This window comes from Aegilops tauschii, chromosome 6 (genome assembly GCF_002575655.3).
Source record: "Aegilops tauschii subsp. strangulata cultivar AL8/78 chromosome 6, Aet v6.0, whole genome shotgun sequence".
In the NCBI taxonomy this organism is placed as follows: domain Eukaryota; kingdom Viridiplantae; phylum Streptophyta; class Magnoliopsida; order Poales; family Poaceae; genus Aegilops; species Aegilops tauschii.
Window position 1 is genome coordinate 496,362,078 of NC_053040.3, and position 72,089 is coordinate 496,434,166.

At 42.7% G+C, this 72,089-nt stretch overlaps 3 protein-coding genes and 1 pseudogene across 3 annotated transcripts in view; 3 read left to right on the forward strand and 1 right to left on the reverse strand.

The window, feature by feature from the left end:
- LOC109731903 (uncharacterized) overlaps nucleotides 1–921 on the forward strand; it is a 3,165-nt gene extending 2,244 nt beyond the window's left edge. The window contains exons 2-4 of the mRNA XM_020291078.1: nucleotides 6–216; nucleotides 275–602; nucleotides 866–921. Of these exons, the coding sequence (XP_020146667.1) occupies nucleotides 6–216; nucleotides 275–602; nucleotides 866–921 (595 nt within the window). The remainder of the gene's footprint in view (nucleotides 1–5; nucleotides 217–274; nucleotides 603–865) is intronic.
- Nucleotides 922–8,740: 7,819 nt separating this feature from the next.
- On the forward strand, nucleotides 8,741–11,958 carry LOC109731899 (monosaccharide-sensing protein 2-like). The gene has a single exon (XM_020291075.3). It carries the CDS (start codon nucleotides 8,815–8,817, stop codon nucleotides 10,993–10,995), a length of 2,181 nt encoding a protein of 726 aa, XP_020146664.1. The 5' UTR covers nucleotides 8,741–8,814; the 3' UTR covers nucleotides 10,996–11,958.
- Nucleotides 11,959–16,782: 4,824 nt separating this feature from the next.
- Nucleotides 16,783–21,550, forward strand: LOC109731896 (ribosome biogenesis protein BOP1 homolog; annotated as a pseudogene).
- Nucleotides 21,551–54,982: 33,432 nt separating this feature from the next.
- Nucleotides 54,983–55,858, reverse strand: LOC109774692 (probable E3 ubiquitin-protein ligase ATL44). Its single transcript, XM_020333456.3, has one exon. The coding sequence runs from the start codon at nucleotides 55,779–55,781 to the stop codon at nucleotides 55,152–55,154; it is 630 nt and encodes a 209-aa protein (XP_020189045.1). The 5' UTR covers nucleotides 55,782–55,858; the 3' UTR covers nucleotides 54,983–55,151.
- Nucleotides 55,859–72,089: the final 16,231 nt, after the last annotated feature.

The window sequence follows — 72,089 nt, forward strand, 5'->3', positions numbered from 1 at the left end:
ATTAGGGTCGGCAATGGAACGGAAGAGACAATTGGAGACGACTATGTCCGTCTCCCTGACAACATTGTGATCAGCTATACCAAGGATGAAAAAGCTATTAACACGCTCATCGAAGATGTCTTCCCATCATTGCATGCCAACGCTATTAGCGCACGTGCAACTCTTTCGACCAAGAATGATCATGTGGATGACCTGAATGACAAGATGGATCTCAAGGTTTCCAGGCGAAGAAAAGTTATACCATAGGTTTGACTCAATCGAGGATGACTTGCAGAATAATTACACGATTGATTTACTGAACTCGATCACACCAAATGGCTTGCCTCCGCGTGTACTGAGATTAAAGGCCAACTGTCCGGTCATTCTGCTCCGGAACCTCGACCTTCATAATGGCCTATACAATGGAACACGGCTTATGATTAGAGCCTTCCAGGATAATGCAATTGACGCAGAGATTGTTGGTGGTCAGCATCCTGGCAAGAGGGTGTTCATACCTAGGGTCCCTATGTCACCATCGGAGGACATCTCACTTCCTTTGAAACTTAAGAGAAAACAGTTTCCCATCCGCCTGAGTTTTGCAATGACAATTAACAAGGCGCAGGGTCAGACCATCCAAAACGTCGGAATTTACCTTCCTGAGCCAGTATTCTCACATGGCCAGTCTATGTTGCATTGTCAAGGGGAGTGTCGAGAGAGACAACACGGATATTGGCCAAGCCAAACCAGGAGGTTGATAAATCCGGGAAAAGTACCAAGAACATTGTCTACAGAGATGTTTTAGACAGATGAGGCAGGTGTGTTATTCCATTATTGTATCTATATAACTAATTATGAGCCTAACAATTTTCTCTTATTTTATTTGCAGGTTTTGATCAGAACGCACTACATAATAAGCATGAAAGAAGAATGCCGTCGATGTGACCTCCGACTCTGTATGCCGGAGTCATTTATTTGTGTGATTTATTTGTAAAGAGCATTGACATATCAATTGTCCTCAAATGAAGAAGTGCAAATTTATGATCGCTGGAGTTTGCAATATATCATTACTTGTGTCAATTATCCCAGCAGATTTCTCTATTCTGATAATGAAGCGAATGGGTTATCTTTTAGTATATCTGACTTGGGTATACAACTGCTTATTTATAAGAAAAAAATGGATTACATGGTTTCAAGTTTTAGCAGACTTGCTTCTTGTTAATGTCGAGTGTTATTACTACTATATTACACATACGTCCAGGACAGAAGTTGGCTTTACCAGCAGAATTTAAGCTGGCTGGAATCATAGTCGCAAATAATGAAATATTGCAAATAAAGCACAGCAGCAGACATGATATTGCAAATTTAAGCTGGCTGAAATTACTCACCTTGATGGAAAACTATGATGTCAGACTCACATTCTGCAAACAACCTTTATTATCTTACTATGCTTCTCTTGATCCCTTTTCCACTTTTCTGAAAACAATAGATTAATGGGAAAGCTTCAATAGCGTACACTCATGCCACCAAACTCATCCATATAATTATGCAAAACAAATACAAAAGCAAGGCATTGACAAGGTGATGAATAAAGGATTCTCGAGTGCTTCGGTAGTGCATATTGAGGAGACCAAGATGCAGGTAAATCATTATATGACAATGTGGAATTGTTAGTGGAAATATGAAACATGTTGACATTTTGTGGAAGCCAAACAACTAGAGGGACCCACACATAGCAGCACAGCAGCAGCGCACCACACATATCAGGCAAGACATAAAACGTAGGTTTGTTATTCATGTGAAGGAAAAAGGGCATGGCTTGAGATTTATTACCGCATAAGGGAGACTGTTGCTGCCGAAGCACAGGGGCAGGGAGGCACTGTTGAGCTACCGGGCAGGTTGGGTCGTCGCCTCCTACACCCATATGCATGTGAAGCGGTGGATAACCGGGCAAGTTCAACTGGATCTGGCCGGAGCAGGCGATGGAGAGTGGAGACCTCCTGGTGCAGCCACTGGTGACGGCTGCAACCACCACACGCCCCTCCGGCACCTGGGCAGCCGCGTAGGTCGGTGGAAGCCGCGGACGTGTGGAGGCTCCAAGCGCCGGACGAGCAAGACGGAGAGGAAGGCGCCGGGCGCGGCGATTCCGACGCGCAATTGCCACGCCCGCCGATCCGGTGGAGACGAGTCCTCGACCGATTCGACGAGGAGGGGCTGAGAAGAGCCGGGGAGTGCGAGACCTGAGAGGAAGAGATCTTTTTTTTTAATAGGCAAAACGAGTCGAGCAGAACATCACTGGGCCGGGCGTTTCCAATTCTTTTGTTCTTTTTATAATGTTTTTTTAGTTGGCTTTCTTAGCTCATTTGGTCAAATAATAATAAGTGTAGACATAGCACCTTGTCTCAGAAAAATATCAGACTTTGTCTAATTCATTTTGTTTATTGATAAACCATCTTGTCATTTGTTTTATATTTAGTGTTAGACGCGAAATTTAGGGTTTAAAAATTGTTCATTCATGATAATTTTGATAGTTCTATAAAATCATTAGGCTTTTTATTGATATTTGTTATTGAGCATATCAAATTTTCGTAAACATGCAGATCATCTTGTGGTCTCTGTTGCTTAGCCATTATTTTTTTGAATATTTATAATTAATATAATACATTTATGTGACAGTGAAATTTTATGTGAATACATGTGTGTGGATCGTGTGTTACACACGCTCTCACATCACCGGGCATGAAACACATTAAATGGCCCAGTAAAAAAACTCATGAAATAAAAAATAACATTCAAAATATGTATTTTATTATAGATTATGATACGTGCGTTGCACGTGCATGTTTACTAGTGGGACGAAAAGAGAAAATAGAATGGTGCGAGTCAACCCCCCGACCTCTCGATAGATACCTGCCTTGCTAGCCAGTAGAGATAGCGACTGATTGTTGCATTTTTTTTAGAAACCGATTTTTGCTAGATACAGCACTAAATCTAAATACTAAGTAAAGCGGCCGTTGCTTAATTTTTCTTCCTGTTTTTAGTTTTTAGTTTTTGTTCTTTCTTTTATCTTTTTTCTGTTTCTTGTTCCTTTTTTTGTCTTTCTGGAACGGTTTTTGTTTGCTTTTTTCTTATTCTTTAAACGGGCAAACTTCTTTCAATTTTATTTTGTTTTTAATCGATGAACATTTTTCGAATTTGTGAACTTTTTTCAAAAACGATGAAATGTTTTTCAAATACATGAACTTTTTTTGAAATACATGAACCTCGTTTCAAATTGATGAATTGTTTTTCAAAATCCACGAACTTTCTTTTAAAAATCAATGAAATTTTTCAAAATTGATAAAAAAACAAAATCGTTGAAATATTTTAAAAATAGTTGAACTTATTTCAAAATCAATGATTTATTTTTTGCAAAATTGGTGTACTTGTTTTTAAACCGATGAACTGTTTCTCAAACTCAATGAACGTTTTTCAAAATTGAAGAACTTATTTTCAAATTTGTGATTTTTTCTCTAAAATCGATGAACTTATTTTCAAGAAAATGAATGAACTTTTTTCTAATTAGTGCGCTTTTTTCAAACATGGGAACATTATTTTATTTCACCAAATTTTTGAAATACTAAAAATTGGTCCGTTTTTCTATTCCTGGACCAAACGATTTTTCCACAGAACAAACAAAAAAAACACAATCTGTAGACGAGGGAGTCATACGAGTCGTGCGTCGGAGTGAGCGGCGAGTAGCGCTACATCATAAACGCTACTCCCTCTATAAAGAAATATAAGAGCGTTCAGATCACTAAAAATATAAATTTAGTGATTTAAACGCTCTTATATTTCTTTACGGATGGAGTACCCAATAGGAGGTCCCCTCCGACGTTGCTTCCAATGATTGCGCGCCTTAAGCGCTACTTACGCGTATTGGCGCTCATGCGCGTGCTTGTGGGCTGTTGCCGATTAGTTCGATCGCTGACTAGGTGTCACTTGCTGCCTCGTTTTCTGAATCTGAAAAAGGAAAAAAAGACCGTGACATTGAACACATTGATCTTGACCATGAAGAACATTGATAATTAAGACAGTTGACTTTTAGAAAAGTCATGAGTATGAGAAAAAAATACAAAACTTTGAAAAAGCTCATGGAATTGAAAAACAAATCATAGATTTATAGAAAACAAATTGCACATTTCAAAAAAACAAATCATTGATTTTGACGAAAAGTTCAAAAATTTAGAAAGCTTCATCGATTTTGAGAAAAGAACATGACTTTGAAAATTTCATCGATTTTGCCAAAAAAGTTCACAGATTTGAAAATGTTCATAGATTTCAAAACAAAATCACGAAAAAATTTCATCCATTTTTATAAACTGTTCACGGATTAAAAAAAAATTTGATATTTTTTAATTTCACAAATTTTGGGGAAAAAGTTCACAAGAATTGGAATTATTTTTAAAAAAAATCAATAAGTTTGAGGAAAAAAGTCCGGGGATTTTGAACCGGGAAAAAACAAAGAAACAAAGAACCGACAAGCGAACCGGGTAACAGTTTGGGAAGCATCTGGAAGAAACCAAATAAGGACTGCAGAAAAAAGAGTAGGAAAAAAAAGTAGATATGCACAAGCGTTAAGATGTCCTAGTTGGTTATTGCATTTCTCTGAACGATGAGTTCTTGAGATCGAATATTTTTAGTGCTTAAAGTAGGGAAAAATTCGAGCATTTTTCAAACTTCCGGATCAAATTTGAAAACACAAAAAAAAAATTTAAACCAAAACTTTTCTTTGATATTCCAAACCAAAATTTGGAACGGGTACATTTTTTAAAAATGGAACTTTTCTCAAATTCCGGAACAAAATATGAAAATACTAATCTTTTTTAAAATTTCTGAACAAATATTGAAACGGGCACATTTTTTAAAACCACCGAACAATATCTTAAAACATGAAAAAATTGTGAACAATTTTTAAAAGGGAACATTTTTTGAATCTCCCAAACTAATTTGGAAACATGGCCTTTGTTGAAATTTGGGAACATTTGAAATGGAATTATTTATTGAAATACCCCCCAAAAATTGAAAAGTTGTGAAAACCTCAAACAATTTCGAGAAATAAACAATTTGGAAAAAATTGAGCAATTTTGAAATTTGTGAAAAAAATTAAATTCAGAAATATTTTTGAATTTAGGAAAAACCAACAAGGAACAGAAAAAAAAGGAAAAAAATGAAACAGGAAAAATGAAAAATTAAAGAAAACGGAGATACAAAATGAAAAACAAAAAAAGTGATAAATTCAGGACAAAAAACCAGAAGAAAAAACAGTACAGAAAATTACGAACGCCGGATAATGGGCCAGTCCACTGCATCGGTCGCTCCCATATCCCTATGCGAAGCGTCGACATTACGATGTTGTGAGCGTCCTATAGGATTTTTCCCTTACTGAATACCTACTTATTACTCCGTCATGGTAAATTGCTACGATGGCATAAATTTCAAAGTATTTATATCATCATAATTCTAGAAGTAATCAAACTGTCACACAGACATAATTATAGAATTGGTCTTTTTTTTCTCGGACACTAACTTCAGGTACAAGCATGAGATTGATGCCGTAGACGGTATAAAGATTGTAATGGTAGTTCTTTGAGCAAATGATCTTTAGTTGTGTTTGGTATTTGTTCATGCTCGCATCTTACTCAACCTTCTTCCTCTCGGCACCCACCCCCTCCATTGACGGTGGCCGTAACCGCCTCCTCTCCCTTTTGTTCTTCACTCTCTGTCTCTCTCTTCATTGAAGAAGAAAAAAATGGCTTATGCTCTTCATGGCATTTGGGTCAATGGGGCATCTTGGTCATGAAAAAGAAATCAAATACTTTTGCGAACAACAAGGAATCAATAAATCATTACATGTATAATTATCAAAGTATTTCGAGTCTGTATCTAAGTATGTATGAGTCATCGTCGAGTCATATGTTCCCTGATCCTGATTTTAATTCCTTTGCACGCTTTTGATGTTTTCAAATGACGCGTCACTACGGATCATATCCTTGGACTATAAGCTTATAAAGTACCAGTATGCAAACGGTGCATATCAAATAGAAGCCTGGATAATGGTGGATTATTTAGAAATTGATATTTGGATGTGCGATCTCTAGACATTTTAAGAAATAGGAGGGCATGAGTTATCATATAAATTTCAGTGTATCCCTAAAAATATATGTTGAATGAGTGCAGGAATTGTTCGTGGGAAGTCAACTGCATCTTATAGGGAAAATTTCCAACGCATGCATGATGATGATTTAGTGACCACCATATTATTGTTTTCTCAATGAGGCCAAGAACAATAATTAATATGAGAACGGCCAATGTGATGGAGATAGCTGTAGACATGCCGCTGCTTTAGCATGCCATAGATGAACATGTGCATATTTCAAATGTACTCCGGTACAACATGACGATGATCGATGAGGGATGAGGCCAAGAATGATAATGTGAACTACTACACACCGTGTGGTGTGAGTACATATGTGTAGTCGTGTTATTGCAAATTCACTATAGACGAGCATGACATATATATAGGCTTTGAAAAAAAATAGGGTACACATAAAATATAACGCATGTCAATTTGTCGGTGAATCCGAGTATTAGCTGCTGAAGGATGGGCATATGTATGCCACACTTTCATTGGCTTAGGCATATGTATGCCACACTTTCATTGGCTTAAATATAATAGTGCAAGTTTTAGTTAGCACTTTGAACTAATCTCTAAATTAACACCCTAGCTGTAATTAATATATGTCTGACATGTATATGGAGCGTGCAAGCAAGATTGTGATTATGCCTCTGTGCCGGCTCAGCATCCGAAGATGCTCATAGGGGTAAAGTGTGCATGTGTGCGTTCAGAGGGGTGAGTGCATGTGCATATATGTGAGCAATTGCGATTACACTTTGTTTAAAAAAAGATTATGATCATGCCTCCATGTCATATATGAATAGGTTTGATAATAATTTTACTAGATCGTTTAGACTGCATATTTTGGATACCAAACAAATGCTTATGTTTTTTTGTTTTTGGCAACTTTAATTGCTGGCAGAAAATAAAAATGTTAAAATATTTGTTGAATTTCCTTTACCATAAAAATTCACATACTGGCATGAGATCAAAACATTGTCTATCCCTCCCATCCTATTAAAGAGATGATTTGGTTTTGAATTGTAGATGTGGTATCAATCTATAGGTATTATTATCACTATTTATTTGAAGGGCCGCTAAGCTTTGACCATACATATAGAGTATGAGGATCCAACTAGGACACCAATAACAATAACAATAATTGGAATTGACAATGTGCTGTTAGGATAGTAGTAGACATGTTGAATGAACTAATCTACAAAATAGTGCACGCTGAATTAGGTAACAATACGGATATCTGATATAGATACGGACACAGAGTCTGTAAGCTTATGATCCTGCCTCCACGTCAAATATACATATGTTTGATAATTGTGCTAGTTTTGTTAACTGCGTATCTTGGGATGTGCTTTTATAGTTGTTCTAAGTACATATGATCCATGTATTCTTGATTTCTTCGGATATGTAGACTTAGAGAATGATAATGTGCGAAGATGCAACAGTTGGAAAAGAAATAAAGAAAATGAGATCTCAAAAGGTTAGCAAAGCTAATACTCCCCCTGTAAAGAAATATAAGAGCGTTTAGATCACTAAAGTAGTTATCTAAACTCTCTTATATTTCTTTATGGAGAGAGTATATTCAAAACTAAATAGATTCAAGTTTAATGAAGCCACGAAAAACGTTTATCTACAACGTTTAGGAAGACAGTTTAATGCTAGTAAATATTTCCAAATTCAAATAAATCTTTTTTGTTTGACCACATACATGTTCATGTCCTTTATCTGCATGCAATGTTTCATAGATAACGAAATAATTTTGTGATTGGGTGAAAATAAAAGGAGTGTTCTCCAAAAAGGCTACGGTTGAAGCACCAAACTTGTTCCATGTCAAAATACAAAATAAGCACCAAGCTTTTTTTTTTGCCACATGTTGTGATTTTTCTTTTACATAGTACAGTCGAAGTTGCTCACATACACAAGCCTACAACTTACCCCTATGAACGCGCGCGCACACACAGTCTATCCTTATAAGCACCTTCAAGAGACTGAGCCGGCATAGCATCTTGAAATGTTACGAAGTCACCATAGACGCCTCGCAGTCGATGGGAACGTCTCTTCCCACAGAATAAACATCGTCGGAAGCCTGAAACAAATCCAGGAATAATGCGAGTGAAAATGTACATGTATATTTTTGGAGCACAAACATACTGGTCTATTTTTCCCGATTTTTGTAACGTTTAACAAAAAAAGCATATTTTATTTTTCCATCTGCAGGGAGCTGCGTTTCGAATGTCACATGCTCGCTTTGTCGTACATGAAAAAAAAGGAGATAAGTGTACATCAACACATTAAGAAAACATGAAATTTATAAGCGAAATTTTTGACATGTCCACATTTTTTTCCAAGATCTGCACTTATGCTTAATTGTACTAGAAGCTAGCTAGGCTAGGCTGGTGACAGATGAGAGCGGCCAAGTGAAGAAAGTAGTCGGTGGCACCTTGTTCGCACGGCCGTGAAGATGGAAGACAACATGGCGACGACGACTTCCCGCCTCGTCATTTCCACCTCCACCTACCTCCGATCTCTTCTCACCACACGACTTCTAAGTTATATAGCTGATAGCACATCGCGCTCTGCATCCATCGATCAATTCATCTCCGATCGGTCCATCCAGCGGCCATTTTCCTTGCATATTGCCGGACGATCGAGCGGCAGCAAAGATGAGGGGGGCGGCGCTGGTGGCGCTGGCGGCGGCGCTGGGCAACATGCTGCAGGGGTGGGACAACGCCACCATAGCCGGCTCACTCCTCTACATCAAGCGCGACTTCGGCCTGCACGGCCAGCCCGCCCTCCAGGGCCTCCTCGTCGCCACCTCCCTCATCGGCGCCACCCTCATCACCACCTTCTCCGGCCCGCTCTCCGACCGCGTCGGCCGCCGCCCCATGCTCGTCGCCTCCTCCCTCCTCTACACGCTCGCGGGTCTGCTCATGCTCTGGTCCCCCACAGTCGGCGTGCTCCTCCTCGCCCGCCTCGTCGACGGCTTCGCTGTCGGCCTCGCCGTCACGCTCGTCCCTGTCTACATCTCTGAGACCGCGCCGCCCGAGGTCAGGGGCCTGCTCAGCACGCTCCCGCAGCTCACGGGGTCGACCGGCATGTTTCTCTCCTACTGCATGGTGTTCGCCATGACACTCGCGCCCAGCCCCAACTGGCGGGTCATGATGGGGGTGCTCGTCTTGCCATCGCTGGTCTACGTCGCCGTCACCGTGTTTTTTCTACCGGAGTCTCCGCGCTGGCTGGTGAGCAAGGGCCGGATGAAGGAGGCCCGGGTCGTGCTGCGGATGCTTAGGGGCCGCGAGGACGTCGACGGCGAGATGGCGCTCCTCGCCGAGGGCCTCGGCGCTGGCGGGGAGACTGCCATCGAGGAGTACATCGTCGGTCCGGCGCCTGAAGACGATGGCGGTGATCAAGCTGGTGCCGCCGTGAGGCTTTACGGGCCGGAGCGAGGGATGTCGTGGGTGGCACAACCGGTGCCGCTCGGCGGGCAGGGCAGCATGCTCTCCATGGGCATGTCGCGGCAGGGCAGCTTGCTCGGCAGCATCGCCGGGCTGTCGCGGATGGGCAGCATGCTCGACCACCTGCAGGACCCCGTAGTCGCGCTCCTCGGCGGCCTTCACGACATGAAGCCCGCCGCCGACGGCAACGGCAACACGCTTTTCACCAACTTTGGCAGCATGCTCAGCGCCCACGGAGGCATGGATTGGGACGAGGAGAACGCCGCGCCCAGCGATGATGATGACAAGACTACTGCCGGCGCCGGCGAAGACGACGTAGATGCCGAGGGCCTCCGCGCTCCACTGCTGGACATGCGGACGCAGAGCAGCATGACCGGCAGCGGGATCGGCGTGGGCCAGAGCCAGGCGACGAGCACCATGGGCATCGGCGGCGGGTGGCAGCTGGCGTGGAAGTGGACGGAGGACGTCGCGCCGGACGGCACGCGACAGAGCGCCGTCCAGAGGATGTACCTGCACGAGGAGCCGGGCGGCGACGGCCAACACGTGCACGCGGCGGCGCTGGTCAACCAGTCGGCGCTCTACAGCACCACCAATGACAACCTGCAGCCGGACGATCCGATCACCCCGATGGGCCCAGCGATGGTGCACCCGGCGTCGTGTCCGGCGGCAGAGAAACCGCGGTGGCGGGACCTGCTGGAGCCGGGCGTCCGGCACGCGTTGGTGTGCGGCGTGACAATCCAGATCCTACAACAGTTCTCCGGCATCAGCGGCATCCTCTACTACACGCCGCAGATCCTCGACCAGGCCGGCGTCAGCGTGCTCCTCTCCAACCTCGGCCTGACCTCCGACTCTGCCGCCATCCTCATCTCCGGCCTCACCACGCTCCTCATGCTCCCCGCCATTGCCGTCGCCATGCGGCTCATGGACGTGGCCGGCCGCCGGAGCCTCCTTCTCTGGACGATCCCAGTGCTGATTGTCTCCCTAGTGTCCCTGGTGACGGCGGACGTGCTCCCCTTGGCGACCACCCTGCACGCCGCCGTGTCGACCACGAGCATCATCATCTACATCTGCACGTTCGTCATGGGGTTCGGGCCCATCCCGGGCATCTTGTGCTCCGAGATCTTCCCGACGAGGGTGCGCGGAATGTGCATCGCCATCTGCTCCCTCGCCTTCTGGCTCAGCAACATCGCCGTCACCTACAGCATGCCGGTGATGCTCGACTACTTGGGGCTCACCGGGGTCTTCTCCATCTATGCCGCCGTGTGCTGTGTCGCGCTCGCCTTCGTCGCGCTTCGGGTGCCCGAGACCAAGGGCCTGCCGCTCGAGGTCATCGCCGAGTTCTTCAATGTCGCCTCCAAGGGCATGCCAAAGCTCGACCACGACGAATGAATCTCGCCGCGCGGAAGGATAATGATATTTTGCTTGAATTGTTGTTTGTGTGCCAAATGTATTTTGTGTGAGCGTCATTTCAAATTTTGGATGAACAAAACCATGGACAATGTGAGCACAATGGGGTACATAGATAGATGCGATGTAAAACCAAAATCTCAACAAAATCTGATTCCAAATTGGACCAAAGAAAAACTACAAATCATATTATTGATATTAACTACAGTAGTTCAAATTAAATGGTGGCATAAGCCCGTTGACACTATCACACATTTTGTTTTTGTTTCTTCCTTTCTTCTTCTCCTCGAAATGTAGTTTGTGCTTGGATTTAAATCATGTGAGTTTGTAAGATACAAATATCATGCGCATTATTTTTAAAATTTTCAAGTTAACTTAAATTTTTAAAGTTGTCTTTGTCTTTCTTCTATGTTCGTTGGGGAGGATACTGCAAGCAACTTATTAAATGTCGGAGGCGCCTCCAGCATCCGTTGTTGTTTATAGTTGTCGAGTTGGCTTTAAGAGCTTTACTACTAGTTCACAACTGAAAGAAAAACCTCATTTCCTTTTTAAAAAAAATCACATATGTTGGTGCTGATTTTCCACTCTTTCTTCGCTATACGTTTTTTTTCTCTATTTCTCTATCTATATGTACTACTTTAAAATTCCTTTTAATTCCAGGCGGAATGCTTAGTCCAATCTTCCATCCTTTTTCCTAAGCATCATTCTTGGAAAATCATTTTACCTTTTATTGACTTACCAAATGAATTTATGTTTCCTTTCATAAGCAAATAAATTACTACAAAATAAAATCCTAAAATTATTTAGGTACATATATCACGGACAGGATTTGGTAACATTTATTTTATGCAATCACATTAATATGGATACATAAATCACGACCAAGCGGTCAGCTTGATAAGCTACCTACAAAAATTTGCAATCAAAGGATACATAAATCACAGAATAACATACTACAATATTTATACTACATAGCAAAATAAGTGACTCAACTTTGTACTAACCTTAGTACAAAATTAATACAAAGTCGAGTCACTTATTTTGATATGGAGGGAGTAGTTTTTTTTTTGAGAATAGGGTAATTATCTAGTACATTTTTAAAGTGAGAGGGAGGGTCGCTGTTGAATCAGAAAAAACTTATAGTTTGGTACACTGGGCCGCTGCAAGCCCTGTACGAGAGTTGGGTCTCGAGTGGTTTGGATTTCCCCCGAGAATCCGGCCCCGGCCTGGCCCATCTGGTTTAATGGGCAAGCTCTCTCTTCATCTGAAAAAAATGCTCTCCTTTTCTTCCAGCACTCTTCCCCTTCCCCTCCGGCAGCGGCTGCCGGGGAATCCTATACAGCGCGCAGGTCACCCGCGAGCGACCTGGCGCGCGCCCCCCTTCGCGCACTGGCAATTCGTATGGGCGGCCCATTGTTGTATTTTCCTTTTGTTTTTCTTTATTTTTCTTTTTCCTTTTCGCTTTTGTTATATTTTTTGTTTTCCATTATCTTCTTTACTTTTTCACTTTTTTCGAATTTTCTTTTCAAATTCGTGAACATTTTTGTTCATCAAATTCAGAATTTGTTCATCAAATACAAAAATGTCGTCATTATTAATAAAATGATCGTAGAATTTTTCATCAAAATAAAATTATGTTCATTAAATCAAAAAATGTTCATTCTTTTGAAACCATGAAAAGTTTTGAATTCAAGAATTGTTCGTGACAATTCAAAGTTTTTGTAAAATTTTAGAACCTTTTTGTAATCCAGGATTATTTTAGCATGGAATAAAACAAAAACAAGAAATAAAAAAAATGAAAAGTAAAAAGGGAAATGAAAAATGGCGCGGGGGTGGGGGGATTGGCGGAGCGCGTTTCCGCGACTTTCGGCGCCCAGATCGCCAAATAGGGGCACCCGCGGCCGCTTCCAAGGCTCCACCACCCCCACGGCACCACCCAAACCCTTTGCCTCCTCGTTCGGGATGGGGCTCTCCAAAGGAGAAGACAAGCCCGAACTGTCGCACGACGGAGAAGACAACACCGTCCTGTCCCCCGACGAATCGCCCTAGAGCGACAAGGCCTCGTCCAAGGAGGACGACGATGTGGTGCCCCACCCCATTTCTCCTCGCGTCCTCCACTTCCCACTTTGATTCTAATCCACTATCACGCTTATTTTTCTTCAGATTAGCACTGATGAGTCGTTCGGGCTGCTGCAGGGCTCGCTGTCTTTCGAGGATAGCGGCGACATGTATGATTGGTGCTGATTTTCTCTCTCTCTCTCTTTTTGATATAGGGTTGTCTTTTTTTCAAAAAGAGAGAGTGAGGGTTGGTGCTGAATAAAAAAATCTTAAAAATTCGTGCCCTGGGCCGGTGCAAGCCTTTAAGATTTGGGTTTCGTTCAAGTGGTTTGAATTGCAACTTGAAAAGGTAGGTCGTTACACTAGACGTTATTACCATGCGCCATGCCGAAGTCGGCTCAGCTTTCAACGGCAACAGCACCTCCCCTTCCTCGCTGCCGGTAGTAGCCGATGTACTAGATCTCCATATGACCGGTTACTGCCCTCCCTGTTAGCACACAGTTGCAACCGCCTGTAGCCACCACCATCCCGCTGTGAGCCACAACAGACCCCACTCAATAGGCCGGTCAGACTGAAGAACGAGGGTGTCGTGACCACAGTAGCATCGCCCGACCATCACTGGCTACCCGCGCAGCCACTGGCAGCCATACCACCACCGTCCCGAGGCCGTTGGCCAGGGATCCAAGCTCCGCCTCGCGCATGCCCGACATCCAGGGCCGCAGCCGCGCTCCAGATCGAAGATCTCCCATCGGGATGAGGAGACGAGGGTCTGCCGACCGTCGTCCATCGGACAAAGCGTGCACACACACATTGCTAGTCCATTGTTGAATCCAAAAGTACATTACCAATGAATAGGAAATAAGAAAGCAATGCTAATGATTAGAAGGTAAATCATATGTAAACACCTAATCTATACCTACTAATAAAAGAAATAGGTATTCTTAGTCTATTTTGCTATTTTATAGAAAACACCTTAATGTTTCTGACATTAAATCCGCACTACATATCAAATGTTTTTTTAAAATACTCATATCTTCTAAACCGTAACTCCAAATTTAACATCTTATATATGGAATTTGATTAGAAAAATATGTAGAATCTAAATATGATATTATTGTACATGTTAACAATTTTTTTTAAAAAAATACCATCTAGGCTGCAATATTAATCAACAATGCATATCCATATTTTTTTCATACCGGTACTGATTCAGAATGGGGATGAACACCTCAACAAAATCTGGATTGGACATGAAATTGAAGATAAATTTGCTAGAGACCCCAATAAACAAGGACATGCATGACATGAAATAAAAGAAGGACCCAACAAATATGGGATGTCCGCTATAAAAGAAATAAAAGAGAAAATGCAGAGGAGATCCGATAAAGATGAGATGTTGCACTATTCTCCTATATATAAGAAGAAGAAAGAGAGGACATGCATGAAAAATGTAAAAAGGAGGCATGCATGACAAAAAATAAAATAAAAGACAAGTTTGATAAGATATAAATAGTGATGAAACAGTTACCAATACTTATGATATGTATGGCAAGAAATAGTGATGAAATAGGGGCGCATCTACCTGCGTCCACAGGACACCATACAAAAATATTTTTTCAGACAAAAAAAATCTCTTTTTATGATTAAAAAATCATGTATCTTTTTAACAACCTTTTTAACAAGTATTCATGTATTTAATAAATATGCATGTGAAAAAAAGTGTTCAAGAGTTAGCCTAAGTTGGTGATTCTTAAACTGAAAACTAGCATTGATGCACACGTTTGTTTTTGTCGTTTTTCTTTACACACTCATAACAACACCCCCATTCTGAAAATGACATGAATAAATGAATGATCACTTGCCCGTTTCTTTGTACGAATTAAATCTACATACAAGCCGTGTTGAAATAGAACACCTGTAGAATTTTAAACTGCACTTTTATAGGTTAAAACCATCTTTGTTTGGGTCGTAGCTACAAATTCTCAGATTATAGACCATCTTTTGTAAATTAAGAGCGCGTGGTATTTTTTCTCCCATTGCAACGCAAGGGCATTTTTGCTAGTATATACTCAGTAATATATTTACTTACATATGTGATAGTAAAAATATATTGAAAACTCTACCAAGATATTTGATAGATTGTATGTTCTACAACTCCCGATAGATATAATCATAGTGAACTTGAACACATATACCACTATTGTTATTCTAATTGGCAAAACTAATATTTGAATGCATGCTTGCTTGAATTTTTTTCTCATATCTAGAGTGGTTAGTTAACGAATATATAATTATGGGAAATAAATACAAAAGAATAAAAAACATAAATTTGGTTGCAAATTTGTGTTTAAGCATGATAAGTGTATGTAGAAAGAAAATTATTATTATCATAGAACAAAAAATATTTATCTTTGTAACTAATGGGTTATTATGTGGTTCATTTTGCAAATATTTTGAAAAAATTGTACACTATTTAAGATCCTATTTTCACTAACTAAAATTTAGTATAAAAAAGTGAAATATTTAATCAAAAATTGCCTACTCACGTCGAAAGGCGAGGCCGCTGGCCTGTTGCCGCCGGAGCGCTCTGTCCTACGTCATAGTGCTGCTGCTGCTCGCCGCGGCCTTCTGCCACTAGAATGCCCCGCCCTCCGGGGTACACCATGTGCTCCTCAAACCTATTTGACCACTTGGCACAAGTATAAAAAAAAATATTAGTTTGGGCATGAGTAAGAACACACTCCGGGTGCCTGAGAGCAAGTGTATGCTACTCGAGGTCATTGACGAGTTATTCAACGTCGGTGCCAAGGTCATGTTAAAGCTCGACCATGACGAATGAATCTTGCCACGCGGATGGAAAATAACATTTTGCTTGAATTTCTGTTGTTTATGCGACACATGTATTTTTTGTATGAATTATTTCTATTTTTGGATGAACAAAACCATGTAAAAAATGAGCGCAATTGAGTGCATAGATAGATGCGATGCAAAAACAAAATGTGAGAAAATTTCGATTCCAAATTGAACCAATGAAAATTAATATATTAAATTATTAATATTAACTATAGTTCAAATTAAATGGTGGCATGAGCCCGTTGACACTATCACACATTTTTCTTTTTACTTCTTCCTTTCTTCTTCTTGTTGAGATGTAATTTGTGCTTGGATTTGAATCATGCGACTTTGTAATATACAAATATCATGCGCATGATTTCAAATGTTTTCAAGATGATTTAGAACACGTGACTATAACAAGAAGTTTGTCATTTCTCTCAACTGCAACTTGTCCTTACCTTTCTTCTATGTTGGTGTGCGCGGATACTGGAGGCGCCTCCAGCATCCATTGTTGTTTATAGTTGTCGAGTTGTTTTCAAAGCTTTACTACTATACCACTGAAAGAAAGAAAAAGGCTAATTTTTCTCTCTTTTTTGGATGGAGCGTTTTTTTTAAAGAGAGAGAGTGAGGGTTGGTGCTAAATAAAAAAACTTATATTTTGGTGCCCTGGGCCGGTGCAAGCCCAATACGAGAGTTGGGTTTCGTTCAAGTAGTTTGAATTTCCCAGGAGAATCCTGCCCCTGTCCGGCCTGGCCCATGTGCTTTAATTGGCCTGCTCTCTTGGTCTGAACAAAAAAAATCTCTCCTTTTCTTCCCGCGGTGGCGGCAGCGGCGGCGGCCACACCACCTCCACCACTCGTAGCCTCCTCGTTCTGGATGGGGCTCCCCGACGGAGAAGACAAAGCCGACCTCTCCCCCGACGACTCGCCCTGGAGCGACAGCGACTGGTCCGAGGACGACGACGACGAGGTGGCCCGCCCCACTTCTCCACGTGTCCTCCACTTCCTACTTCGAGTCTGATCCATTATTACGCCTAATTTTCTTCGTATTAGCGCTGACGGGTAAACATATTGTAGAGCATAGGCTTCAGGACACCCCCTTATCTAGCCACTCATTTTTGCATCAAGATTCGTGCAAGTACTTTTCTCTTTTTTGTTTCTTCCATATAGAATAACATATGAACTTCAAACTTTACAGGACAACAAAACATTCTAACTAGAATGAGGGTAAAAACTTTCAGAATTTTTTGTGCATCATAAATACTAAAAATACTATTTTTAAATTATAAAAATCTCATTTCGTATATTTATGTTGGACCCAAAAATCTGAAAGTTTTTTCTCACATTCTAGTTAGAATGTTTTGATGTCTTGCAAAGTTTGAAGTTCATATGTTGTTTTATTTGGAAGAAACAAAAAGAGAAAATTTGATGTAGTAAGTTAGTTGTCTAGGACGGATCTCAAAGCAATGTTGGAGGGTAAGGATAAGGGGTGTCCAAAAGCCTGAGCTCTAAAAATCCATGTCCGCGCTGACGGGCTGTTCGGCCTGCTGCAGGGCTTGCTGTCGTTCGAGGACACCGGCGAGGTTTCCGACGCTGACTCCGACGGCCCGGAGGAGGAGGAGGAGAACGATGATCCCGCCGCGGCACAAGAGAGCGACTCCTCCGAGGACGAGGTGACTAGCGGCTCTGCTCTGATCAGCACCTGTCACACAAATTATTAGCTTGCAGCCGAACTGAAGATTGCATATGCATACTGATGCTGCTGGTTGCAGGTTGCGCCGCGCAACACCGTCGGCGACGTGCCGCTGGAGTGGTACAAGGACGAGGAGCACATCGGGTACGACATCTCCGGGAGTCTTTGTTCATCATAAGGTATAGAGTGAATTCCAGTTTTTACCCCTTAGTTTAACATTTTTGACACTAATTACCCCATTTAATAAATTTTCATCCTGATTACCCCATTTAGCAAATTTTTTGCCAGTTTTTACCCCAGTAATTCTTTGGAGAGCGATCTGCCAGCTAACACCCTGCCATCAGATTCCTCTTGGCATTTTTTCCAATGCCAGGACCAGTCACTTGGTTTATCCGCACCCGTTTTTTTCTCATGGCTGTCAGGCATATGTGTGCAGCACATCGCAGGAAAGACGATCAGTTATCTTGAGCGGTCAAGTACGTTCAATTTTGCATTGTGGGTTGTGGTTCATAGTTTTAATGTGATGATATTTTAGTTTTCTTCCTTATGCAAAACATCAGAGGAAGCATTTATTTTACGCTTTGGGAAATCATCAAATAAAAACATCACATTCTATTTTACAGATCTGCAGTGCTATTGTCGAACATGTGTTTTTTAGTTGGGCTCCAATGATGTGTGTTCATTTAAAATTAGTACTACCAGTTATTAACATAATAGGATGTGATTTTTTAATAGAAATGTATGCTTGGGCACTTCGGTAAAACATGATCTTTGCAACAAGGCTCTTAAAAATTAAAAGGGGTAAAAACAGTCAAGATTGCCACTAAATAGGGTAATTTGGATGAAAATTTGTTAAATAGGGTAACTAATGTCAAAAATGCTAAATTAGCGGGTAAAACCCAGAATTCACTCTAAGGTATAATACATTATTTGACATTGTGATGTTCTTTTGTGACGCATGATGATCATTTGACATTCCCACAGATAAACATTGATCCTGAGTCGCTCAAGCCGAAGTTACCTAGTAAAAAGGATCTGAAGGCCGTATCCAAAAACTTGTTACCTTGAGTTCAAGGGTCATAGTGGCCCAGTGAGGTCGCTGTCACTTGAAGCAACAGGGCAGTGGATAGCGTCAGGTATAGACTGTTGATACTGCGGGAAATGGTCTCATCATCTTGAGCATGTCATTGTCCTATGTTAAAATTCTTCTTTTCTGAAGGTTCATCTGATGGAACAATTCGTGTTTGGGAGGTTGAAACTGGCCGCTGTCTTAAGGTTTTCAATGTTGGTGCTGATGTCCACCATATCTCGTGGAATCCTTCACCTGACAGACCCATTCTGGCTGCTATTGTGTACGCCTTCTCCATTCCCATGTATACTATCTTTTTAGGTCTACGCATTCTTACCATTCATCTTATTTGCTGCAGTGGCCATGATCTTCTGCTTCTTAACGCTGAGGTGGGGGACAAGGCAGCTCCTTCACGTGGAGGAGCCAACTCCTGAGGAAGCTGATGGTAAGAGTAGCTGTCACTTAAACAGTTACTCTGCCTACCTTTTCACCGTGTTCCTAAATATTTTATTATATTGCAGGTGATAAAAAACCAGCTGTGAGGTGGGTGAAGAGTGACAAATTTGACGGAATCACATTGATTCATCATAAGGTATAGTACATTAATACTTAAGTATTAGTTATCATTCTCCTTTTAAATGAACATGGTTTTGGCTGCATCAACTGTGGAATGGCACCCGAAGGGAGACTATTTCACCACAGTTGTGCCAACCGATATCCTTTATTGAGGTATATTGTCTGCTTTGTTTAATTTATCAGTTCTGCATGAGCACTAACCAAGATGTTTTAAAAGGAAATTTCTCTAGTTTCAATCTTGCAGCTGCCATCCAACATTGTAACTATTATATACGAAGATGATCATTTGCAACGGCTCTCTGGTGTGCCCCCAGCCCCCCAGTAAAAATTGCTACTATTCTTTGTTTCAGGTAGGCATGCAAATTTGGAATCTTGACGGTACCCTCCGACCCTCTTTAGTTAAACTAGATGAACTAAATTTTTAGAATTCACTTCATTTCTGAAACTTTAGTTCATTTGGTTGAACTAACTAGGGTCGGAGGGTACCCTAAAGGTTTCAAATTTTCATCCCTAGTTTCAGGTTTGTGTGCTTGTTTTTTCATTAGCGGGGTGGGCTCTTTCAATTCATAGTTATGTGGATATGCATGTGCCAACAGTGTGTACACATATTCTTCAAGATCTATTTCTTCAGATTGTCTACCTTAATTCTTTTGTACGTGAATCAAGGGCTGTACTGTTGCACCAGCTCTCCAAGAAGCACTCTCACCACCCTTTCCGTAGACTGCCCGGACTCCCTGTTGCAGCAGTATTCCATCCAACTCAATAGATGTTCTTTGTTGCCACTAAGAAATTTGTTCAGATTTATGATCTTCAAAAGGCAGAGGTAGTCAAGAAGCTGGAGTCAGGTCTCCGTGAAATTTCCTCTATGCTACTTTACCAGTTGGTTCATATCGGCTTTGTTATTCTAAGCTGTAAACCAGTTGTTAGATTACTGGTAGTGCAATACTGTTTGTTGGATTTCCTTACTAATGGCTCTGCAATTCTTTCATGTAGGTGATAATGTTATTGTGGGAAGTAAAGATGGTAAATTGTGCTGGTTTGATACTGATCTATCTACAAAGCCATACAAGATGTTAAAGTAAGTCTCGATCTTCCTTTGGATACATTGCCAAGGATAGTGTTTAAGGCAGTTTTGATCCGGCCATCGATTACTCAAACCCCGTTATGATCCACATGCTTTGGTATATGATGTGACCACGGTTACTCCTTTACACCCGCCTTGAAAGTCATGCTGAACATTTATTTCCTTCTCGGTAGCACCACTATGCACATAAGTGTTCTCTATTAAATGTCAATGATTTGCATTGCTTAGTCTAATTTTGTGAATGACTTGTGCTGTATAAAAGGTTCCCATGTTTTTCCCGGTGCCTCGCTTTGAAATCCCAGTAGATACAATCCTGTGGGTAGTACCCACTAGTTATACTGTTCTGTCTGAATTTATATATCTTGTAGTAATTCATACTCTTTATTTCAGGAACCACTCGAAGGACATAACCAGTGTTACATTCCACCGGAGATATCCTCTTTCCGCCTCATCGTCGGAGGATTGTACAGCCTATGTATTCCACGGAATGGTCTACGCTGATCTTAACCAGAACCCACTTATCGTGCCGTTGGAGATTCTTCGTGGTCATTCGAGTTCAGATAGCAGAGGTACATTGCCATACATCATGTGGTTTCTGTAATTCAAATTATGTTGCATCTTTCTTTTGTAGATTATTGTTTGCACTCGTGGACATTCTGCAGTCCTTGTACCATATAATGCACATGTGTGCTGCGTCAATATGTTATGGAGTACTTTATGTTACGTCTTGCAACATACAGTAGATTGCTAATACAATAGTGTACCTGCTCTTGAATGTTTATTTGGTGCCTGGAATTTTTTTAGAACCGGTCAGTAATGGCACAGAATAGTATGTGTTGATTCAGTAATGTTGTAGATGCATGTGTATCGTTAAATTGAAATTGTTCACAAGGAAGAAAGCTAGATTCAGTCCATTGAACCGAGCAGCTAAGTACTTGGGCCCGCTTGTCGCAGATTCAAGATTTGAGCAGAATGAAATTTGTACGCATAGAAGGAAATACGTATTATATTACCTTTTCATGTTGCCAAAAGTTATATATTTTTGTTAATGATAATGGCAATGGCTATGATATACAAATATTGCAAGGCAAGTATCTGAACTATAATATGTTTTTGCTCTATTTTCTTCATGTGCAGGGGTTTTAGACTGCAAATTCTACCCGAGACAACCGTGGTTGTTCACTGCTGGCGCCGACTCAAAGATCAGGCTTTACTGCGAGTGAGACGACGATGCTTTGAAAGGAACATAGGATTCTAGCTAGTGATTTTGACACGATGATGACGTTGCCAAGAGAACCGGAGTCAAGAAGGAAGGATCATGTATGTCCCTGTTGCAGTTTGTGCTTGTTTTGTTTGCAGGTTGTCCTTGTTGCATCTTTTCTTATTATGTATAGGGCGCCTATTGGAAACCAGTTATTCTAGGAGTATTAATCGAGGTTGTAATTAATACCCCTTGCAATCCACGCATCCCTCGGCTTTCTCATGCAACCCCTTTTAACTTATTTGCGCCCCTTTTCACGCATGCATATCTCAATTCTTTCTTTTCAGCTTGTGGCACTCTGATTTGAAGTGCCCAAATATACCATAATTGTGGCACTTGATTTTCTTCCTATCAAATTTTTGGACGTGGAGTAGCTTCATCTTCTCGCCGGCCATCAAATTTCTCCATTGAGACTTGGTTCGATTCTCTCGTCGCGTCCTTCGAAATGACTGGCAAGATCTTCCAAGGTGAAACTCCGTCAAATTCTTGCCTAAATCGCTCTTACAATTCAGCTACCCAGGGTTAGAAATCCTCTACTGACTCGCCTTCGCTCATCTTCAGATCCTCTTATGTTTTCACTAGAAGCTGAAGATTAGCTTCCTTCATGCGACTACTTCCCTGATGGAGGACATTGATGATCTCCCAAGTTTCGGCTGTGGTATTCTTCCTGGACAGATGTCGCATGATGTCACTGGGTACAACTGAGAACATGGTGTTCAAGGATTGATGATCTTTGCGATATAGAGGGCCTCCTTTGTGTACTGATAGCCACCTGGATCGACGGGTCCCAAATTTCATGGGTTTCTAGGGCACTACATCATCATCGCCCAAAGGGCGTACTCGCTGCAATCAAGATTCTGGTAGATCACCAGCGGCGCCTGCCTGCTGCTTATCGCCGGATGAGCTCTGCCCATCAACGGTTTTTTGGTTCCCCCCGTCGTCGCCCATCCCTCACAAAGCTGTGAGGATCGGCAAGGCCCGGTTGACCAGATCGCCCCTGCACTCACGAAACAAAATGGTAGCACATTTATTTCCTTTTCGGTAGCACCACTATGTCCATAAGTGTTTTCTATTGGATATCAATGATTTCCACTGCTGAGTCTAGTTTTTTGAACGATTTGTGCCATAGAAAAATCTTGGCACATTTTCCTGGTTCTAGTTATTGCCTTGTTTTCTGAAATCCATTAGATACACTGATTGATTTGTTGCAGAGCCTTGAGATTGAAGCCTTAGTCGCTAGCCTCGTCTCCCTTGAGGTGGCCAGGTTCATCTCAGCAGCGGCGCTCCTCACGCCACCCGCTGCTACAGTTGATGTGGATGGGGTACTGTCGCGCATGCGCATGGGCTTTTTCTTATGGTGTTTATACTCTTATAGCTTTGCACCTGACAAGAGTGTGGTTAACTGGGGTGGTTAGAAGGTGCTTCTTTCAAATCTCGAGGTTTCCCCTTTCGCATATTTGTCCTACATACATTGTTATTTCTTTCTCCAACTAACAAGTGGGCTCCAAACACATTTGCGGCGGCATAGTCCACTCGTTTCGGACTTTTTCGATGCCACGTAGAAAATTCTCATTTGGATACGGTCTTGAGGTGAAAGACAATCAAGATTACGAAGGACACAGTACATACTTAAGGAATTTGAAAGTGAGGGTTTATTTTTGACGAGCTCTACAACTTTATGGTTTAAATCACACTTTACTCTAGCACGTACTACCTCCGTTTTGGTTTATTTGCCCTCCTCATATTTTGTGCCATATTTGATCATAGATTTAACTAACAAAATGTGAATGCAGGTCATAAAAAATTATATCGTTGGATTCGTATTTGAACATAGTTTCCAATGATACTATCTTTTGTGGCATGCATTAACATTTTGTTAAGTAAATCCATTGTCTAAATTTGACACAAAATACTAAGGGACCAATTAACCAGGACGGAGGTAGTAGTATATATGCATGCATGGTTTCCACCACGCACTCAACCATGTGCATGTGCAATTATCAAGGCTCAGCATACCAATTGGCCATCATCTCATGCACTTCCACTTTTGGTGCTACATGCATGCATGCATGCTCCTTTGAATGCGCCTGCCTCTACCTCTCCGACGTACTACTGTACTCGTACGTGTTTGCACTGCACATGGTGGCCAGGCCTACAATTATGATGATGTACTACGTAAGGAGTATCGAATTATTTTTCATGGTGGTCACAGATCTGTACTAACTGCAGATCAGTTATTTTTCATGTACAAGTGGCCACCGATCGACATGCACGCCGGCGTCCAGCCCCAACCTCTTCCTCTCATCCTACCAGTGCAAGATCAACGCTAGGAGTAATTCACATGCAGTTTATCAATTTGTTCCCCCATCAACTGAGCTAGTACTCCCTCAGCAAACTAATATAGTATTCCCTCCGTCCCATAATATAAGAGCGTTTTTAACACTATTATATATTACGGGACGGAGGGAGTAATACCGTTTATAAAAGTACTGATCTAAACGGTTTTATACTAGTTTACGGAGGGAGTACTAGCAGTTGTGTATGTTAGCACGACTTATCACACACGTTGCCTTCCGATGAAGATGAAGTAAAATAAAGCGAAAATAAAAGATGAAGTGAGGTATATAAATGACAAATCGGCGTGTTTAATTCTAGCTACTACTCCCTCCATTCCTAAATATAAGTCTTTTTAGAGATTCCAATAGGGGACTACATACAAAACAAAATGAGTGAATCTACACTCTAAAATATGTCTATATACATCCGTATGTACTTTTTATTGAATGAATTCTCTAAAAAAAGACATATATTTAGGACGGAGGGAGTAGTTCCAATCTGCCACAGGCACACGTCGCATAGGGGATAATAGTAGGTACTAGCATTGAGTAGATTAGTCTCACATAACGTGTGCAGTCGTCTCTACACAGTTACTTTCTTTTGCAGTCGTCTCTATACAGTTACAAAGAGAGACCACACGCCAAGACCAACGTCTTTGCCTCCCTGGCATGCAGTAGCTACTTCGTTCCAATCTGCCACAAAGAGGCACACGTTGTCTAGGAGATATGGTATTGGTAGGTACTAGCATTGAACCACACGTACTAGGTAGGAGTAGATCATTAGTGTCACATGACGTGGGCAGTCATCTCTATACAGTCACATTACCTTCTTCACGCCCACATCAGCCATGCAACTACCCCAACTAACAAGAAGGAACATCCAGGGTCGATTGATGAGTCATCTCCCTCTCTCAGCTACCGCTACTCTTCTCCTTCTCCCTATCCCTATAAAGCACACATATCCTTTCTTCTTCCTCTACCTCGCTCCATCGCTTCTCGCCTTGCTCTCTCTCCAAAAAATTCTTGTCATCCACAGCCCGAGGGCCGGCCCACAGCTATAGCCAACGGCCGGGCGTCGCACGCACGGAGGGGGGATACAACCGCCGTCTTCTCCGTGGTTTCCGGTTCCACCTCGGCCGCCGCCGAGTCCCATCAACGGCGTTGGGACGGCAGCTGAGTGGCACCGGTAACCACGCAGATGACGGCGACGTGATGCCCACGACCCACTGCGGCTAGAGATCAGGTGGCTGAATTTAAAATTTGGTTCACTCATTATTTTTCTTTTCTTACAACATGCTAAAAGTCTGTGCGCAGCGTGCTGCATGCATGCATGCAGATGCAGTCTCTGCGAGAGTAATCCAAATATACTATGCTGGTTCTAATTAGGTACTCCCTCCCCGTCTGTGAAAAGTGTATGTTTGGCTTTAAAATTTATTCACAAAAAAATATACTTCTATCTTTTCAATGCACTTTAAAGTAGAAAAATATACTTTTGTCTCATTATACGGTAATCAAAACCATGAGAAAAGTGTATGATTGGCATTACACGAAATGCAATAGCCATGTGCCCTTGCAGGTCATCAGCAGGCATTCGAGGAGCGCTCACAAGGGGCAGGTCTGCAGGAATCCTCGAGGTCACGCTCCTAGAGACAAAGCCAGGCAACCCGCATGAAGATAAGGAGCTTCCGTTCTCGAAGACCAACTACTCCAACTCCAAACATGCTTGGGGTCTACTAACGTTTTAATACACTGGGGGGTTACCTGTCTCAAGGGAGCCCGACAACAGTCCTGCCACGGGTTACCTGTCTCAAGGCCCACCAAGGAGCTAGGACAGGAAGGAGCCCGGAGGATCAGATAGGTATCTAGAGACCATCTTAGCCCCCAAGTCTACGCAGAGGCGGCCAAGATTTGATCTATCTCCTATAAAACTCTAGCCTCATCAGTTATGTAAGCTGGGGGCTATGGGGCTCTCGTGATCATCTACTTCCACAGACCTAGACTCCCGGTAGCATATCTCACCTCTCCATTGAAATCCCTCGCATGAGGTATACCTATCATGAGTACAAACACAAAGAAGGATGTAGGATATTACTCCGCACCTGAGGCCCGAACCAGGGTAAATTCTCTGTGCGACCTTTGTTCTGGTTCTTCCGGCCACACTCGCTACGCCTACCGAGCGCAGTGACAGATTTATGCACCGTTATTCTGCACCTGAGGATCTCGTTGGTTGGACCCCTTCTCCTTTGTCCAATCCCATCTACTTTTCACTGACCTGACTATGAGCTACATGATTTTTTCATGGTGCAACAATAATATCAAAGAAGGGACGTCAACGTCAACAGTTTTGTACTTCGTCAAGTAGATCGTCTTCCCACACCTCTCCTCCCGAGTACAATTCTGCAGAGAGGATCAAGAAGAGAATGTGAGGTCTTCTCCGCTTGCATTTCCCCCTTGACCCTATGTCTCGACCGGATATCGGGATGAGATCCTTGTTGAGAGGGAACGATTGTAAAGGCCCGGAGTTTTTCTCAAATTATAAAATGGATTGTCATCTTATTTTACCATCATCATGACATCTTCAACATTGCATTGGAAAGCATGTTAACTTTGTACTAGATTATCCAGATGTTTTTGTTAAACATTTAGCCCTATTTTCTATCGATGCTTCTCTAGAAAGGTGTTTAAGTCCCCACGTTGCTTTGACCTTCTACTTGAGACTCAACCAATACTTTGCACATGACCGTGTTATACCATTTAAAATTATTTTTCTAAATTTTAAATAAATTTTCTCAAACGAGTTGCACGTTTGTGGTCTTGTTATAGTATATCAAGGCTAAATGACAAATTTTGTCCAAATCAGAGTTCTTTTGATACGGGAATGATTGAATATGGAGGCACTAATAGTCGGGGTTCAATAAATAATAAGTTTGCAAAATAAAGTTTCTTTGGGCCAGCCCATCTCTCCTCTCTTCTAAGCAGCCCATCTGGCCCACCTAAACCCTCCAACACCTAACAAAACATCACCCCAACCCCTGCTATATAAGGAAGGGCATCCCTTACTAAAATGGTGAAACCCTAGCATCTACCCTCTTTTTCCACAACCAACCATCCTGCCGCCGCCCCTTGTCCTCCACCGAGCCACCAAGCCGCCGCCACACCACTCCACCTACGTTGCTGCCCCACGCAGCTAGCAGCAGCCACCGCACGCCAGATCTGCACGACCCATGTCTGGTCGAACGAACGCGAGGCCTCCATGCTCCGTCTTCCATATGGCCCCCGAGCCTAGATCTAGACCCGAGGGACCTTGACAGCCTCATGTTCCTCTCGGAGCTCCTCCCATTCCTTCCTCACCACCGAGTTATGGATTCTGTCGAAGACCGCTGCCTCACCTTCGCCATGCACCTTGCCGGTGAGCCTCCTGTAGGGTAACGCAGCAGAAAACAAAAATTTTCCGACCTACGCACCAGCCCAGGACCACTATGGAGACTGCATACAAGGTTTGATCTTTTTCGTTACCGACTCGTAGCGCAGCGGGAAGTAGAGTCGATGACGATCGGCGGTGCAGATCCCCGCAGCTAGGATTTACAACCTCCCAACCACGAGGATGTATACCCTCATCTGCTCCTCAGATAGCCCTCCGGGAGGCGGTCGAACAGCCCCCCGGACGGTGTGACGGACAGCCCTTCGGGAGGACCTTCGAAACTCGAACGGTCACTCGGACAACCCTTCGGGAGGACCTTCGAAACTCGGACGGTCACACGGACAGCCCTTCGGGAGGCACTCACGAACTAAGACCGAAACTACGATCTCTCTACAGAGTTGCACACATACGGTGTCATCTATCCGGCAGGGCTTCGCCGTCCAGAACTAGTTCCCACTGGAACCCAGACAGCCTTTCGGCTCTACGAAACTATTTTGCTGGGAGGGAGAGAGAAGCCAGATCATGCATGGCACTTGTATGTGAGAAGGGATGAGGTTTGGGCTGCCCACTCCTCCTCTATTTATAGGAAAGCCAAGGGGTAGGGATGGCTCACAAAAACCCAAAATGCCCATGCAAATGTCACACATGAAGGGCATAATGGGGAGTGAAGTGGAGCTCCATGGAGCCCCACACATGTGGCCGGCTGTAAGGGCATATTTATCCCTAAGTTGTTTTGGTGATTGATGACAATGCTTTTGCGGACTAATCGTGTGCGTTGAGTGTTTTTCAGAGATTCATTCTTTTGGCACGAGACGATTTCCTCCCATCGGAGCTTAAAGCGAAGACGGTGTAGTCCTTTCGGATTAGTTTGGTGGACTAGTTTCATAGGGATCACCGTACTATCAAGAGGGGGTCCGTTTTGGAAAGGCTAGGGTGGAATCATCACGTACACTTCCTTTGCCCCTCCCTCCGAGCCTTTCCGTTTCGATGATGGGCTTGGTTCTCCTTTCTTTGTGCCCTCCTTGGTCCCTGCGGTAGTACCGCGGGCCAGAGTGGTAGTACCGCTTGGGTGCTACAAGCGGTAGTACCGCTCTGGAGCGGTAGTACCGCCCAGAGCAGTAGTACCGCTAGTAGCCCCATGTGTGTACTATCTCTGGTCCCAGCGGTAGTACCGCGGGACGGAGCGGTAGTACCGCTTGGGTGCCACAAGCGGTAGTACCGCTCTGGGCGCGGTAGTACCGCTCCAGAGCAGTAGTACCGCTAGTGGCCCCAAGCTGTAGTACCGCGGTGGTCTCGTGCTAGTACCGCCTCGATTCGAGGGCTCCTTTTTCGTGTCGGGTTTTACGGTACTGGGCGCGGCTGTGGGGGGCCGTAGTACCGCTCCTGTGCGGTAGTACCGCCCTCCCTCCGCGGTAGTACCGCTGTGGGCCAAGCGGTAGTACCGCGCTTTGGGGCGGTAGTACCGCTTATAGTGGTAAGCGGTAGTACCGCTGGCACAGCGGTACTACTGCTCTCTTCGGGGCAGAAGGGGGGTAACGGTTGGTTTGTTCCCCCCACTATATAAAGGGGTCTTCTTCCCCAAAGTTGACTCACCTCTTCCCCCAAAAAGCTCCATTGTTGCTCCAAGCTCCATTTTCGCCCGATCTCTCTCCCTAGCCAATCAAACTTGTTGATTTGCTCGGGATTGGTTGAGAAGGCCACGATCTACACTTCCACCAAGAGAAATTTGATTCCCCCCACTTATCCCTAGCGGATCTTGTTACTCTTGGGTGTTTGAGCACCCTAGACGGTTGAGGTCACCGCGGAGCCATAGTCCATTGTGGTGAAGCTTTGTGGTGTCGTTGGGAGCCTCCAATTAAGTTGTGGAGATTGCCCCAACCTTGTTTGTAAAGGTCCGGTCGCCGCCTTCAAGGGCACCAATAGTGGAATCACGGCATCTCGCATTGTGTGAGGGCGTGAGGAGAATACGGTGGCCCTTGTGGCTTCTTGGGGAGCATTGTGCCTCCACACCGCTCCAACGGAGACGTACTTCCCCTCAAAAGGAAGGAACTTCGGTAACACATCCTCGTCTCCACCGGCTCCACTCTTGGTTATCTCGTTCCTTTACTTTCGCTAGTTTACTTGTGTTATATCTCTTCTTGCTTGCGTGCTTGTTGTCGTTGCATCATATAGGTTGCTCACTTAGTTGCATATCTAGACAACCTATTTTGATGCAAACTTTAATTTGGTAAAGAAAAGCTAAAAATTGTTAGTTGCCTATTCACCCCGCTCTAGTCAACTCTATCGATCCTTTCAATTGGTATCAGAGCCTCGTCTCTTTATTAAGGACTTTACCGTCCAAAGAGTATGGTTGACGTCGTAGACGGTGCGGAGGAGCACTCCGGTGAGAATCCAGTCTCGTCTACGGGAGATGGGGGAACCGCGGTCTCTCGTGAGGAATTCAATGTGGCGTTGGACACATTGAAAACCTCCATGACGACCAAGGTCGAAAGCATGTTGAATAAATTCTTAGAAGGGCTTAAACTTACCACCGCACCGTTGAAAGTGGGTGATCCCGCTAATAAGGTGACGGATGCTACCTCCGACAAGGGGGAAGCTTCGAGCGAGAGGGCTCCTTGTTCTAGTGATAAAAATGGGACCGGCATCTTTGCCCATGTGGAACCTCCACCTGTCTATGGTGGACCGCTCCCTTCCACTCATTTGAATCATGCCGGCCCGGCCCCTAAGATTGAGAAGAATGTAGATTTTGATTCTTGGGTCTATCGTTTTAAGCGTCATTTAAATCATGTGAACACTAACCTTTGGAGAATCATTGAAGAAGGTTTTTATCCGCATGACCGAAGTAACTTCACTCCTAGAGAAGTTGTGGATCATCAATTCAATGAGAATGCTCTCTTCATCATCCAAGAAGCAATCCCACCCGAAGATCTTCCTCATCTCCGGCCTTACACCGTGGCCAAAGATGCTTGGCTCCAAGTTGTTTCCCTCTATCGGGGAAGCGCAAGCATTCAACGCTCCAACTATGAAGTGGTGCAAGATGAAGCCGACGAGTTTGCAATGAAAGAAGATGAAGAACCTCGTGAGCTTTTTCGGAGAGTAACCAAACTCGCGGTCTCTCTCCGAGATCATGGAAGTAAGGACACGGATGACAATTGGATCAAGCGCAAATTCCTCAAGGCAATGATGCCCTACCACAAAGCCATGTCCTCCGTAATTCGTCAAAGGCCAGACTTCCACACCTTGTCATCAAGTGAAGTGTTGGATGAGTTTGTTGCTATGAGCATCTTGGACAAGACCGCCGACAATGCGGTTCTTCGCTCTCAAAGAGTAAAGAAGCCCAACCTTGCTCTAAAGGCCAAGGTTAGTATGGAGGAAGAGGATGAAGAGGAAGAAGAGGAGGGCAACCTCGAAGATACGAAGTATGCCTATCATGAACACATGGCTCTTGCCTCAAGGCAATTTTGGAGCAAGAAGAACACAAGGCCAAACTTCAACAAAAGCAACTCAAGTGGCGCAAAGGGCAAGCAACGGATGAGGACTTGCTTCAATTGTGGCAATGTGAGCCACTTTGTTGCGGAGTGCCCTTACGAGAAGAGGGAAGACAATGGTGGCAAGCTCATTAGAAAAGACAAGGCCAAGTCGTTCCCCAACAAGAGCAACTTCACCAAGAAGACTCCTCCCAAGGCGTTGGTGGTTCAAGAAGAGTACAATGAGGATGATGACGATGATGAAGATAGTGAGTCGGTTGCCATGGCCTCCGTTGCCATTGCGAAGACTCCACGGGTGTCTCTCTTCGACTCACCCAATGAGAACATCACCGCCAAGTGCCTCATGGCTAAAGCCACCAATAAGGTAACCTCCAACATCGAAACTACCATCATTAATCATCCTTCTTCGACGGATAGCATTGATGAACATGAGGGGACAAATGTGGAGGAAAATGAGTTTGAGATCTTTATGGGTAAACTCAAGGGTAAATCCAAGAAGCACTTCGTTGCTCTCTTGGAACAACTTGGTGAAGCCAATGACATGATCGAGGCTCACGAAGATACCATCTCTAAGATGGAGGGGCATAGTCGTGACTATGCCGATGAGATTTCGGATCTTTCCAATGCTCTTGACGAAGAGCGTGGTCTTCGTTTGGCTCTTGAGGAGTCATACAACGATGATCATGCTAAGTTAAAGGAAGATCTTGATCATGCTCTTGTTGTGTCTCGTGTGCTAAACACCGAGAAGGCAAAACTTGGGGTTGATCTTGCTAGACTCAAAGAGGAGTTTGGCATTCTCGACAAGGCTCACAAAGTCTTGAAGGGTGTTCATGCTAGCCTCAAGGAGTCTCATGATCAACTCCAAGTGAAGCTAACAAAGGAGAAAGCCACCTTTCCTCATATGGTGTTAATTGATAATGCAAATGCTACTAACCCGTGTTGTGAGCATGTGCATCTTGTTGAGGAGAATGCTAAGTTGAAGGAGCAACTTGAGAAAGGCCTTATGTCATGCATACAAGGTGAGAAGAACCTCAACGACCTCTTGAGCAATCAAAAGGAAGTTGTGGCCAAGGAGGGGATTGGGTTCGCACCCAATCCCAAGAACAAGAAGAAGAATGACAAGACCAAGCGACCTCCTCCTCTCAAGCAAACTTTTGTGAAGGAGGGAGAGGGTGCTTCCAAGGAGAAGAAGAACAATGCGAAGGGTGGCGGTGTCAAGAAGAGCAATGCCACTCCTTCCAACAAAGCCGGCGACTTTAATCCTTCTTATGTGTTATGCCGTGCTAGTGATGGGCATGTTTATGCCAAATTCGTTGGTTCTCCTCATGAGTACATTGAATGGTCTATTTGGGTTCCTAAGACCCTTGTTGCTAACATCAAAGGACCCATTACAAAATGGGTACCTAAAACCAAGCATTGATCTCTTGTAGGTGTTTGCTTCCGGTGGGGGATCATGGTTGCTCGATAGTGGAGCTACAAATCATATGACCGGAAGCAAGGACTTGGTGGTGGACGTGCACAAGATTCCATCTATGCCCACCAATGTCGAGTGGGGTGATGCCTCGTCTTCTAAGGTATTGGGACTCGGCAAAGTTGTCATTTCTCATGATCTCACGATCGAGAAGGTCATGCTAGTTGAGTCCCTTGCATACAATTTACTTTCCGTTCGTCAACTTGCTATCATGGGCTTTGCCACCTTCTTTGATATTGATACCGTGGCCCTCTTGTGGAGCAAGACTCTTAAAGTAGCCTTTGTTGGGCATGTCGAGAACGGTCTCTATGTGATTAACTTTTCGGAGCAACCCACTAAGACCGCGACATGCCTAATGGCTAAAGTTGACGTGGGATGGCTTTGGCATCGCTGTTTAGCCCATGTCAATATGAGATCTTTGCAAAATCTTCTCAAGGGGGACCATGTCCATGGACTAACGAACGTTAGTTTTGCCAAAGATCGTGCTTGCAGTGCTTGTATCGAAGGAAAGCTTCATGAGAAGGCTCACCCTCCCACGACTCTTATTTACTCGAAGAGGCCGTTGGAGCTCCTTCATTTGGATCTCTTTGGGCCTCCATCCTTTGATAGTCTTGGGGGTAGAAAGTACTGCTTGGTAATTGTGGATGATTATTCTAGATACACGTGGGTGTATTTCTTCAAGAGGAAGAGTGAGACCCAACAAACAGTCATTGACTTTGCAAATGAAGCCCAACGTCAACACAATTCAAAGATCTTGACAATAAGAAGTGACAACGGCACCGAGTTCAAGAACTACACCTTGGATGAGTTTCTTAGTGATGAGGGGATCAAGCATCAATATTCCGCACCTTACACCCCTCAACAAAATGGTGTTGCGGAGAGGAAGAATCGGACGTTGATGGATGCGGCAAGGACCATGATGGCGGAGTTCAAGTCTCCATACAACTTTTGGGCCGAAGCCATCAACACCGCGTGTCATGCTTCAAATCGGCTCTATCTTCGCAAAGGCTTGAACAAGACTCCATATGAGATCCTCACCGGTAACAAGCCCAACCTCAAGTACTTTCGGGTGTTCGGGTGTAAGTGTTTCATTCTCAAGAAAGGTGTTCGTTTGTCTAAATTTGAGACTAGAGCTCATGAGGGCATATTTGTTGGTTATGCTACAAACTCCCATGCTTACCGTGTTCTTAATAAGTCCACGGGACTTATTGAGGAGACGTGTAACGTGGAGTTTGATGAAAATAACGGCTCCCAAGTGGAGCAAAGTGGTACTTGTGATGTAGGTGATGAAATTCCTCCCCAAGCCATAAGAAGAATGGGTATTGGATATATCCTACTCATTGAGGAACCCCTTGTGGCCGAAGGAGAAAGACAATGCTCCACTCAAGTGGAGCCATCACCAACCCAAGACCCACACGCTTCCGAAGAACAAAGTGAAGGCCCTCAACCTCATGAACAAGATCAAGGGCAAGATCAACCTCAAGATGGTGGTGATCCACCAAATGATGCCCAAGGTCAAGTTCTTCCCCTCGAGCTAGTTCAAGATCAAGAACAAGCTCAAGACGACGCTCAAGATGATCAAGTAACCCCTCCTCACTTCACTTCCGAGGAGGAATTGGAGTGTCGTGCCGCTAAGATCGCTTCCAAGCTCACCACCAAAGGTCATCTCATGGAGAATGTGGTTGGAAGCCTAAGAAAGGGGGTAAGCACTCGTAGACAATTAGCAAACTATTGTGAACATCATGCGTTTGTTTCTTGTGTCGAACCCCAAAAGGTTTATGAAGCGCTTGAGGACCCAGATTGGCTCAACGCCATGCATGAAGAACTCAACAACTTCGAACATAACCAAGTGTGGAAGTTAGTGCCAAGGCCAACCGGGAATCATAATGTCATTGGAACCAAGTGGATATTCAAGAACAAGCAAGACGCTCATGGAATCATTGTTCGCAACAAGGCTCGTTTGGTGGCACAAGGCTACTCCCAAGTCGAGGGTATCGACTACGGTGAAACCTTTGCCCCCGTTGCTCGCCTTGAATCTATTTGTTTGTTGATTGCTTATGCTTCTCATCATAATTTCACTTTGCAACAAATGGATGTGAAGAGTGCTTTTCTTAATGGTCCCATAAATGAGTTGGTATATGTCAAACAACCCCCTGGGTTCGAAGATCCCTATTTCCCCGATCATGTGTATCAACTCCACAAGGCACTCTATGGCCTTAAACAAGCCCCACGTGCGTGTTATGAGCATCTTACGGAGTTGTTACAAGATCGTGGATTCGAAATCGGGAAAATCGACCCCACTCCTTTTACTAAGAAGGTCAAAGGGGAGTTGTTTGTGTGCCAACTATATGTTGATGATATTATTTTTGGTTCCCCTAACAAAGCTTTCAATGAAGAATTTGCCGCTCTCATGACCTCAAAGTTCAAGATGTCTATGATGGGAGAGTTGAAGTTCTTTCTCGGATTCGAAATCAAACAAAGAAGAGAAGGAACCTTCATCAACCAAGCCAAATACACTCAAGACATGCTAAAGAGATTCAAGCTAAGTGATGTCAAGCCGGCTTCCACTCCAATGCCCACCAAGTGCCAACTTGACATTGATCCCAATGGTAAAGCGGTGGATCAAAAGGTATATCGCTCTATGATTGGATCCTTGCTTTACCTTTGTGCATCTAGACCGGATATCATGTTGAGTGTGGGAATATGTGCACGGTTTCAAGCCGCACCTAAGGAAAGCCACTTTGTGGCGGTCAAGCGAATCTTTCGATATTTGGCTCATACCCCAAACTTTGGCCTATGGTACCCAAGAGGAGCAAACTTCAAGCTTGTAGGTTATTCGGACTCCGATTGGGCGGGAGACAAAGTGGATAGGAAGTCCACCTCCGGAGGGTGCCAATTTCTTGGTTGCTCTTTGGTAAGTTGGTCTTCTAAAAAGCAAAGTTGTGTGTCTCTCTCGTCCACCGAAGCGGAGTATGTGGCGGCCGGAAGTTGTTGTGCACAACTCTTATGGATGAGGCAAACTTTAAAGGATTACGGTGTCATTTGTGACAAAGTGCCTCTTTGGTGTGACAATGAAAGTGCTATCAAGATCTCTCTCAACCCGGTGCAACACTTCAAGACAAAGCATATTGAGATTCGGTATCACTTCATCCGGGATCATATTAGGCGAGGGGAGATCGAGCTCAACTATGTCAACACTCATGATAACCTTGCAGATATTGTCATGAAGCCATTGGATGAAGCAAGATTTCGCGAGTTAAGGCATGAGCTAAATATCATTGATTCGAGCAATGTGGTTTGAACCTTTGCACACCCCTCACATTCATTGTGCTTTCTTGTCTAGGTGTAGGCATGGACGTAGGGGGAGTGCTGTTCTCTCAATGAACTTTCCCTCCCCCCACAATGCATAAACTGATCTCACTCTTTCACATTAGCCATTTTTGATGGTACTTGTGCTTCAAAGATGAGCTTTGGTCATGGGCCCAAGGATAATTCTTCGCGGTGCCATACCAAGTGACTCAAACATAGGTGGCCTCGGCCACCGCCCTCTCGTATAGAGGCGTGTGATTCTTGTTCTCTTGCTAGTGCTCTTGTTGGTCTTCTTGCCGTTGTTTCCCGTCTTTCGTTTTGCACCATATGTGTTGAGTCTGGTTTGAGTTGCGCTGGGCGGTACTACCGTTGTGCAGGAGCGGTACTACCGCTGGAGCGGTACTACCGCTCCACAGAGCGGTACTACCGCTTATACGGCTAAGCGGTACTACCGCCCCTCACCACGGTACTACCGCTGAGGGGCGGGGCCAGGGGTGGTTTCCTCCACCCCATACCCATTTGCTTCGTTCCCTGGTTCCTCTTCCTCTCTCTCCAGCGCCATCTCGCCGCGGGAAGGCTCCGGCGGCCCTCCGTCTCCGGACCGTTCCTCTCCATTTCCTTCGGTGGAGTCGATCCCCACCTCGTCCTCTTGCCATGGATGCCGGTATTGCCCCCGTTCCTCTTCTCTTATTGTCTAGTTTTCAGATCTCGCGTTTTAGGGGCAATAGTAGTTGCATCTCTAGATTTTTGGCCAAATCTAGGCTTGAGTAGGTTGGAGAAGGCAACTAGACTCTTTGGATGGATGTTTGGTAGGTTTATTTTTGAATTTGGCATCCCCGGTAGTGCCGGATCTGACCACGGCAGTAGGGATCCGCCGTGCCCCATCTCGGGCGGTAGTACCGCCCATATGGCACGGTACTACCGCTCCACGGAGCGGTACTACCGCTTATGTGGTTAAGCGGTACTACCGCTAAGCAGGCACGGTACCACCGCTGGATGCCCAGTTCCATTGTTTCCTACCACATGTTGATCCATCTTTGTTGTGTTTATTTGGTTTTGATCGTTCCTTCTGGTTGTTTCTTGTGTCCGTGTGTTTGGTTCCAGGTGATGAACATCCTGAGCAGCAAGTCCGCCGTGTCAACCCCGGGCGTTCAACGTCGAAGCGGTACCGCTCATCTGAGACTGCAGGTGGTTCTTCCAGTGCTCCACAGCCGGCAGGGGGTGCTTCCTCAAGTGCTAATCCTCCTCGCAAGAAGAAGATTGCCAGCCGACCGAAGCCAAGTGGCAAGAAAGTGACTGAGATGTCTAGCAAGGAATTCTGGGACAGGCGTCGGCGCAACCCTTATGAGGAAGAACAAGAACCCAATCTTGTCAACCGCCCGTTCTGGAACCGGTTTCAGTATGCCACATACTTTGATGTGATCAAGGCTAAGAAGAATCTCTTTGTCAATGTTCATTCCATCAACACGGATGCTATGGAGAAGGACCTTGAGTACTTTGGTGATGCCCTACAGATGTGCTCTCAGTTGAACATTCTCAGGATCATGCAGTTCAACAAGGACTTTGATGCAGATTTGCTGGCACAGTTCTTTGCCACTGTTCACCTAGGGACTAACGCAGACAGGACTCTGACTTGGATGACAAATGGAAAGGTGCTAGCTGTCAAGTGGCCGGCCTTCATGGGGCTGCTTGAGGTGGAAGATCAAGGGCTCGAGACTCCAGTTGGTTTTCGTCCTCACCAAAATATCACCTCCACTCACAAGCAAGCCCTCTGGCCCTACTGTACTCGGAAGGTCCACCCTGAGACCAGGAAGGAAACCTATGAGTTGTCTACCTATCTGGACATCCTTCACCGCATCTTCCGCGAGACTCTCTTCCCTCGTATTGGGAATCTGGACATGGTACACTCTTACCTGGTGGACATGCTTCTCTTCTGCCAGCATGAGAAGGACGCAAACATGGGCGAGTCTCTGGACATCTCTCATGTCATGTGGTCTGAGCTTCTGGTGGCTGTTTCTGAGCGCAAGTGCCCAATTTATGGCCCGTTCATCATGTTGCTTATTGAGAGGGCCTGGAGACATACCTATCCTGAGGAGCAGCTGGAAACTGGAGAGTTGGTCTCTCATGAGATCAAGCGTCTGAGGAAGAAGGATAATTGGGGTAGATCTGGAGCTCCATCTTCTGCTGCTGCCATGGAGACCGAGGACGAGGCTGATGCCGGTGATGATGATGAGGAGTATGTGCCTCCTGGGACAGAGCCTTCTGCAGCAGAGCCCTCTTGGGCAAAGAAGCTCAAACGCAAGATGAAGAAGCTGTTCTGCCTAGAGTCTCATGGTCAGTACATGACTCATGTGGCTGAGAAGAAGGCAAGAGGACGTCACAAGGAGCTGATGCGTCAGATGGGTGCGACAGTCACCAGCGGCTCAGAGGGTCAGATTACTGAGGAGGAGGAGTGGATCCAGCAGCACTGTCCGTGGACCGACTCAGATGCCGAGCAGTTTCCGGGCGAGGACGGCAGTGCAGATGATCACGCAGAGTCCTGATGTTCGAGATCCTCAGCATGCTCTCACCTGGAGCCGTAGGCTAGCTCTTTGCCCCTTTTGGTGTCTCGATGCCAAAGGGGGAGAGAGTTTAGGGATTTGCGTGTTGCGAGTGTGTCTTTGCCTTTGTGCTTTCGTTATGTGCTACTTTGTGCTTTGCTTGGTTTTGTGTTCAGTAAGACTTTAGTTCGCGTCATATGGTGTGAGACATATGCTAACCTATCATTATCATATCTTTATCTTTGTCTCTAGTCATTTGATATCTCATGAGTTATATGCTTCATTATGTTATATATCCTGCTATCTTGTTTCTCGCTTAGGTTGTTGGTATCTAAAATACAGGGGGAGTGTTGATCCTAGTATATGTGTCGTGCAGCTCAAAGCACCTATCTTGATGGCACACATCTAGGGGGAGCCCGTCTATATTTTAGAGACTTGGGGTTTGCTTATGTCCTTTGTTTTTCCCAGTTGTGCAAATCCCGTATTGTCATCAGTCCACCAAAAAGGGGGAGATTGTAAGGGCATATTTATCCCTAAGTTGTTTTGGTGATTGATGACAATGCTTTTGCGGACTAATCGTGTGCGTTGAGTGTTTTTCAGAGATTCATTCTTTTGGCACGAGACGATTTCCTCCCCTCGGAGCTTAAAGCGAAGACGGTGTAGTCCTTTCGGATTAGTTTGGTGGACTAGTTTCATAGGGATCACCGTACTATCAAGAGGGGGTCCGTTTTGGAAAGGCTAGGGTGGAATCATCACGTACACTTCCTTTGCCCCTCCCTCCGAGCCTTTCCGTTTCGATGATGGGCTTGGTTCTCCTTTCTTTGTGCCCTCCTTGGTCCCTGCGGTAGTACCGCGGGCCAGAGCGGTAGTACCGCTTGGGTGCTACAAGCGGTAGTACCGCTCTGGAGCGGTAGTACCGCCCAGAGCAGTAGTACCGCTAGTAGCCCCATGTGTGTACTATCTCTGGTCCCAGCGGTAGTACCGCGGGACGGAGCGGTAGTACCGCTTGGGTGCCACAAGCGGTAGTACCGCTCTAGGCGCGGTAGTACCGCTCCAGAGCAGTAGTACCGCTAGTGGCCCCAAGCCGTAGTACCGCGGTGGTCTCGTGCTAGTACCGCCTCGATTCGAGGGCTCCTTTTTCGTGTCGGGTTTTACGGTACTGGGCGCGGCTATGGGGGGCCGTAGTACCGCTCCTGTGCGGTAGTACCGCCCTCCCTCCGCGGTAGTACCGCTGTGGGCCAAGCGGTAGTACCGCGCTTTGGGGCGGTAGTACCGCTTATAGTGGCAAGCGGTAGTACCGCTGGCACAGCGGTACTACCGCTCTCTTCGGGGCAGAAGGGGGGTAACGGTTGGTTTGTTCCCCCCACTATATAAAGGGGTCTTCTTCCCCAAAGTTGACTCACCTCTTCCCCCAAAAAGCTCCATTGTTGCTCCAAGCTCCATTTTCGCCCGATCTCTCTCCCTAGCCAATCAAACTTGTTGATTTGCTCGGGATTGGTTGAGAAGGCCATGATCTACACTTCCACCAAGAGAAATTTGATTCCCCCCACTTATCCCTAGCGGATCTTGTTACTCTTGGGTGTTTGAGCACCCTAGACGGTTGAGGTCACCGCGGAGCCATAGTCCATTGTGGTGAAGCTTTGTGGTGTCGTTGGGAGCCTCCAATTAAGTTGTGGAGATTGCCCCAACCTTGTTTGTAAAGGTCCGGTCGCCGCCTTCAAGGGCACCAATAGTGGAATCACGGCATCTCGCATTGTGTGAGGGCGTGAGGAGAATACGGTGGCCCTTGTGGCTTCTTGGGGAGCATTGTGCCTCCACACCGCTCCAACGGAGACGTACTTCCCCTCAAAAGGAAGGAACTTCGGTAACACATCCTCGTCTCCACCGGCTCCACTCTTGGTTATCTCGTTCCTTTACTTTCGCTAGTTTACTTGTGTTATATCTCTTCTTGCTTGCGTGCTTGTTGTCGTTGCATCATATAGGTTGCTCACTTAGTTGCATATCTAGACAACCTATTTTGATGCAAACTTTAATTTGGTAAAGAAAAGCTAAAAATTGTTAGTTGCCTATTCACCCCCCCTCTAGTCAACTATATCGATCCTTTCACCGGCCAACCCCCTTGGGGGACCCCCATGAGGAGCATGCTTGGCCCCCAAGCCCTTCTAGAAGCCTTTTGGAAATATCCCAAAAGGTGACTCACCATAAAATATCCCAAAAAGCACTTTCACTATTCACGACGACATTTTTCAGCGTCTGTTCGAACTGAAAATATTTATGTGGGCTTAGAACATTTCCAGTACCCACCAGAGTTATATAGGAATCGAAATAGTCTTTTATTTTATTTTTGAAAAAATTATTTTCAACGCGTTCCGAAACAATTCCGGTTTAGTGATTTTCATCTGCGAAAAGCATCTGAAGTGGTTCCGGCAGCTCCGGAGCATATCCGGTTATTATCCCGGAAAATTCCAGAAAGCTTACAGAATGATTCTGGCACCCTCCAAGAATTATCAGGCATATGCCGAAACCAATTTGACTTTATGGTATCCCCTGAAACAACTTTTCAGTTTCATCGAAACTCATCCGATGACCTCTTTCTGCGGAACCTTTTCCGGTGTCCGAAACTTTTCCGGTGTCCGAAACTTTTTTGGTGATTTTCTCTCAGACTCCTTGTCTAGTATTAAGCAGATAGATGACCCTTAAGCGTGTGACCCTATAGGTTCGGTGAAGTATAGACATGACTGGAACCCTTTCCGATCAATGATCAACATCGGAGCCGTGGACACCCATATTGACCCCTATACCCACACGAATAAATATTCGAGTGAACCTCCAGTTGCCGTGTGCTATTCCTGTTGCTTCGCGATATGTTACAAATACCCGAGGTGAGACATGTTGGCATTCCCATGGATCAACAACTTGTCCACTATGCTAGTTACCTCGTTACCGGTATTGTTCTCTTTTCTCGTTATCGTGTTCCGGCATCCCCGTGATCAAATCACAAAGTGTCTGACCAGACGATGATGGATACCGTAACACCGAGAGGGCCCAGAGATATCTCTCCATCGTCGGAGGAGCAAATCCCAATCTTGAGCTATCAAGTTACTTGACACACTTTTCCATGAACCCGTAAGCCGCCGTAATAGCCACCCATTTACGGATGACGTTTAACAAACCCCAAAGTTCATGAAGCAAGCATGAAGAAACTCGATGCTCTCATGGTCTAAGGAATCATGCAAACGTTAACCATCTCTGTGTTATGTACCATTAACTTGTGATGAATGAATCTCATAGCATAACATCAATCCGGGTCGATTCAACACAAATGTTCTCTTAACATTTTGCCCTCAAAGTTGCTGGCATAGACATGCCCATGATCAGGAAAACAGAACCATCATGCAACATTTGAGCTAGTCTTAGAGGCCAGACTAGGAATACTTCTTACCGTTTATTATTCCACACGTGCATATGAGCCTTCCTCCGAGCCTCGTGGATATTGTAGACTCGAGAATCATTGCAGTTATAGCATGGAACATAAACATAATATGAACTCGGAGATAAATAATATCATTTATTATTGCCTCTAGGGCATATCTTCTACAGACTCCCACTTGCAATAGAGTCAATAATCTAGTTAATGCTAATGCACTTTACACCTATGGCATACTGGTGTAAAAAATGCTTCGCATGTTGTATAGCCTGATGTCCATCGGATCTGACAACTTCAGCTCCATGTGTATCTCTGCATATCCTCACATTTTCATGCTTTCACAAAATTCATATTTTGTGTGGACTTGGCTTTGTATATATGTGAATCATTGGTCGAAACCTGAGTCCTCGTACTGAGTTATGGAGCAACTATCTGTAATAGTGTGCCATTGACCAAAGCCTTCTTGGAACCATACTAAGTTCATGAATGAACTATATGATTCAACATCTTTGTCTTTGTCGCTTCTAAAGCGGCAACATACTTCGCCTCTGTTATAGAATTCGCCACAGTAACTTGTTTGGAACAATTTCCAACTAACGTGCCACCATATTGTGTATTACACAAAACCCTTAACTTAAATCAAAAATCGCATGGAGAAAAGATGAAGACTGTATCGATGTAACATTTTACAACGAACTCTTCATGATCTCCGCTTGCGAGAAAACATATCATCAGTACTTACTCTAGTACTCAGTGACATCTTTCACTATTGTCCCATGATCAGTACTTTGATCACATTAGTATCCATACTCGCAACACCTTGGGAGTATCGGACGTATCTGGTTGTTTTACATACCATGGAATACATGATTAATGCAAACACAAAAGGTGTGGAATCTGCATCATGTATTTTGCTCAATAGTGTTTTGGGACACCGAGTCTTGCAAAAAACTCTTCCATGTGACTCCGGCAAGAATCACTCTCTGGCGGTTTTAAATGCTAAAAGGTTTTTAGCACCTTGTCAATATGTATTCATTGCTTAGCCCTATTAGGTAAATCTATCTCCATAGATCATTATGCCTAATATTGAGGCTATTTAGCCTAAGCACTTCATAAAAAACTATTTTCAAATGAAGTCCTAATTCGTGTCAAGAAATTTATTTCCAATTAAAAATGTGTCAAGCACACAAGGTTTTTAGAAATATTATTATGCTCCCACTTACTTTCTTGAATTACAAGCATCTTCGTTACCCATTGATGAAGTCAAATCCCTTTGACCATTTCATCAAAGCACGAAGATTCCAACTCCATTTTGCTCTCTTCTGTCCATCGCTGGAACTCTGAAGTTTGCACCCTTACTAGCATCCTCTGGATAGACAAAATGCCTTGGACTGTAACACATGCAAGTCCTTGGTTTCATTTCCATCAGATGGAAATCCTATTGTCATCCATGTTTCATATCTCATGATTGAAATATGTATTAATTGCTAGTTCAACCCGAACCGACTTTAAGCATCGCTACGATGAAAACAACCTCATCGTAGTCAACTCTTGAACTTGTTATTTCAACAAGTCGAGCTTTATGGATAAAACATTTTTATCCGTATCAGTTTTAAGTTCCATAAATATTCGTTAGACTCTAAGTCTTTCGAAAGGTGTATCAAGGTTTTAATCTTGAATCACTTATATGGAAACTAACTCGGGTTGTATTGGCATTTAGCTAATTCCGGAGTCAGGGCCCATCAACGCTTCCTTGTGTATCGTAGGTATAATGTTGTCTAACAACAATATCTCGTTTGCGCACCTGAGAGGTTTGCACGAGCCTTGCCTACGTGGTTCAGCTACAAGTTCGACCGAAGTTCATACATTTTATTGTAGAGACTTCCGTATCAGTCGCAGTAGGAAACTCTGGAATTACTTCCAAGGTCTCTTTCTTTTGATCTGATGACGAAGATACTGTTTATCTCGTCGAGTTGCACTATTTTCCCACTCACCTTTTTGAAAGAACCATTCTCTTTAAAAGCACACCGTTCCGCGGCAAAACTATTTGCCTCGGTATAGTGAGGGAGGAATACCCAACATTTTGGTATAACCTACAAAGTAGCACTTGTCTGATTTGGAATAGGTTTGTAACCTTTTACACAAGCCCCATATTCCAAATGTTAAGAAAAGATATAAGATGGTTGGGCGTACCATACCATGGCTTCATTTCAACAGACCCGATGTAGCTCTTTTCAGTGTAAAAGCCGCAGTCTCTAAAGCATCACTTTAAAAAGGATAATGGCAAATTTATTTATGTCATCTTTGACCTTACCATGTCATAAATGGTTAGATTACATCTCCACGGACTTTTCACTTGCAGTGGTGTTCCGGGAGGTGCAAGTTATGAAACCCTTTTCACAACTCATCAGACATTCGCTAAACATGTAACTCAAATATTCCTTTGTGAAATCAAATTGCAGAAACATAATTTTCTTGTTACAATAACTTCTACTTCATTTTTGAAAACCTTTCGAATGATTCAAAAGATCCAGACTTACGTCTCATCAAGCAAATATCCATATATCTACTTGAGTCATTTCTGAAGATATATAAATCCACTACTTGCAACAACATTTATTGAACTACACACATCAAAATGTATGATCACCAATAAGTTTGTTGCTCGTTCCTTATGGCCTGTGAACGGTATTTCAGTCACTTCACTTTTCGGAGAAAATTTGCAAGTGTCAGATGATTCAAAATCAAACGACTTCAAAATCCATCACAATGGAATTTTTCCATGCGGGTTTCTCCAATGTGACCAAATACAGTGCCACACATGTGTGGTATTCTCATAGTCTTGCGACATTTAGCGTCAGTGTTATGGATGTATTATATTACCATCAATATTCATAACATACATCCATCTTGGATGGAAGCATGGCCCTTCATGTTATTCATAATACTTAACAACAATTGTTGTTTTTATGAACAACTCTTTTGCAACAAACATTGTGCAATGGGCTAGAGTGTATGAAACTCTAAAATGAATTATGAAAGTAAACCCAGAGGTATTGTATTATTATCAATATTCATAACATACATCTCATTCATAATGAAAGTATGGCCCTTGTGTTATTCATAACATCGAACATAAAAAGTTCTCTTATGAACAACCTTCTTGCAAGATACCTTATGCAATGGGATAGAGTTTGTAAAACTCTAAATGAATTATGAAAATAAATACAGACGGCAATACACCGATGGAAGGTATAGTAACATTTACTATGTTCCCTGTGTATACCTTAACCTCATTTCTGGCTAGACTTTTAGGCCATAGTAGCTCTTACATTGATTGGTAATAGAATGCAATCGAGTGGGTATCTTTGTGATTAACTCACAATACCCAAGAATTAGTGATTAACATGTTTAACCATAATTCCCAAGAACTATATCTTTGACCAGCCTACTATACATCAAAAACTTGTATGACATTCATACATGAGCTGGATATTCCAGTCATCTTTCTTTCTGCCTTTACACTTCTAACAGTTTAACTTTTAGTATTTCTCCTACTCGCAAAAGAAGCACCCAACTTAAGAGTGGCGTTAGCCCCAGACTTCCTAGGCGTGGAAGTCATACTAACACCCTTTGGACACTTCCTTTCTCTTTAAGTTGTTGTTTTATTCACCTTTCATTATATGACAGGCGTTCTTCTGAATCCCTCTCTTATCAGTCTAATGGATAGTAAACACTTTACTAATAATTTGCAATCAAACATTGCTTTGGATATTTCATATCTTCCAGCCCTTGTTTGTATCTGAAAATTAATTTCCAGTTCCATGAATATCACATAACTATCCCAAACTTTCGAAGTTCGAGTTTCATGGAAGCAAACATATTTCACTTGACGTAACAGAATTCTAGCTTTTGGATCGAAGGACGAGAGTCACATGATCCATAGCATTAGCGGGAGGATACGGAAAGCATGCGATAGGACAAAGTCCTTCTCGGCACTTTTGAGGACAATCCTCATATTACGTTACCAATCGTAAAGTTTTAACCAGATATTTAAGAGCTATTCAATTTTAATAGGGAAGGTGGAAACGCGAGCCATTATTCTACAACTATTTTGCATATAACACTTAGACAATGTTCATAATTAATTGCACTAAGAATTAAACATGTTAATTCAACAGTGTGCTCCCACTCAAATCAATATCTCTCAAAATTGATTGTGAGTGATACAAGACCCACATTTCAATTGTTCGCCATTGGTGTAACACCACTGATGACGAAAAATCTCAACCGGTAGGCCAACTTGCCAATCACATCTCTATGTGACTCTTGTTCATCTTTCGATGCGTGTGTTCCGAGCTCATGACGGTCATGCCTGAACGTCAAGACAACCAAGTGATCTCGCTGCGAGGTCTCAACTCACCCGCCTCACACTTCTCTAATTGTTCGTACCCGTGTGACACGGCGCACCCCGAAAAGATAGGTGCCGTGACGGTGCTACACTTGGGAGAACACTAACTACTTGGTATTTTTGTGAGAGATCACCCTAATAAAAAGCGACTACCGCGCAATCAAGAAGGGTGCATCATAAGGGATAAACATCTCAGGCAATTCATAATAGCATGATATGGTATAGCCCTTTCTGACGGAGAAGTATTTCATTTCTTCATCTTCGGCATTCGTGTTGGTGTTCACCTTCGCGAAGATTGCCACCACCTTGTCGATGCACCAGATAATATTGCTATCTCCATAGCGTATAAAATTAATGCATTACTTAAGGTTGCCACACAGGTCATTAAAGTGCAATCATATGGCTCCAGCCATCATGCCGAGTCATGACACGCAGGTCATGTTAATCAAATTACATCATATAGTCATCTCATACATAATCGAATTAGTATGAGCACTGCTATACCACATCACATGCACATCCTGCAAAACCAAGTTAGACGCCTCTAATCGGTTTATGCAAAATTTATTTTAGTGGCTTCTAAGGTTTTGACTTAAACCGCAGCGACCAACGTTCATCATCAAGTATGATAGTTCATGTCGCTAGATTAACTTTGCAGGGTGTATGTGAAGCACGAGACAATAAAATCTCGAACCCCATACTAAACTTCGTCATACGCATGACCCCCGTGCAGATCATATCTGCATTGCCCTGTCGTCTGCGAATTTCATCTTTCTTTTGACTAAGGCAGCACCCAAAGAACTGATAGCACTTCCATGATCAATCAAGATCATGGATTGCCAGAACTTTGTCAAATTCCACCATGCTGTCTCGAGATTGAGCAAACGCAAATTCTAGGGAAGCAACAAGAACATCGGGTAACAGATTTCATCTGTCACCCGCATAAATAATTTTCAGCAATAGATCTCATCTACTACCTAATTATATTATGCAATACCCATACATCTCTATGTATTCTAGATCGCAACCTGCATCTACGCATAGCACGGCTCATGATGCCACTGTAGGGTAACGCAGCAGAAAACAAAAAAATTCCGACCTACGCACCAGCCCAGGACCACTATGGAGACTGCATACAAGGTTTGATCTTTTTCGTTACCGACTCGTAGCGCAGCGGGAAGTAGAGTCGATGACGATCGGCGGTGCAGGTCCCCGCAGCTAGGATTTACAACCTCCCAACCGCGAGGATGTATACCCTCATCTGCTCCTCAGACAGCCCTCCGGGAGGCGGTCGAACAGCCCCCCGGACGGTTTCGCGGACAGCCCTTCGGGAGGACCTTCGAAACTCAAACGGTCACTCGGACAGCCCTTCGAGAGGACCTTCGAAACTCGGACGGTCACACGGACAGCCCTTCGGGAGGCACTCACGAACTAAGACCGAAACTACGATCTCTCTACAGAGTTGCACACATACGGTGTCATCTATCCGGCAGGGCTTCGCCGTCCAGAACTAGTTCCCACCGGAACCCAGACAGCCTTTTGGCTCTACGAAACTATTTCGCTGGGAGGGAGAGAGAAGCCAAATCATGCATGGCACTTGTATGTGAGAAGGGATGAGGTTTGGGCTGCCCACTCCTCGTCTATTTATAGGAAAGCCAAGGGGTAGGGATGGCTCACAAAAACCCAAATGCCCATGCAAATGTCACACATGAAGGGCATAATGGGGAGTGAAGTGGAGCTCCATGGAGCCCCACACATGTGGCCGGCCAATCCCCTTGGGGGACCCCCATGAGGAGCATGCTTGGCCCCCAAGCCCTTCTCCATCTCCAAGAACTTGGCCGCGATGTCCTAGATGATGTGCGGTGTGTGATGACGTTATTGAGGTGACGCAGGTGCTCCTCCATCTCCTCCACCTCTGCGGGCGTTAACCAGAACATGGGCCTCCTACTGCTCGGCGGTTACTCCATCCTCCGACACTGTTGTTGTGCCTACCACGCACGGTAAGATAGAAGATTTGATCGATAGACCACCAGAGGATGACACTGAGTAGAGATGGAGAGGGATGGGAGGGACGTATGTTACTGGTTCAGATTCTCGATCGGCCTCCACGTGATCTATCCACTCTATCGGTCTCACTCCTGTTGTATTCCTTTTGTTTCTGTCACACAGTTCCGCACCAGCGTGGAACACAGTACGATAGTAGGCCCACTTTTTTTGAAACTAATGGTAGGTGGCTGAATCACTTTAATTAAAAATTTCCAAATTTATGTGCTAGGAATACATATTCATTACCATCATATATACTACTTTAATGGTCGTACTACTAAAGTAGTATATATGCTGGTAATGAGTATGTATTCCTAGCACATAAATTTGGAAATCTTAAATTAAAGCGATCTTGTGTCCTACCATTAATTTCAAAAAGCGGGCCTACGATTCTACCGTGTTCCATATTGGTCCGGAAGCGTGTGACAGCAACAAAAGGAATTCAACATGAGAGAGACAGACAGATAGAATACAACAAAGCGGGCCTACGATTCTATCACGCTTTTGATCACCGAAGATGTTTTGGGTGATCGAGAGGTACTACCACCGCACAAAAGCCTGTGATCATCGCATGGAACTAGATCCAAGCTCACGCGGTCGTCGTCGCCCTTTTTTGCAAGTCACATGCACGCGTGAGCAACGTGGCAGATAGGCGAGTGTTGGGAAACGTAGTAATTTCAAAAAATTTCCTACGCACACGCAAGATCATGGTGATGCATAGCAACGAGAGGGGAGAGTGTTGTCTACGTACCCTCGTAGACCGTAAGCGGAAGCGTTTATCAACACGGTTGGTGTAGTCGTACACCTTCACGATCCGTCCCGATCAAGTACCGAACGTACGGCACCTCCGTGTTCAGCACACGTTCAGCTCGATGACGTCCTCGCCTTCTTGATCCAGCAAGAGGGGCGTAGTAGTAGATGAGTTCCGACAGCACGACGGCGTGGTGACGGTGTTGGTGAAGAACAATCTCCGCAGGGCTTCGCCTAAGCACTACGAAAACTATGACGGAGGATAAACTAGAGGGGACGGGGTTGCCGGCACACGACTTGGTGTTTCTTGATGTGTCTTGGGTGCTAGCCCTACCCCTCTATTTATATGTTGAGCCTTGGGGTCGAAACTTGGAGTAAAACCCTTCACAAAGTCGGTTTCACCCGAAAGGCAAGAGTCCTTCTCGGACTCTAGGGCCAGAAGCCAGGGTTCCCGGCGTCTGGACCCAGACGCCAGGGACCCTGGCGTCTGGCCCCTGGACTCCGCAAAACTTCCTTTTGCGCTTTCCAAAAACCTTGTGGGCTTTCCCCTTTGGCCCAAATAAAGTGTTCTCGTACCCAAATATTCCAGAGATATCCGGAACCTCTTCCGGTGAATTCCGGAACCCTTCCGGAGACCAAACACTATTATCCCATATATCAATCTTTATCTTCGAACCATTTCGGAGTACCTCCTCATGTCCGTGATCTTATCCGGGACTCCGAACAACATTCGGTTGCCAACATACATAACTCATATAATACTATATCGTCAACGAACGTTAAGCGTGCGGACCCTACGAGTTCGAGAACTATGTAGACATGACCGAGACACCTCTCTGGTCAATAACCAATAGCGGAACCTGGATGCCCATATTGGCTCCTACATAATCTACGAAGATCTTTATCGGTCGAACCGCATAACAATATACGTTGTTCCCTTTGTCATCGGTATGTTATTTGCCCGAGATTCGATCGTCGGTATCACTATACCTACTTCAATCTCGTTACCGGCAAGTCTCTTTACTCGTTCCGTAATGCATCATCCCGTAACTAACTCATTAGTCACATTGCTTGCAAGGCTTATAGTGATGTGCATTACCGAGAGGGCCCAGAGATACCTCTCCAACAATCGGAGTGACAAATCCTAATCTCGATCTATGCCAACTCAACAAGTACCATCGGAGACACCTGTACAGCACCTTTATAATCACCTAGTTACGTTGTGACGTTTGGTAGCACACAAAGTGTTCCTCCGGTAATCGGGAGTTGCATAATCTCATAGTCATAGGAACATGTATAAGTCATGGAGAAAGCAATAGCAGTAAACTAAACGATCAAGTGCTAAGCTAACGGAATGGGTCTTGTCCATCACATCATTCTCCTAATGATGTGATCCCATTCATCAAATGACAACACATGTCTATGGCTAGGAAACATAACCATCTTTGATGAACAAGCTAGTCAAGTAGAGGCATACTAGGGACACATTGTTTTGTCTATGTATTTACACATGTATCAAGTTTCCGGTTAATACAATTCTAGCATGAATAATAAACATTTATCATGAAATAAGGAAATAAATAATAACTTTATTATTGCCTCTAGGGCTTATTTCCTTCAGCGAGGCCCACGTTTTGCAATTAAAGATAGGATTAGGACTAGCATGCAAGGCCCAAATTTTTCTATGTTTCCATGGCCCACTCAAATGTCCAAAAATCACCAAAAATTGCATGCACATTGCGCACCCGAGCATCTTGGATGCCAAAAAGTTTCAAATTTGTCTCTGCTAATTCTTTTTACCGATTTAACTGTTCACCAGGGGGTTGGGGGGAGCATCCGAGTCCAGGCCCTGAATCCCTGCGTCCCTAGCAAGCTTGCATCGAAATTATTTTCTGGGTTTTAGACTTGCGTGCCAACGCATGCTATAGTATTGAGTTGAACAAAAACCAACAATTCGGTTGTAAAACAAATTGTACTCAACGCGTGCATTTGGTAAATGTGTCAAACAAATGTCGCCTTTACATGAGGGTTACTAAAAATAAGACGCCTGATCAATTAAACTGTTTTTTTTACAAAATGAGATTAGACAAGAACAGTCAAGTGTGATTGATATTACAAAAGTTGACATATTGTTTGTTCGTTGGAAAATAGCAAAAACTACAGGGCATTGAACATGTTCAATAAATATTGTCAAACATTAGTTGTTTATGGACGATCAGTTGTACACATTTATGCTTCATTATGCTTTTACAAAAAGATATGTTTTCAAAATAAAATAAAATGCACTCTTTATGGATATCTTGTGTGTAACTTTGAACAAAATATTAATAGAACGAAACAAATGTGTGCTAAAAAATTGTCACGTGGAACTTCTGAAAACATTTCTCAAATATGTGGTCACAAAGTAAATGCACTTTCTATGAAGTTGTTTCGTATAAGTTTGAAAGTGAAACTTTTGAAATCATTTTTCAAGATTGGTAGACAAAAAAGTTGACATGTATAAAATAAATTGAATTCTATGTTTTTTGTAAGTTTGAGGAAAAAAATTAATCGACCAAAACAAAAGTTTGCTATGTGTATATTGTTCTGTACAAGAATTTTTTTCTGTAAGTTTGCTCAAGACACAAAAGTCATAATCTTTCATTCTTGTCTGAAAGAGTACTATTATGTGTAAGTTTGACGTCTACAAAACAAAAATGCACGCTCTACGTATGCTGAAATAGCATTGAAATTCATTCATTCATGATGCTTGGAGTTTTTCTGTTCAGATGAAATGGTGCATTATGAAGTTGATCCAATGGCCAGTACGGTTCAGATCTGCCACCTCCCTATCATAAGATGTGTCTGACTGAACAACACATAGTTAGGTTATTTCTTCGCCTTCTTGTAATGTTAGTTTGTACGTAGATTGCCTGAATTAACCACTATATGGGACTACATTGGTAATCAAAACTGAAACCCCAAAAATGTGTTTATTTATTTTAAGAATATAAAATGTATATATATCTGTCATGGATCTCCAGAAGACCGGTATGTGGAGAAACAAGACTTTAAATTGAATGGTGAACGTAATTAAGACGGCCCAAGTATGGGTTAATTTGGGGCCAAGGTTGACAATTTCGGTAACATGAAAATCCAGGACCTCGTCAAAATATCCAAAATTTCAAATTGTTTTGGATTTTCAAGGAAATTCAGCATAACTTAAAGTTGGCTTGAACTAAGTTTTAGTCTTGCCCGTACTTTCAAGGTCACAATTTTTTTGATACCACCTCTACTACTGAAATTTCGTTGAACATTTGATCCCTGAGTGGGAGTGACATGGCCAACGGTAAACATCTCAGAAATTGATAGTACAAAATAGAGTTTAGCCCATCTGGTTTCAGGTTTCTAACAAAAGGGAATGGATGTCTAATCTTTAAATTTAATATGCTTCCTAATTTTAGAGCTCTCACAGTCAATTGAGGTGCCTAATTTCTGATTCTACTCATGATTTTGATTGTGTCATCCATGCGGGGTGGGGGCTTTGGTCAGTGCACACGGGAGTTTGAGGCTTTCTTCTTTCTAAGCTCGATATAAATGAGCTGCTCAGAGAGCTCACGCATGATGCATCGCCATGTCCTCGGTTCTGAGTGGTTGACCTTCTACTTTGCATTGTGTGGTCACATGTGTCCCAATTCATATGGCTATCAGTCGCCACAACAAGGCCACAAAAGTGAACACTGCTCAACCCAGAAACAAACGAACAAACACCGCCGATGGCAAATAATATATGACTCATATTGCGTAAAGTAGTCGGCGCGTCGTGAAAGCTACAGAGCTGGGCTGACCCATTTATTGCTTGGAGAATAGGACCATCTTTCCGGTTTTGGGAACCTTCTAGGTTCCTGACCGGTCCAGGTCCTGTTTTTTTGTTTCCTGTTGTTTCTTTTACCGGTTTTCTTCCATTTCATTTTTTCCTTTCAAAATATTCCCATTCTAGAAAATGTTCATAAATTTTAATATTTTTAGAAATACCAAAATAATAATTTTGAGAACTGTTTTCTCTTTCCAAATATTTTCGAAATTTCAAAAAATATTCCCAATTCAAAATTTATTCACAACTTAACAAATTGTTCGTGTTTCAAATAAAATTTAGGTATTCAAAAATAAAATAACATTTTCAAAAATTGTTCCCATCATCAATTTATTCTCACATATTAAAAAAAATCACGTTTCCGAAAATGTTCACAAATTTGAAAATATCCCTTTTTAAATAAAATTCTAACTCCCTCCATTCTATATTAATTATTCCTAACTTAGTAAAAAGTTGTAGAAATGTTCACAAATTTATACTAAATCAGCGACAATGAATATGAATCAGAGGAAGTATTAAATTTTGAAAATATGTACAAATTGGAAAAAAGATACCTTTTTCAAGAAAATCAATTATTTAAAAAATTGTATTTACAAATGTTCGTTATTTCGAGAAACGTGTACACATTTAGAAAAATGGAAGCTTAAAAACAGGATTGATACTTTTGTACATGCTTTTCGGTAAACTAAATTGTTAAAAATTTAAATAATCGAATGCTACAGCACCACAATGGGCCGACCCAGTCAGGCGTTACCTTGAGAGATTGGCTAGTAAGTTGGCGCATAATGCGCCCGATAGGAGGCCTCCAAGCTGATATCAAACCCGGTGACCGAAAGGACCGCGTACAACCGATGCAAATGGGCGGACTTGTTGCTGCCCATAATTTTTTATATTTTTCACTTATTATTTTATCTCCAAATGAATTAATATTTGTACTTATATAATGAGCTAATAAGACAGAAAAGTGTGAAAGTTGTTTTAAGTCGACGTATTTTGGAAATTTTTATGTGATTACCATTTTCAGAAAAAAAATCATTTAATATTCTAAAATGTTAATATTACTTAAAAAATATTGAACCTTAAAAAATATTTGGTATTTCTTTTCGGATGAATTTTCATGTAATTTTCATAACAGTTCACACATTAGAAAATGTTCATGTCTGTGTCAAAATATTTATATTAAAAAAATAGGAAAAACAGAAGAAAAAATAGATGGAAAATGATAGATAAAAAAGAAAAAGTGAAACTAAAAGATAAAGAAGAAAAATAGAAAATTAAATTGAATAAAAATAATAATAAAGAAAATTCTACATCCAATCGCATAAAATGGCCCTAGATCATGGAGGGCAACCGTGGACGATTAACGAGTTATTGCCCACTATTGCGCTAGCAGTCAGGGGGAGCCGCTGCGGAGAAAGCACGCGAAATACTTCTTGTAAACTAATAAACTTTGAGCTATATGTACACTCTCCAATTGGTTTTTTTAGGGGTTATGTTCTCCAATTAACTATACATATGTATTGGGCTGTGCTGTAAAACAAAAGTTACACCTTTTGTCAATTTGATGCGGTGTATGATTAATATTCTCAAGTGGTGGATTAAACCAGGGGCTGGGAGATGTTGTGGCACTGTGCTGTGCTGTAATGGGATTGATGGTGTCGCACTTGCAACGGCTCAAAACTGAACTGCTGTCTCCTCCGTTTCTTTTTCTTTGTTGCTTTCGGAAGGTCAACTGAAACCCAGCCAATAGCCAGGCTAGGCTTGGGCTACAAATTGATTCAGCAAATGTAAAGCACCGGCCGGCAGCAAAAGAGAATCTCCTTACTTCTCCTGGCCACTAGCTTAGCTAGCGCGAATCATACATTCCATCAAATTATATATGCGTCTCATCTCTCCATTCAAAAATTAAAGCTGAAGATGTTCATTGCTTGACCAGAGAACGTGCAGGACTACCAGCATAATTACTACTATCTCCGTCCGGGTTTATTAGTCCCCTTAATATTTTATGCTAAATTTTGACCTTACATTTGATTAGCAAAATGTAAGTTATATGCCATAAAAAATATTTTGATAGATTTATATTTGAAAGACGTTTTCAATTATATTATTTGTGTTACACATAAATTATATTTTGCTAGTTGAATCTATAGTTAAACTTTGACTCAAAATGCAAGAGGGCCGGGACCGGTAAACCTGGACGGAGGTAGCAGTAGTATGTAACCTATTACTAGGTCTAGCTCAGTTGCCGGTAGTTGTACAACAGTACATCATCGATCGATTAACACTGGTCTGAGTGGTATCTCGATAATGCAAGTCAATTTGGAGACAGATTTTTGCCCAGATCGAACTGATACTATTTTAAATATATTTTTTAAATATTTTATTGAATACATACGTATACAATTCTAGTGTCATGATAACTCTACCACTGAAGCACACTAATTTTCTTTCTTTCACTATAGCCAATTCATAGCTAACTGAACTGCACTAACAACCATTGTCTAGTGACAGCTACGGCAAGAAGCTGCTCTCGTCCGTGTCAGCAGAAGCAGAAGCGGCCACGCCCTCGCCGTCACAGGCCGCTCCGCACCTCCGGCACCGGCCCGGGGCTGCCAGCGGTGGCGCCGGCGGCGAGCAGGACGAGGAGGACACTGACGAGTCGAGGATGGTGGCGCGGCACGTGGGGCAGGTGGCGCACGTTCGGAGCCAGGCGTCGACGCAGGCGACGTGGAAGGAGTGGCCGCACCGCGGCAGCACCCGGAGCTCCTCCCCGGTGGCCAGGTCGGCCAGGCAGATGGCGCACTGCTCCTCCAGCTGGTGCCCTTCTTTCACTGCCGTGACGGGGAGCGCGTCGATGGCCTTCTTCTTCAGGCCTCGGGGAGGAAGAGGCAAGGTCATGGTGATGCTATTGCTGGCGAACGGTGAAGAGCGGCGGGCGCGACGGCAGGTGCAGCGCGCGACGAGGGCGAGGCCGGCGAGGCAGACGAGCGCGCAGAGGAGGGAGGCCAGGATGACCACCATGTTGGGGTCGATGGAGATCATGGCCGCCGGCGCCGACGAGGAAGATGAGGAGGCAGCTGGGTTGGGGGCAGCGGCGGTGGTGCTAGAGCTAGAGTGGACAAGGCTCGCTGGAGTGCGCATGATCGTCGACGGTCAGTGACGAGGCAGTGAGTGAAGTGGTGTTGTTTGCTTGTTGGCAACAAATGAGTACCACGAGCTGGTCTTGTTCTGTCTAGTGTCTAGCGGAGCTTATATAGTCGACGGTAACACACGACACACCCAACGTGGTGGGAGGGGAATTTTTGGTCTATGGGTGTATATATACATCCCTATATGGAAAAAACATTAGTAATTAAATAAAAAGTCAATACATTATGAATAGGGTCTGTCTAGGACGCATCTAGATGTGACATAATTATGTCACATCTAACCTTATGTCCACTCTATTTGTGGTCTATTTTTTTGTCCTAGTTTTTTTAGTTTCTTGTTGCTGCATTATATATTTGTGGGAGCTTAGATGTGACATCCTTAAAAAACATCTAGATGTGAATTAGACAAACTGTTATGAATATATTTTTGAAATAAACTTGACCTGCCATTGTACTCGTAAAAAAATTCATGGAAAGAAAAAATCTCGTTGACTTCTTTTTAAAAAGGAAAAAAAATCGATCAAAATAGTGTGAATAGTGACAATAATAGCAAATAGTTTTTGTTTTTTTCTCCTTGAAATCAACGCTGGTTTTCTATTCATGAAAATTATATACTAGTGCAAAAGAAAGTCAAGTTTATTATAAAACTTCCAAACCGTTTTGACTTCTTTAATTAACAATTTTTCCCCATATAAGATGTACTAGCACATATGCCCGTGTGTTGCAACGGGAAAAATTGATGTTTTGTGCAAGCATAATGTCCCACAGCATCGGATTCACTATGAAGAACATGCTGCAACCACTAGTAGAAAAGGGGCCTATTGTCCCAGTTCGTAAGGCCCTTCTGTCCCGATTTTTGAACCGGGACTAAAGGGTCGTTACTAATGCCCTAAGCCTTTAGTCCCGGTTCTTACACAAACCGGGACAGATGGGCCTCCACGTGGCCGGTGCAGCGAGCCCAGGCAGGAGGGCCTTTAGTTCCGGTTGGTGGCACCAACCGGGACCAGTAGGCATCCACGCGTCAGCAGGTGGCAGGAGCTGAGGTTTTTTTTCTGAAAGGGGGTGGTTTAGGGGGTAATTTAGGGTGTGTAAGCTAGCTAACAGAGAGAAGTGTCCTCTCTTATTTCCGTGCTTGGTTTACCAACGCTACTGCTATGCCTAAACATGGCTTAGATTAAAGTGAAGGCAACATGTGATGCATGTCGAAAGTAATATTAATCCAAACTTGATCAAGTTTGGATTAGTACTACTTTCGACATGCACCACATGCTTGTTGCCTTCACTTCAATCCAATCCATGTTCATTTCACCCACTGATATATAATAACTCTTCATGCCCGCATCATGCATCATCATAATAACAAGTCCTACTAATCATCATCATACAACTTCTACTCGTTATGAATAACAAGTCATACGATCATCATCCTCATAGTCATCGAACCAACCCTACTTAATTGTTCTAGGCACATGATCATCAGTATTAGGTAGGACCTAAATACCCTCTTTAAAGTAAAATAGCATAAAACAATATAGACCCTGACTCTCCATTATGAAGAATGGAGATCATCCTGTCTCCAATTATTGCGCTTCGCTTCCTTTTGCTTCCAAGAACCTCCTTACGACTGTCCATACATTTTTCCATTCCTTGATTTTCATGTCTCCACTTCTTTTAGAAATCCGGTATGGACAGTTCAGATTCGCAGGATGACCTGGACGTATGTTCAAAACATCAAGGCGACCACTCTGATACATCAGATGAGGCACACAATCCTCTGGGATTATCTGTTGAAAACATAGTAATAACTTCATAGTTAGCAATGATGTACTAGTTTTAGAGGTATGCAAAAGATGCACGGATGTCGTAATAGTAAAAAATCTTACCAGGGTATCTCCATAGTAGTTACCGTAGTTCAACACGTGCACTAGTGGCACGTATTGACCATAATGTGGAGGAGTTTTACAATAGATATTGTAATTCTCAAGATCAGTACAAAATCCGACCAGATGAGTTTTCTCCTTATAAGTTAACTCAGAGCCATCGGTGTAGTAGGTTCTGTCTACCATGTTCCGCACATTGTTTGAACAATCAAAATAAGCTGTCAATGGAAATAAGCTGTCAACTATTTGGAAATGAACAATATAAATTAGCTAATAACTATGTTTGAGAAACTCGCATAGCGGTAGAATTGCAGACGTATCAACAAGGACCCAAATGTCCATATTGTCTTGCTCGATGTCAGGATCACCAAGATCCATGGTGACAAGCATACCCTCATCAAAACCATACATCTTGCAAAATGCTTCCCAATTTTTGCAACCAAAATGGGTTACGCTCTCAGAATTATACAGATTTACTTCAAAATCCATATCATGATGGGTCCTTAGGTGAATTTTCTTTGTTTCCATACTTTCATGGTCTTCAAAACCCATCCTCTCCAAGACGTAGCGTCTTGCATGGCATGGGATAAGCTAGTCGAATTGTAAAAGATGAAAAGTACATGTTGAAATAGTTGAAGTCGTGCTTAATTACGAAAAATAACACTTGTCGTCGTTGCGTACCGTTTTAACATCGAAGGTCTCCTCCAGCTTAATGCTGAAGCGCCGGTCTTCGTCCAGGTGAGGCCTGTCGCACAGACCTCGGTCGTCGTGGCACCAGTTGCACTCCCCCGGGAGACTTTCGTTGTCCGAGTACGACATTTCCTATGTTCATAATTCAAATATTAAACGTCTACAATTAAATATATGTACTAAAAAACTAATTAAGTTAGATCATTATTATTCATCACGGGTTGACTATCGGTTTGTCGAGTCTTTTCTTGAAAACTCTCAGCTCACGTGGTGTATACATTTGACCGTTGGTGATGGTCGCTCCTCCTTTCATCCCCGAGTGCATTACACCAAAATGTCTAGCACATGGGAATGAAGGAGAAGCGACCCCCACGACAACAGTCGGGATTCTTCGTACTCTCATATATATATGGTGGAACTCTCCCTCACTGATTCCTCTCTGACATTTGCGACCGTCGGTGATGGTAGCCCCTCCTTTCATTCCCGAGTGCATTGCACCAAATTGTCTAGCACACGGGAACGAAGGAGAAGCTACCCCCACGACAACAGTCGGGATTCTCTGTCCTCTCATATATGGTGGAGACTCGACCGACTTAAAGTCAACCCGAAATATCGTTTAATTATCTTTCTAAAAAAGGATTTGGCTGGTCTCACCTCGAGGTCGGAGGGGGTCGGTGACGGGGACGACGGCGGGGATGATGGAGGGGGGTTCCTAGATTTATGCGAAAACAAAAACCCTATAAGCTATCAACTAATCATATGCATACGCCTTGCATAGTGCTCTCCAATTTTAGCATTCAAAGTAGGAGTAGTTTTCCAATTTAAGCATTCAATAAGCAAAATCAAATCGCAAAATAAAGTAGTATTCAAATTAGGATGCATTCAATTATAAGCAAAACTACATCATCTCCATGCGTTCGTACATCGTCAAATATTATCACTAATACACCTCAAATACTATCATACATATAGCATCGCTAGTACAGCTAGAACCGTAGCGCCCGACGGGTATCGGCGCGGCGGTGGACACCCAAAGCGAAGGAACCATCACAGGATCATAGCTCCAGTGAGATCCCTGAAGAACCTGCCAGGTATTGCCGAACCTGCCCTCCTACACAACCATGTAGCGACGGACGTGCTCGTCCTCCTCGCTGACACGGTGACATACCACCTCCGCGGTGTCCGGAAGCCTCAGCACCGTCATTGGCCCACGCGACCGCCACCAAACAAGGATCGGGCCAACGACGGGCTAGCTCCTCACCAACCTACGCCCCCCGGAAGGTAGCACCTCCCAAAACCAGCCCGGCGGAGCCCAATCCCAGACATGGCCCCTCTGATCAAGCCGGCCTCCTCCGCCGAGTCGACGACGAGGATGCGGGATAGGCATCGTCGACGTCGATGCGGGAATAATTGCTTTAACTAAAAAAATAAACTAGTTCTATTAGTTTTCTTGCTAAAAATAAACTAATTCTATAGTAAAATAAACTTGTTTTATTAAATCAACTAGTTCAACTACTAAGCACTTACTACAAATAGAATAAAGTAGTACTTACTAAAAATAAACTAGTTTAACTAGTTCTATTATTTTTCTAACTAATTCTATTAAACACTATCTAAGTAGTACTTACTAAAAGTTATCGGGGAGGGGGGTATATCGACAACGACATACCAGATAAAAAAATAAGAAGAGGAAGAAGAAGAAAAAAAGAGGAGAAGAAGAAAGGAATAGAGGAGGAGATCGAAGAAAAAAAAGAAAAAAAAGAGGAGAAGAAGAAGAAATAGAATAATATATTATTCTATTTATTATTCTATTTCTTCTTCTTCTCCTCTATTCCTTCTTCTTCTCCTCTTTTTTTTCTTATTTTTCATCTTCTTATTCATTTCTCCTCTTCTTCCTCTCCTCTTCTTCTTATTCTTCTTCTTCTTCTCCTTCTTCCTCTTCTTATTTTCCTTTTTTCTCTCCTTCTTTTTCTTCTAAATATGAACATATACATAAATGACTTTGATCATACACAATTTTCCTATACATACACAATATGAACATATACATAAATTGACAAAGAAAATTCTATGAACAAAAGAAAAATCATAAAAATTCTATGAACAAATTACAACAGAAAAAAAATCATAAAAATTCTATGAACAAAATTACAACAGAAAAAAATCATAAAAATTGTATGAAAAAATTGACATATTCTTTGCATATGAATATACAAACATTTGCATATTCAACAATAATATCACCAAAAAAAAATCTAAACTACACATCTAAATTAATACAACTAAATTACAACAACTAAATTAACTACACATCCAAATTAATACAACTAAATTACAACATCTAAACTACACATAATAGGGGGCACGGTGGCAGGAGCGGCGACCATTAATGAACTCATTCTTTATTTATATTGGTGTTAAACCTACTTTATTCCAACTTCTCTATGGTTTATAAACTATTTTACTAGCCATAGATTCATCAAAATAAGCAAACAACACACGAAAAACAGAATCTGTCAAAAACAGAACAGTCTGTAGTAATCTGTAACTAACGCAAACTTCTGGAACTCCAAAAAATCAGCCAAAATAGGACGACCTATGCAATTTGTTTATTGATTAGAAGCAATTTGAATCAATATTTTATCACGTTCTGGTGATTTTTAACAATTATTTTCATGAACAGAAAGTTTCTGGAAATTTCTGCAAGATCAAATAACTATCATCCAAGAAGATCCTATAGGTTTAACTTGGCACAAACACTAATTAAAACATAAAAACACATCTAACCAGAGGCTAGAACAAATATTTATTCCTAAACAGAATCAAAAAGAAAAAAAACTAAAAATAAAATTGGGTTGCCTCCCAACAAGCGCTATCGTTTAACGCCCCTAGCTAGGCATAAAAGCAAGGATAGATCTAGGTATTGCCATCTTTGGTAGGCAATCCATAAGTGGCTCTCATGATAGATTCATATGGTACTTTTATTTTATTCCTAGGGAAGTGTTCCATGCCTTTCTTTAATGGAAATTGGAATCTAATATTCCCTTCCTTCATATCAATAATTGCACCAATCGTTCTATGGAAAGGTCTACCAAGAATAATAGGACATGAAGGATTGCAATCTATATCAAGAACGATAAAATCTACGGGCACATAGTTCCTATTTGCAACAATAATAACATCATTAATTCTTCCCATAGGTTTCTTAATAGTGGAATCCGCAAGGTGCAAGTTTAGAGAGCAATCATCAAAATCACGGAAACCTAGCAAATCGCACAAAGTTTTGGGAATAGTGGAAACACTAGCACCCAAATCACATAAAGCATAGAACTCATGATCCTTAATCTTAATTTTAATAGTAGGTTCCCACTCATCATAAAGTTTTCTAGGGATAGAAACTTCCAACTCAAGTTTTTCTTCATAAGATTGCATCAAGGCATCAACGATATGTTTAGTAAACGCTTTATTTTGACTATAAGCATGAGGAGAATTTAGCACGGATTGCAACAAGGAAATACAATCTATCAAAGAGCAATTTTCATAATTAAATTCCTTGAAATCCAAAATAGTGGGTTTATCAACATCTAACGTTTTGATTTCTTCAATCCCACTTTTATCAAATTTAGCATCAAGATATAAAAACTCCGAATTTTTGGAACGCCTTCTAGGTAAAGGTGGATCATATTCAGTCCCATCATTATCAAGATTCATATTGCAAAACAAAGATTTAATAGGGGACACATCAATAACTTTTAGATCTTCATCTTTATTTTCATAGAAATTTGAAGAACACGCTTTCACAAAGCAATCTCTCTTAGCACGCATCCTAGCGGTTCTTTCTTTGCACTCATCAATGGAAATTCTCATGGCTTTGAGAGACTCATTGATATCATGCTTAGGAGGAATAGATCTAAGCTTTAAAGAATCAACATCAAGAGAAATTATATCAACGTTCCTAGCCAATTCATCAACTTTAAGCAATTTCTCTTCAAGCAAAGCATTGAAATTCTTTTGCGAATTCATAAACTCTTTAACACTAGTCTCAAATTCAGAGGGCATCTTATTAAAATTTCCATAAGAATTGTTGTATGAATTACCATAATTATTAGAGGAATTACTAGGATAAGGCCTAGGATTAAAGTTTCCTCTATATGCGTTGTTACCAAAACTATTCCTACCAACAAAATTCACATCCATAGATTCATTATTATTCTCAATCAAAGTAGACAAAGGCATATCATTAGGATCAGAAGAAACACTCTTAGTAGCAAATAATTTCATAAGTTCATCCATCTTTCCACTCAAAACGTTAATTTCTTCTATCGCATGCACTTTTTTAGTAGATCTTTCAGTGTGCCATTGAGAATAATTAACCATAATATTATGTAGGAGTTTAGTAGCTTCCCCTAAAGTGATTTCCATAAAAGTGCCTCCCGCGGCCGAATCTAAAAGATTTCTAGAAGCAAAATTCAATCCGGCATAAAAATATTGTATAATCATCCACAAATTCAAACCATCTGTTGGGCAATTACGTATCATTAATTTCATCCTCTCCCAAGCTTGTGCAACATGTTCATGATCAAGTTGCTTAAAATTCATGATATCGTTTCTAAGAGAGATAATCTTAGCAGGAGGAAAATACTTAGAGATAAAAGCATCTTTGCACTTATTCCAAGAATCAATACTATTTTTAGGCAAAGAGGAAAACCAAGCTTTAGCACGATCTCTAAGCAAAAAAGGAAATAGCTTCAATTTAACAATATCATTGTCAACATCTTTCTTCTTTTGCATATCACACAAATCGACAAAGCTATTTAGATGAGTAGCGGCATCTTCACTAGGAAGGCCGGTGAATTGATCTTTCATGACAAGATTCAACAAAGCAGCATTGATTTCACAAGATTCAGTATCGGTAAGAGGAGCACTCGGAGTGCTAAGGAAATCATTATTGTTGGTATTGGTAAAGTCACATAATTTGGTATTATCTTGAGCCATCGCGACAAACAAGCAATCCAACACACGAGCAAATGAGAAGCAAGGGAAAAAGAGGCGAACGAAAAAGAGAGGGCAAATAAAATGGCAAGGGTGAAGTGGGGGAGAGGAAAACGAGAGGCAATTGGCAAATAAAGTAATGCAGGAGATAAGGGATTGTGATGGGTACTTGGTATGTTGACTTTCGAGTAGACCTCCCCGGCAACGGCGCCAGAAATCCTTCTTGCTACCTCTTGAGCACTGCGTTGGTTTTCCCTTGAAGAGGAAAGGGTGATGCAGCAAAGTAGCGTAAATATTTCCCTCAGTTTTTGAGAACCAAGGTATCAATCCAGTAGGAGGCTACGCGCGAGTCCCTCGCACCTACACAAAACAAATAAATCCTCGCAACCAACGCGATAAGGGGTTGTCAATGCCTTCACGGTCACTTACGAGAGTGAGATCTGATAGATATGATAGGATAATATTTTTGGTATTTTTATGATAGAGATGCAAAGTAAAATAAAAGCAAAGTAAAAAGCAAAGGAAATAACTAAGTGTTGGAAGATTAATATGATGAAGATAGACCCGGGGGCCATAGGTTTCACTAGTGGCTTCTCTCAAGAGCATAAGTATTTTACGGTGGGTGAACAAATTACTGTTGAGCAATTGACAGAATTGAGCATAGTTATGAGAATATCTAGGTATGATCATGTATATAGGCATCACGTTCGAGACAAGTAGACCGACTCCTGCCTGCATCTACTACTATTACTCCACTCATCGACCGCTATCCAGCATGCATCTAGAGTATTAAGTTCATGAAAACAGAGTAACGCCTTAAGCAAGATGACATGATGTAGAGGGATAAATTCATGCAATATGATAAAAAACCCATCTTGTTATCCTCGATGGCAACAATACAATACGTGCCTTGCTGCCCCTACTGTCACTTGGAAAGGACACCGCAAGATTGAACCCAAAGCTAAGCACTTCTCCCATTGCAAGAAAGATCAATCTAGTAGGCCAAACCAAACTGATAATTCGAAGAGACTTGCAAAGATAACAAATCATACATAAAAGAATTCAGAGAAGATTCAAATATTTTACATAGATAAACTTGATCATAAACCACAATTCATCGGTCTCAACAAACACACCGCAAAAAGAAGATTACATCGAATAGATCTCCACGAGCGGGGGGGAGAACATTGTATTGAGATCGAAAAAGAGAGAAGAAGCCACCTAGCTAATAACTATGGACCCGAAGGTCTGAGGTAAACTACTCACACTTCATCGGAGAGGCTATGGTGTTGATGTAGAAGCCCTCCGTGATGGATGCCCCCTCCGGCGGAGCTTTGGAATAGGCCCCAAGATGGGATCTCGTGGGTACAAAAGGTTGTGGCGGTGGAATTAGGTTTTTGGCTCCGTATCTGATCGTTTGGGGGTACGTAGGTATATATAGGAGGAAGAAGTACATCGGTGGAGCAACAGGGGGCCCACGAGGGTGGAGGGCGCGCCCTGGGGGGGTAGGCGTGCCCCCTACCTCGTGGCTTCCCTGTTGGTTGCTTGACGTAGGGTCCAAGTCTCCTGGATCTTGTTCGTTCCAAAAATCACGTTCCCGAAGGTTTCATTCCGTTTGGACTCTGTTTGATATTCTTTTTCTGCGAAACTCTGAAATAGGCAAAAAACATCAATTCTAGGCCGGGCCTCCGGTTAATAGGTTAGTCCCAAAAGTAATATAAAAGTGAATAATAAAGCCCAATAATGTCCAAAACAGAAGATAATATAGCATGGAGCAATCAAAAATTATAGATACGTTGGAGACGTATCAGCCAGGTGCTGTGATTGCGGCTCTGGTCCCCGAAAGGATTAAGTCCATCCGCGCTTAAACCAAACCATACGTTCCTTGGGTCACGTGCAAACTCAGCCCAGTACTCTCTCTCGATTTTTCTCCACTGTGACCCGTCAGCGGGTGCTCTCAACTTCCCGTCTTTCTTACGGTCCTCACTGTGCCATCGCATCAACTTGGCATGCTCTTTGTTTCTGAACAGTCGTTTCAACCGTGGTATTAAAGGAGCATACCACATCACCTTCGCAGGAACCCTCTTCCTGCGGGGCTCGCCGTCAACATCACCGGGCATGCGTTCAAATCCTCGTACGCACCACGGTAGAGGATGCAGTCGTTACGACATGCATGTATCTTCTGCACCTCCAATCCTAGAGGGCATACGACCTTCTTTGCTGCGTATGTACTGTCGGGCAATTCGTTATCCTTTGGAAGCTTCTTCTTCAATATTTTTAGTAGCTTCTCAAATCCTTTGTCAGGCACAGCATTCTCTGCCTTCCACTGCAGCAATTCCAGTACGGTACCGAGCTTTGTGTTGCCATCTTCGCAATTGGGGTACGACCCTTTTTTGTGATCCTCTAAAATGCGATCGAACTTCAGCTTCTCCTTTTGACTTTCGCATTGTGTCCTTGCATCGACAATGACCCGGCGGAGATCATCATCATCGGGCACATCGTCTGGTTCCTCTTGATCTTCAGCAGCTTCCCCCGTTGCAGCATCATCGGGCACATCGTCTGGTTCCTCTTGATCTTCAGCAGCTCCCCCCATTGCAGCATCACCGTATTCAGGGGGCACATAGTTGTCATCGTCCGCTTCTTCTTCGCCGTCTTCCACCATTACCCCTATTTCTCTGTGCCTCATTGATGACCCACAAGTATAGGGGATCTATCGTAGTCCTTTTGATAAGTAAGAGTGTCGAACCCAACGAGGAGCAGAAGGAAATGATAAGCGGTTTTCAGCAAGGTATTCTCTGCAAGTACTGAAATAAGTGGTAATAGATAGTTTTGTGATAGGATAATTTGTAACGAGAAACAAGTAACAAAAGTAAATAAAGTGCAGCAAGGTGGCCCAATCCTTTTTGTAGCAAAGGGAAAGCCTGGACAAACTCTTATATAGAGAAAAGCGCTCCCGAGGACACATGGGAATTATCGTCAAGCTAGTTTTCATCACGTCCATATGATTCGCGTTCGGTAGTTTGATAATTTGATATGTGGGTGGACCGGTGCTTGGGTGCTGTTCTTACTTGAACAAGCATCCCACTTATGATTAACCTCTATTGCAAGCATCCGCAACTACAACAAAAGTATTAAGGTAAACCTAACCATAGCATGAAACATATGGATCCAAATCAGTCCCTTACGAAGCAACGCATAAACTAGGGTTTAAACTTCTGTCACTCTAGCAACCCATCATCTACTTATTACTTCCCAATGCCTTCCTCTAGGCCCAGATAATGGTGAAGTGTTATGTAGTCGACGTTCACATAACACCACTAGAGGCTAGACAACATACATCTCATCAAAATATCGAACGAATACCAAATTCACATGACTACTAATAGCAAGACTTCTCCCATGTCCTCAGGAACAAACGTAACTACTCACAAAGCATATTCATGTTCATAATCAGAGGGGTATTAATATGCATAAAGGATCTGAACATATGATCTTCCACCAAATAAACCAACTAGCATCAACTACAAGGAGTAATCAACACTACTAGCAACCTACTAGTACCAATCCCAGACTTGGAGACAAGAATTGGATACAAGAGATGAAGTAGGGTTTTGAGAGGAGATGGTGCTGGTGAAGATCTTGGTGGAGATTGCCCTCTCCCGGTGAGAGGAGCGTTGGTGATGACGATGGCGATGATTTCCCCCTCCCGGAGGGAAGTGTCCCCGGCAGAACAGCTCTGCCGGAGCCCTAGATTGGTTCCGCCTCGTGGCGGCGGAGTCTCATCCCGAAAGGTTGCTTATGATTTTTTCCTAGACGAAAGACTTCATATAGAAGAAGATGGCCACCGGAGAGCCAACAGGGGGCCCACGAGGCAGGGGGCGCGCCCTAGGGGGTAGGGCGCGCCCCCACCCTCGTGGACAGGTGGTGGCCCCCCTGACGTATTTCTTTCGCTCAGCATTTTTTATTATTTCCAAAAATGACTTTCGTGGAGTTTCAGGACTTTTGGAGTTGTACAGAATAGGTCTCTAATATTTTCTCCTTTTCCAGCCCAGAATTCCAGTTGCCGGCATTCTCCCTCCTTATGTAACCCTTGTAAAATAAGAGAGAATAGACATAAGTATTGTGACATAACGTGTAATAACAGCCCATAATGCAATAAATATCGATATAAAAGCATGATGCAAAATGGACGTATCAACTCCCCCAAGCTTAGACCTTGCTTGTCCTCAAGCGGAAGCCGATAACGATAAATATGTCCACATGTTTAGAGGTAGAGGTGTCGATAAAATAAAATACGGACATGAGGGAATCATGATTATTCTCATAACAGCCACATATATGAATATTATCATATGATTTCTTATGCTCAAGTAATAATCTATTCACAATGAAAAGTATGAATCAGAAACTTTATTGAGAACTAACAAACTATAATCTCAGTCATTGAAGCAATTGCAATTTATCATAACATCAGAAAGAGTCTATGTCAGAGCTTTCTAGCAAGTCCACATACTCAACTATCATTTAGTCTTTCATAATTGCTAACACCCACGCAATACTTGTGGTTACGGAGTTTTAGCCGGACACAGAGAAACATAGGGGCTTATAGTTTCGCCTCCCAACCTTTTACCTCAAGGGTAATGTCAACAATAATAACTCATGCTGACTTACATCCAATTAGATATACCTATCATGATCTTTCCAACACCCTGTGCTTGCCAAAGGATAAAATGTAAAAAGGAAAGGTGAAGATCACCATGACTCTTGCATAAGGTAGAAGATAATAATAAAAGATAGGCCCTTCGCAGAGGGAAGCAGAGGTTGCCATGCGCTTTCAGGGTTGGATGCACAAAATCTTAATGCGAAAGAACGTCACTTTATTTTGCCACTTGTGATATGAACCTTTATTATGCAGTCCGTCGCTTTTATTTCTTCCACATCACAAGATCGTATAAAGCTTATTTCCTCCACACCAATCAATCATACATATTTATAGAGCAATTTTTATTGCTTTGCACCGATGACAACTTACTTGAAGGATCTTACTCAATCCATAGGTAGATATGGTGGACTCTCATGGCAAAACTGGTTTAAGGGTTTTTGGAAGCACAAGTAGTATCTCTACTTGGTGCAAAGAATTTGGCTAGCATGAGGGGGAAAGGCAAGCTCAACATGTTGGATGATCCATGACAATATACTTTATCTCAGATATAAGAAAACATAACCCATTACGTTGTCTTCCTTGTCCAACATCAACTCTTTAGAATGTCATATTTTAATGAGTGCTCCCAATCATAAAATATGTCCAAGATAGTATATTTATATGTGAAACCTCTCTTTCTTTATTACTTCCTATTAATTGCAACGATGACCAAAGCTATGTTCGCCAACTCTCAACAACTTTTAATCATCATACTCTTTCTATGTGAAGTCATTACTCTCAATAAGATCAAGATGATCTCTTTATTTCTTTTTATTCTTTTTCTCTTATTCACTCAAGATCATAGCAAAATAATCAAGCCCTTGACTCAACACTAATCTTTATTATATATAGCTCACAGACTCGATTACAAAGAGGGATCATAAAGCAAAACTCAAAACTAGATCATGCCATAAACTTTATTCTACTAAATCAAGATACTACTAATAGGATCGAACTAAGAAAAACAGTAAAGATAGGAGTGTGATGGTGATACGATACCGGGGCATCTCCCCCAAGCTTGGCAGTTGCCAAGGGGAGTGCCCATACCCATGTGATTATATCTCCTTTTCTGGTGAAGACGGTGGAGGTGACGATGGATAGTCGCACATCGAGCGTAAGAGGTCCTCCAGCTTGCGGATAATGCCCTTGAGTGCAACAATATGCTCCTTCAACAAAATATTTTCACGTGTGAGATACTTGTTCTGTATACGAGCTAACTCAATCATCTTGAAAGCTTCGATCTCAGTTGGGGTAAGAAGATTGCGATCAAGTTGAAGGACGTCTTCTGCTGCCGGAGCTTGGTCCTCCGTGGCCTTCTTGATCCCTTCACCCTTGTTGATCTCCATGGGTTCTTCCCTCTTCAGCTCTATCTTCATTAGCCAAGCATCGTTGTCACCATTGTTGGAGGAGGGGGACGACATGATGCCTGGCCTTGACAACCTTGACAGAGAACAGCTCGAAACAAGAACAGAGGATATTTGCGTGATACAGGAGTCAAAACTTTTGGGATATTATATAATGAATTTTTACCGACCAAAATACGTATCGTGCAATAAAACGGAGTCCGGAGAGCACACGAGGTGCCCACGAGGTAGGGGCGCGCCCAGTAGGGTAGGGCGCGCCCTCCACCCTCGTGGAGGCCTCGTGTCCTTCCCGGACTGCCTCTTATTTTTCTATTTTTCTAAATATTCCAAAACAGAGAAATATTGCCTTAAAAACTGTTTTGGAGTCGGTTTACTTACCGTACCACATACCTATTCCTTTTCGGAGTCTGAAACGTTCCGGAAAGTGTCCCTTATGTATTTCTCCGGGGTTACGGTTTCAATAACATTGGTTTCAACATTTATAGGATTACCTGAGATATAATGTTTAATTCTTTGACCGTTCACCACCTTCGGGTTTGTGCCTTCGAAGTTGTTGATTTTTATGGCACCGGAACGATAGACCTCCTCGATAACGTAAAGGCCTTCCCATTTAGAGAGAAGTTTTCCTACAAAAAATCTTAAACGAGAGTTGTATAGCAATACATAATCACCTACATTAAACTCACGCTTTTGTATCCTTTTGTCATGCCATCTTTTAACTTTTTCTTTAAACAACTTGGCATTTTCATAAGCTTGGGTTCTCCATTCATCAAGTGAGCTAATGTCAAATAACCTCTTCTCACTGGCAAGTTTGAAATCATAATTGAGCTCTTTAATAGCCCAATATGCCTTATGTTCTAGTTCGAGAGGTAAGTGACATGCTTTTCCATAAACCATTTTATACGGAGACATACCCATAGGATTTTATATGCAGTTCTATAGGCCCATAATTCATCATCAAGTTTCTTGGACCAATTCTTTCTAGATCTATTGACAGTCTTTTGCAAAATTAATTTGAGCTCTCTATTACTCAATTCTACTTGACCACTAGACTGCGGGTGATAAGGAGATGCAATTCTATGATTAACATCATACTTAGAAAGCATTTTACGGAAATCACCATGAATAAAATGTGAACCACCATTAGTCATTAAATATCTAGGGACTCCAAACCTCGGAAAAATAAGTTCTTTAGGCATTTTAATAGAAGTGTTATGATCAACACTACTAGTTGGAATAGCTTCTACCCACTTAGTAACGTAATCAACAGCAACTAAAATATGTGTATAACCATTAGAGGCAGGAAAAGGTCCCATATAATCAAAGCCCCAAACATCAAATGGTTCAATAACGAGTGAATAGTTCATAGGCATTTCTTGACGTCTACTAATATTACCAATTCTTTGACATTCATCACAAGATAAGACAAACTTACGGGCATCCTTAAAGAGAGTAGGCCAATAAAAACCGGATTGCAATACCTTATGTGCAGTTCTATCTCCAGCGTGGTGTCCTCCATAAGCTTCGGAGTGACACTTGCGTAGGATCTGTTCCTGTTCATGCTTAGGTACACAACGTCTAATAACACCATCTACTCCTTCTATATAAAGATGTGGGTCATCCCAAAAGTAATGTCTCAAATCATAGAAAAACTTTTTCTTTTGCTGGTATGTGAAACTAGGTGGTATAAATTTAGCAACAATGTAATTAGCATAATCAGCATACCATGGAGTACTACGAGAGGCATTTATGACATTTAATTGCTCATCAGGAAATCTATCATCAATAGGTAGTGGGTCATCAAGAACATTTTCTAACCTAGACAAGTTGTCTGCAATAGGGTTCTCAGCTCCCTTTCTATCAACAATATGCAAATCAAATTCTTGTAGCAAGAGAACCCATCTAATAAGTCACGGTTTAGCATCTTTCTTTTCCATAAGATATTTAATAGCAGCATGATCCGTGTGAATAGTTACTTTAGAATCAACAATATAAGGTCTGAACTTATCACAAGCAAATACAATTGCTAAGAATTCTTTTTCAGTAGTAGCATAATTTCTCTGAGCATTGTCTAGAGTTTTACTAGCATATTGAATAACATTTAATTTCTTACCAACTCTTTGCCCTAGAACAGCACCTACATCATAATCACTAGCATCACACATAATTTCAAAGGGTAAATTCCAATCAGGTGGCTGAACAATAGGTGCGGAGATCAATGCTTTCTTAAGTATTTCAAATGCTTCCACACAATAATCATCAAAGACAAATGGTATATCTTTTTGTAATAAATTAGTCAGAGGCCGAGAAATTTTTGAGAAGTCCTTAATGAACCTCCTATAAAATCCGGCGTGACCAAGGAAACTTCTTATACCTTTGATGTCCTTGGGACATGGCATCTTTTCAATAGCATCAACCTTGGCTTTGTCAACCTCAATACCTCTTTCAGAAACTTTATGCCCCAAGACAATACCTTCATTAACCATAAAGTGGCACTTTTCCCAATTCAAGACAAGATTAGTTTCTTCACATCTCTGCAAAACTCGATCAAGGTTCCTCAAGCAATCATCAAAAGAGGATCCATAGACGGAAAAGTCGTCCATGAAAACCTCACAAATCTTTTCACAAAAGTCAGAGAATATAGCCATCATGCATCTTTGAAAGGTAGCAGG

Excerpts from the sequence above, each read along its gene's own strand:
- LOC109731899 (XM_020291075.3), top strand. The coding sequence starts at position 8,815 with ATGAGGGGGGCGGCGCTGGTGGCGCTGGCGGCGGCGCTGGGCAACATG.
- LOC109774692 (XM_020333456.3), bottom strand. The coding sequence starts at position 55,781 with ATGCGCACTCCAGCGAGCCTTGTCCACTCTAGCTCTAGCACCACCGCC.